This window comes from Narcine bancroftii, chromosome 8, assembly GCF_036971445.1.
Source record: "Narcine bancroftii isolate sNarBan1 chromosome 8, sNarBan1.hap1, whole genome shotgun sequence".
In the NCBI taxonomy this organism is placed as follows: domain Eukaryota; kingdom Metazoa; phylum Chordata; class Chondrichthyes; order Torpediniformes; family Narcinidae; genus Narcine; species Narcine bancroftii.
In genome coordinates, this window is record NC_091476.1 from 75661313 (window position 1) to 75730734 (window position 69422).

Sequence of the window (69422 nt, forward strand, 5' to 3'; positions counted from 1 at the left end):
TCCCTATACTATTATGAGTCGGATTCCCCCAGACCATGAGTGGTTTAGTGTTATCGACTTGAAGGATGCCTTCTGGATGTGTCCATTAGAAGAGGAAAGTAGAGATATGTTCGCGTTTGAATGGGAAAATCCATGGACAGGTAGACGGAGACAGCTTCGGTGGACTGTATTGCCCCAAGGGTTCACTGAATCTCCGAACCTGTTTGGACAAATGCTAGAACAAATCCTGGCGGACTATCCACAATCTGATGATTCCCAACTAATGCAGTATGTGGACGATTTACTATTATCAGGACCCAAGGAACAAGAAATGAGGGGAGATACAATTAGACTCTTGAATTATCTGGGGAAAAAGGGTCTACGGGTGCCCAGGAACAAGTTACAGTTCGTTGAGAGAACTGTGGTATATCTGGGACACCAGATAAGTAAAGGACAGAAACGGATTACCCCTGAATGGATTGCGGGAATCACTAGAATGCCGTTACCCCGTAATAAGAAGGAAATAAGACAATTCCTGGGACTCTTAGGTTACTGTAGGTTATGGATAGAGGACTACTCAGCGTTGGTGAAGTTTATGTATGAAAAGCTGACAAATGAAAATGAATATCATTGAAATGGACCCAGGAGGAGAAGGGATGGTTTGAGGACTTGAAGCATCGCCTGACACGAGCCCCGGTACTCACTCTGCCCTCTTTAAAACAGCCCTTCCAGCTATTTGTCACTCATAACCAAGGAACAGCTGTGGGAGTTTTAACACAGGAAAAAGGCGGTCAGCGACACCCAGTGGCTTTCCTTTCCAAAATGATGGACCCAGTGTCTCGCGGATGGCCGACGTGTATCCAGGGAGTAGCGGCTGCTGCTCTGTTGGTAGAGGAAGCACGTAAACTTACTTTTGGAGGAAAGATGACTGTGTACACCTCCCATTCTGTGAGTGTTTTATTAACACAAACTGCCCATCGATGGCTGACTGATTCTCGCATATTAAAGTATGAAACCATTTTAATGGTCGGAGAAGATCTACAGTTTGCAAAGATTAATAGCTGCAACCCAGCTCAGTTTTTATACGGCAGTGAAACAGAGAGAGAGGTGGAGCACGACTGTGTCGAGTTGACGGATCTTCAGACCAAGACCCGAGAAGACCTTTGCGATACTCCTCTGGGAGAAGGATATGAATTCTACATTGACGGCTCCGCCAGATGTGTTGATGGAATGAGAAGAAGTGGGTATGCTATAATAGAAGGAAATACTTGGAAAGTAGTAGAATCCACGAGACTACCCGGAAGCTGGTCAGCACAGTCCTGTGAACTATATGCCTTGCAGAGAGCCCTCAGAATACTGGCAGAGAAAACTGGAACGATTTACACTGATTCCAAATACGCATACGGGGTAGTGCATACCTTTGGTAAGATCTGGAAGGAGCATGGTCTAATTACATCAAGAGGAAAGGAATTGGCACACGAACAGATGATTACTCTGACTTTAGAAGCCTTGACATTACCCCAGGAAATAGCAGTGGTCTACATACCAGGCCATCAGAGGGGAGATACCCCGACAGCAATTGGAAACAGACTGGCTGATGAAGAAGCCAAAAGGGCAGCCATGCAACAAGAAGTCCGTTTGCTGACCTTAATCCCAATAAGACAAGGCATAAAGAAGGCTCCCATTTTCACTGCTAAGGAAGAAAAGGACATGGCTCAGCTGGGCGCAAGCCAGCTGCCTGATGGAACATGGAAGACACCAGATGGAAGAATGGTTCTAAATAAAGAAATAACTCGCAATATTTTAAAACACCTGCATCATCAGAGCCACTGGGGCACCCAAGCCTTATGTGACACAGTGCTTCGAGAATATGTGTGTAAGGGAATCTACACCTTGGCCCAACAGGAGGTGCAGAATTGTCACCTATGCACAAAAATTAATAAGAAGGTAATGAGGACAGGGACCATGGGAGGTCAACCATTAGCCATACGCCCTTTTCAAAGTATCCAGATCGACTTCACAGAGTTACCTCAAGTCCAAAGATGGAAGTATCTGTTGGTGGTAATAGATCACTTTACCCGATGGGTGGAAGCCTTCCCAACAGTAAATGCTACAGCCTCTACAGTAGCTCGCCTCCTCCTAGAGCAGATAATCCCCAGATATGGTATAATGGATTCTATAGACTCAGACAGGGGTCCACATTTTTGTTCAAAAATCCAGCAATTGATTTGTAATGCATTACAGGTCTCTTGGAAATTGCATACCCCTTGGCATCCACAAAGCTCAGGGAGGGTTGAACGTATGAATGGAACCCTAAAAATGCAATTGACAAAATTAATGGTGGAAACTAAAATGCCTTGGATAAAATGTCTGCCCCTGGCTTTATTGAGAATTCGTACTGCCCCACGAAAAGATGTAGGGTTGTCCCCTTATGAAATGATGTTTGGGCTTCCCTTCTGGAGTACAGTTGAGGGGTGTCCCACCTTGGGGGAAGGGGATATATTTGTTAGGAACTATTTACAGGCACTGTCACGCTCTCTTACAGATTTACGAAAGAGAGGACTATTGGCACAAACACCGCCTCTAGACTTTTCTTTACACAAAGTGGAACCAGGAGACTGGATTCTCATCAAGACCTGGAAAACTGAAAAACTCCAGCCCCAGTGGGAAGGTCCATACCAAGTTCTCTTAACTACAGAGGCTGCAGCACGAACAAGAGAGAAGGGGTGGACACACGCATCCAGATTTAAGGGACCTGTAGAGGCGCCTCAGGACCCTGATACTAACTCAGATTGGACTTGTGTTCCTGGAGAAAAACCTCTTACCTTGCAATTTCACAGAAAGACTTGATTCACAATGTTATTGTTATGTTCTTTGATTTTTCTTAGTTTGCCTATGTCTTTATCAGGTGTGAAATGTAAGAAATGCAGAGACACAGTGGTTGGGGAAGAAAGGAGGGTAATTTGGGGAAGAAAGGAGGGTAATTTTATTCCTCCTACTTGTTTTGCCCTGTATTATTCCCTGTCTACGCAGCCTGGTGATTTCCATGGTCCAACAGACTATGCAACCAGGGGAACTGGGAGACCCCATTAGAATTTTACTTCAGCACGAAATTAATTTATCATGAGACGTTTCTCTTCCCCTAGTTAAAATCCCCATTCATATATATATAATACACACATTTTAAAGAGAGAAAGGGGTGGATTGTTATATATAGAGAATTTAGGTTAAAATGGCTTAAGTTAAAATGTGATGATTAATCATAAAAAGGGAAGCCAGAACGGACAGGGAGCTTACTAGCAGCCAAGGACAAAAAGTTCAGCTGGATATGTTTTTTTAAACATATCTTTTCATGGTCATAGTGAGAGACATGCAGGAGACAAAAGATTGATAAGAAGGGTGAGAAACAGAATTTAGTGTATGTAGAGTTCGCAGCGTACGTAACGAATGTGATAATTAAAAATGCAGTTGTACTTAGAATGCTTTTGAAATACTAACCAATTAAAACAGTATTAATAAGAAGGGGAAGGGCAAACAATAAGGGTATAAAAATCAATGCACTGTATGTATCGGGGCTTAACTGGTGAGAAGCCAGTTGAGTCCAACTCTGCAGACTTGTAAATAAAGCTTGTCGTGTCATCAGTTTTAAAGAGACTCATTTGTGAGAAGTTTTATTTCTGACAGTAGTGCAAAATAAAACTGTACACAGTGTACACATGTAAACAGATAAAGAAATAGGAACAAACTGTGCAAAACAGAGAGGAAAAACATCAATGAGTCCTTAAATGAATCCCCAATCGAGTTTTTCGTTGAGAAGTCTGATGGCGGAGGTGTAGCAGCTTTTCCTGAACCTGGTAGTGTGAGTCTTGTGGCCCTTAGACTTCATTCCTGACAGCAGCAGCGAGAACAGAGCGGGTGCTGGGTGGGGTGGGTCCTTGATGATCGCTGCTGCTCTCCGACAGCAGCGTTTCCCCATCGATGTTCTCAACGGTGGGGGAGGGTTTTGCCTAGGATGCCCTGGGCTGTGTCCCTCTAATTTTTAGCAGTCAGTGTGTGCAAAAATACTACATTGTGCAAATCTTTTTCCAGTGACGAAAGTCTGTGCGCACTTGAGCGCTTGTGCAAATGCAAACAGGGAATTGTTTCAATGTTGGCCCAGCTGGTCTCTCATGGCTAATCAAACTGTATTGGCATGTTTTAATATAATACAAGTATGATTGCATTCTGTGAAGTTATGTATTTAGTTAAGATTTTATTGTATAGGTGACTAATTTCTTGTGCGCACATTAATTCTCTTGGTGTGCTGGTTGCAAAAGGTGCATGCAGCCGAGCGGGACAAATGCCTTCATTCACACCCTTTTACAGGGCTCTACACTCGGCGGGGGGAGGGGTGGGGAGAAATGTCCCCGTACCAGATCGTGATGCAGCCGGTCAGCGCACTTTCCACCGTACCTCTGTAGAAAATCGCCAGGGTTTCTGGTGTCATCCCAGACCTGCAAAAATAATTCCTTTATTTATTTTAATGTAATTTATGGTAAAATTTTCAACTGCAATGCTGCCGCAAAACAACGAATTTTTCATGATGCGGAATCCAAACTGATGCCGAGCAGCGTCTGTGCAGAAGCTGCCCCTCCCCAAGATTTCACTCGTCATTTGCAGTATCTGCGGCGTTTTGCTTCTTCTCACCGTAATGTCCAGAGGGCAGGTTACCGTAATACCTCAACGGAGCAGGCACGGTGCGGCTGATGCGCAGGCGCACAGCGGTCGGGGCCGGGATGAGCAGCCGCGGCCTAGCGACGTCCGTCGGCGCTTTGCTGGCGGTGGGCGCCGGCTGGGTGAGCTGGCTGATGGTGGGCCCGAGCGAGCGGCGGACAGTCGACCTCTCCAAGGTGGGGGCGGCGGGCGGGGAGAGGGAAGGGGAGAGGTAGAGGGAGGGCGTGGTGAGCCTCCCAACACCTCTCCCTATGCAAACCTCCATCCGTCCCAGCACCTCCCACCAGTACAAACCCCCACCCGTCCCAGCAGCCCCTCCCACCAGAACAAACCCCCACCCGTCCCAGCAGCCCCTCCCAATGCAAACCCCCTCCCGTCCCAGTACCTCCCCCAATGCAAATCCCCACCCGTCCCAGCACCTCCCCAAATGCAAACCCCCACCAGTACAAACCCCCACCCGTCCCAGCTGCCCCTCCCAATGCAAACCCCCACCCGTCCCAGCACATCCTACCAATGCAAACCCCCTCCAGTCCCAACACCCCCAATGCAAATCCCCACACGTCCCAGCACTTCTCACCAATGCAAACCCCCACCCGTCCCAGCACCTCCCACCAATATAAACCCCAACCTGTCCCAGTACCCCCTCCCAATGCAAACCCCTTCCCGTCCCAGCCCCCCAATGCAAATCTCCTCCCGTCCCAGCACCCCCAATGCAAACCCCCACTTGACCCAGCACCTCCCACCAATGCAAACCCCCTCCCATCCCAGCTCCCCCAATGCAGACCCCCACCCATTCCTGCCCCCAGTACAAATCCCCAACCCTTCCCAACACCCCCAATGTAAATCCCCACCCGTCCCAACACCCACCCCAGTGGAAACAGATCATAAGAAATAGATGCAGGAGTCAACCATCCAGCCCGTTGAGCCTGCTCCACCAGTCAATGAGATCATGGCTGATCTGATGAGAGGTACATCTCCACCGACCTGCTTTTCCCCATACCCCTTAATTCCCCGACGATATAAAAATCTCTCCAATCTTAAATCTATTTACTGAGGTCGCTTCCACTGCTTCAATGGGCAGCGAATTCCACAGATTCTCCACCCTTTGGTAAAAGCAGTTCCTCCTCATCTCCGTCCTAAATCTCCCCTGTATCTTGAGGCTATGTCCCCTTGTTCTGGTCTCCCTCACCCATGGGAACAACTTACCGACCTCTATCTTATCTCTGCCTTTCATCATTTTATATGTTTCTATAAGATCCCGTATCATTCTTCTAAATTCCAGCGAGTACAGTCCCAGACACCTCAATCTCTCCTCATAAATAGGCCAACCCCCTCATCTCTGAAGCCAGTCCATCCTTCCTCGAGTAAGGAGACCAGATCTGCAGGCAGTTCTCCAGATGCGGCCTCACCAGGACCTTGTCCAGTGGCAGCAGAACCTCCCTGCTCCTAAATTCCATCCCTCTGACAATGAAGTGGCCTTCAGATGGTTCCATCTGACTTCTCGATAACCTGCTGCACGCGCAAACTAACCTTTTGCGATTCATGCAGAAGCCCTCCCAAGTCCTGAACAGCTGCATGCTGCAATCACTTGTCGTTTAAACAAACTCACCCCAAGACACCATAATGGGGAAAAGTGAAGAATGGGCAGGGGTCAGGATTAAATTTTAAATTTAGATGTACAGCACGATAACAAGCCCTGTCTGCCCATGAGCCTGTGCCGCCCATTAATTGACCTACAACCACCAGTACGTTTCACTCAGTGAGTGGAAATCGGAGCACCCGGAGGAAACCCATGCAAACTCCTTACAGACAGCGCCCCAGTCCCGATCGTTGGCGCTGTTACCAGCATTTTGCTAACCATGCTGCCTATTGCGTGTCCCATTCTCTTACTGACATGTCTGTCCATGGGGTCTCAGGCACCATCAGCCTGAGACCACCCTCAAATTGGAGGAACACGTTTGGGGCGACATGGTCGGATTGCAAATCTAATTCTAACCCAGCCCCCCTGTTGCCTTCCCCCCTCCAGCACTTGCCTGAATCGAACACAGCTCAGTGGGAAGAGAGGAGGCGGCAAAATGCTCTGGTGATGGAGGCCATCAAGAGGGCGGCGGAGAGCAACAAGAACGTGGCTTCGCAAAAGGACTGGAATCAGGGTTCCCAGTCAGATCACTGACCTGGCTGTGGAAGGAATAAGGAGGAGTTGAGACTGGCCCGGAAAGGACTTGATCTGCATTACAGCCAGATCCTCCTAGACCCCAATTACTCCTCTGCTAGACTGTAAATATCGAACCTCTCACCGGGTATCCAATTAAATTGGTTAAAACAGACATGCTGGAGAGCAGCTAGGTTAGCAAAGTGGTCAGCGCCAGCAACCGGGGATCAAATCCCGCACTGTCTGCAAGGAGTTTGGACATTCTCCACGTGGGTTTTCACCGGGGCAGGGAAGGGCTCCGGTTTCCTCCCACTGTTCAAAACGTACCGGGGCTGTTGGTCAATTGGGTGTAAATTGGTCGTCATGAACTTGTGGGCTGAAAGGGCCCGTTACAGTATGTCTAAATTTAAATAAACATTAAGAAAATTTTAAATGAACTCAGCTGGCCTTGCAACTTCCACAGGCATTTCAGGCCTGAGCCGAAAAGAAGGATTGACGGGGATTGAAACATTTGGACAAAGTCAATGTAGAAAGGTTGTTCCCCACGGTGGGAAAGTCTGGGACAAGAGGACACAACTTTCAGGATTGAAGGGCGCCCGCTCAGAACAGAGATGCGGAGAGATTTCTTCAGCCAGAGGGTGGTGAATCTGTGGAATTTGTTGCCATGTGTGTTTGTGGAGGCTGGGTCATTGGGTGTATTTAAGGCAGAGATCGATAGGTTGTTGATTATGCAGGGAATCAAAGGTTATGGGGAGAAGGCCGGGCAGTGGATCAGAGTAGAGAAATGGATCACCTCATGATTAAATTGTGGGGCAGACTCGATGGGCTGAATGGCCTACAGTATAATGTTTAGTTTTGAGGACCAATTTTTCAGGTCAAATTTTAGGGGTATTGACTTTTACCCGGGTACTACTTTTGACCGCGTTAGGTTCCTGGGTTGTTCAAGGTGTCTGGGGCTTGGATGGCCAGAACTGGGTGGAGAGTCTATGTTCAGGGGGACGGGAGTTTGGATGGGTGAGTGGCCAGGAGCTCAGATGGGAGGGTAGTTGGGGTGTCGGCAGCTTGGACGGGAGGGCAGGTTGGGGAAAAAAATACGGGCTTTAACTTTTATGGGACAGAGGGAAAATACGCTATTTTGGGCCAGGAATGCGGGTGGGTTCAACTTGTACGTAAGATCGACTATTACACAGGTATTCTCGCTCCTTTGTCTTAATTGTTGAACTCCTCCCTCTTCCCATGGCCCCTTCCCCACTCATGTCACAATGGGGCAATGAGGCGTCACTGGGCAACTGACGAGGCTTCCAGAACCATTTGGTGGCAGTGGAGGAGATGGAGATGCTTCCTTGCTCGGGGCTGGGATCTGTGCCCAGACCATGATGGCAGTGGAGGATGCCAGTTGGACTCAGGACTCTCTGAAACCCCATCCCCACGGTAAGGAGCACCCAGGACCATCTGGCCACTCCGTCCCCATGACCACTCACCAGTTTCAGAAGGAGACCAGGACACATCATCAAATGGGGGAACTGATTCTGCTGTCGAACTCTGAAACACACCACATCACAGCCTGGTCTTGCTGTTCAATATCATGACATTCATTCTGGCCTCACCCTTCTCTGCCAGTTGACCAGAAGGGGAAGTGGTTTAGGACGGAGATGAGGGGGAACTGCTTTTCCCGGGGGGGGGGGCGAATCTGTGAAATTCGCTGCCCATTGAAGCAGTGGGGGCAACCTCAGTAAATATATTTCAGACAAGGTGGGGTAGATTTTTACATCGTGGGGGAATCAAGGGTTGTGGGGAAAAGGCAGGTCAGTGGAGATGAGCCCATCATCAGATCAGCCATGATCTCATTGTAGGTGGAACAGGCTCGATGGGCCGAATGCCCGATTCCTGTTCCTGTTTTTTACGTTCTCTGGACTTTTCCCATGCTAAGCTTTGGGGATCAAACTTGAGTTAAGGTTCTACGTGACCTTACCAATACCCTGACTCCCATAGTGGTATCAAATGGATTTTACTCTGAGTTATATTCTCATCACCTACAGAACAGAAGAGATAGGAGGAGTTGGCCATCCGGCCCATCGCCCCACGACCGCCAATCGTCCCACGACCGCCCACCACCTCAACCCATGTAGAGCCAGTTTTGCCAGGCCCAAGGAGATTCTCCAAATGCCTTCCCTCCTTGCTGCCCCTCCCTCCTCAATGCCCCTCCCTCCTCACCGCCCCTCCCTCCTTACCACCTCACTCCACCAACCCTCCTCACCACCCCTTTAATTGTATTTTTTTGCGTTTTTAGCAATAAATCAACACTGCCCCTTTATTATTGTTAATCCAGTTACACGTTCCGCATCACGCTCCGTGTTCCTGCACAATTCGGGCTCTTCACATGCAACACACGTTCCAAACTGAGAGCAGGGTGCATCGCTTCCCACCATCGCATATGTGCATTCTCCAACCGTGATCGTTGGGGACAAGTTTTGTGACTGGATTCTCCTCTTCCAGTGATTTTTGGAAGACAGGCCTGACATATTTATGAGAAATGAATAGACTGTATAAACAATCATCCACAGCAGGCGAGTGCAGACTCATGTTGATTGAAGTCACGCTGACTCAGTCCCTCCCGTATTCCCCACGTCAAAGTTGAGTCCGAGCTGGGATCCCTTTACCCGATAGCAGTGCGATGGACAGAATTCTCTGGATGCTTCGCGAACTGGCTCCCTGGTAATTCCCCAAATCTTCCTGAACGCTTTGAGGGTGAGGCCAAGGCTCCCAGGCCTGCAAGATGTCCCCCAAAAGTCATCGACTACCCACCGCCGAGTTTATCAGCAATGAACAAGTGGTGGGGTCACCAACGCTAAACCTTTAATGAACAAATTAGGTGAAAGTGTGGGGGAGTAAATCCATCCTGGCAAACTGCCAGCTGATTTCTGGAGCTGTAGTTGGAGAGAGCAGAGCTTCACTTGCACGCAATATATTCCCTCCTCACCATCCCCCCTCCTCAACCCCCTCTCCCCACTGGCTCTGTGAGATACAGCAACATCCCCTGCCCCCCATCGTTCCAAATCAGCCACTGCTGGCGGAGAACCTGTAGCCCTGCCCCCCCCCCCCCCCAAGGCCCCTGAGTATGGTCCTGAGGTTAATGGGAGTGGGTGAGGCCCCAGGGCATCTGGTCAGGGATGGTAGGTAATTCCTTACTCAAATGGTTCTCCTTCCCCTCTCCCCCTCCCCATTTCCCCCTCCTTCCTTCCTTGTTTGCATTTTACTCTCCTTTTCTCCTTCCCCTCCCTTTCTCACCCCCTTACCTATCCTCACCCCTTTCCTCTCCTCCTCTTCACCCCCCACCTCTCCCCTCTCCTTTCCCCCTCCCCCTCCCCTTTCCCCTCACCCCCTTTCCTCCCTCTCCCTCCTCTCCATTCGCCCTCCCCTTCCCTCCCCTCTCCCCTTTCCTCCCCTCCCCTCTCTCATTCCCTGTACCCCACCTTCTTCCCCCCCCCTGCCCCCAGATCTGGTGCTGGTGGTCCTCGCAATGCTGAGCTTGCTGCCAGCCGTGAAGGCCCTCCTATGCGTCACCGCCAAGTGGAGGCAAGCAATGGAGCACCTGGGCCAGCGAGGGATGAAGTGCCTGGGCTGGTGGGGGACAGGCCAGCAAGGACTCGGCTTCGCACCGCACCTCTGCCCGTGTTCGCCGCCCTTTGCCAGGTGCCCACTGCTGCCCTCCACCACCCCATGCTCAGGAGATGAAGGCACAGCAAGGTCCCCGGACAGGTCAGCGACCCTCTCGGTCTCCCCACTCACTGTGGAGGAGGTGGCAGACAAGCAGCTGTGCGCCCTGAAGCCACCAGCCCTCTTCTCCGCCTTCAGACCCCCTTCTGCAAGCGTCTTGTTTCCCTTGGCTTCTCCGGACCCCCTAACCGTGTCTCCAGGTCCTGGCTACCTTGGTGCCTTGCTGCAGCCAGCCGTCCATCTGGGAGAACCGGGCACGAAGCCTGGAAGAAGATGGTGGAAGCTCTGGAGGAAATCGGATTCCCATCTTGATGCCCCTGACCCGCCTGGTTCCTCAGCCAGTCTTGCAGGAGGGCCCGCTGCCTCCGTGGCACCTTGCCCCACGTGCCCATGGACTAGATATGCACCAGGAATCCCCCAGCAGATGCTGCCCTTCCCCGAGCGCCTTCCCTGTCCACGGCCAGAAGGCTGTGCCCTGGGGAAGGTCGCCTCGCCTCTACCTGGTGCTGCCAATGCTCTTGGCTCGGCCTATTGGTTGAATTGGTCCACTCTAAAGTCCAGACCGAGCCCAGGAATCAGCGAACGGGACAAGCAACGTCTTCCAGCAGCAAGAGGTTCCCACTTTCCCACCTCCCCATATCTGCTCTGCATGGATCCTTCCATGGGGAACATCCAGAGCCCCCAACCACCCCCCACCACTGCATCGAACCTGCCTCTCCCTGGGGTCAGTCAGGAGCCACCCTCCCCTCTCCAAAACTGGGAAACGCCCTCGACCTGTGATGAATTCGTTGAGATCGCTCTCGACGAGTCACTCCCCGCTGCACTTTCTGAGACCAGGGCGTGCTCGGCAATCTTGGAGCCCCTGATGGGATTCTGGACCAGGTTCCTCCCGTCTTTCAGTCTCAACTGCTTGGGGAAGAGGCAACAGGACCCTGATCCCAGAGAGAAGAATGGGGATGAAACCCTCAGCATCGCCCCGAAGGTTGGGGTGAAGCTGGAGGCACCGGGGACAGATGTGTGGGGCAAGATTCTGACTCTGTCTTGCACCAGGCACAGCCCGCTAATCTGGGGCAAAGCCTTCATGGACCTCTTGTTCCACGAGTTGTTTGACCCCACCACCATGGCTGTCCCGAGGGTCCCGACTACCCAGTCCCAGGCAGATCCACCCAGCGAGGCTGCCCTTGGCCTATGGAATGAGACACAAGACCCCTTCTAACCCTCCGTCCAGAGCCACTGGGAGGATGAATGTTTGCGCCAGGCGAGTCAGGAAGGGGGGGGGGTGACCCCGCAAAGAGGATTTCCCCAAGCCCACTATGTAACGGGGGTATTCTACCCCTATTCCCCCACAATTCTGTTCCCCAAACCCGCCTGATTCACTGGGGAGAATAAAGAGCTCCTGTTGGCGTTGCTATGAGTGAGCGGATCTGGGGGTGGGTGCTGCAAGGGCAGGGGAGGGTGGGAGGGGTTGATAATTATGGATGGGCTAACTGGGTGTTGAGGAGAGAGGGAGTGGTTGGGAGGGGGAGGAAGGGAGGGAGGGTTTGGTGGGGGGTGGGTTGGGAGGGGAGGGGGAAGGACAGAGGGAGGGGGTGGGTGGGTTTGAAAGGGAGAGGGACGGAGAGGGGGCGGAGGGGGGAGTGAGTGCTGAATGTTGGTGATGGGGTGAGTGGGGGAGTGGGGAGGAAGCATGGGGAGAGGGAGTGGAGGGGGAGGGGTGATGGGCTGGGAGAGTGGGGTGGTGGAGAGATGTCAGGGAGGGGGGAGAAGGGTGGAGGGAGAGGGGAGGTGGGAAGGGGGTGGTGGGGAGAGGGGTGAACAGGAGTAGAGAAGGGGGAGGTGGGGAGAGGGGTGAATAGGAGTGGAGAAGGGGGATGGTGGGGAGGGGTTGTGGGGTTTGGGGGAGCACGCTGGTGAGGCCAGTATTAACTACCCCTGAGCGACATAAGGGACCCATCATCCATGAACCGGTGCAGTCTGAATGGGGATCATCAGCCTTCTCCCCCCTCAGCCCCCCCAGGACCCCCTCTCAGCTTCCCCTCTTCCTGGGACCCCTGCTCAACCCCTCCACGACCCCCTCAGCCCCCTTGGAACCTTATCAGCCCCCCAGGACCCTCTCATCCCTCCTCAAGAACCACTCTCAACTTCTCCAGGACCCCCTCTCAGCCCCCTCGAGATCTCCTTTCAGCCCCCGGGGCAGGACCACTGGAGGGACCCCCCCTCCTTTGCAACAGGTACAGGGAGGCATATCACAATGTGAACCCATTGGCGAGCGCGTAAAGTCGTTAACACGCATGCCCCAGTTTTCTGACCACGCGGCAGATATTTCTGCACCTTCAGAAACCAAACTCTCTAAAGGAATATTAATGTCATGGCCACTCGTCCCGTCTAGGTCAGCCTGGAACCTTCCTGCCCTCCAGCCAACTGCGGCTCCCAAGGTGTGCACTAGGACCCAGCGGACTCAGCACCCTGTGTCTGGGGACGCTCCACGTGCCTGGACACTGTCCTGGGTCATTGTGAACACCTAGGGTCACTCTCCCTCCACTCCTGGTCTCCGCACTCCCTCCACTCTCTGGGCCGCTCCCAGAGTTCATTGTCCAAGGCCTTCCCCTGGTGGCTGGTACCACTGTGCCTCTGGGGTCCTACCCAGAGCTGGCACTCACTACCTGTCAGCGGCCGCTCAGCCCCTCACTCCAGGATCACCGAGTCAAGTGCTCCCAGCAGCTCGCTTCCAGAGAGCAGCCCGGCACCATGGACAGGGGCGTTGATCTCACAGTCATTGGAGCTCAGCACTGGCAGGATACAATAGATGCTGCTAGCGTCCAGGAGGCAACCTGGCAACTCTGTTGGGGCAAATGTAGAGGGGATATTTGATGGATTTTTATTTATACAAATTTGGAGAATTGTATGCAGTTTTGGTCACCGAATTATGAGGCGGACAGACAGAGTAAATGTAGGTCAGCTTTTTTTATAGAACCACAGAAGATGACAGCACGAAACAGGCCCTTCGACCCTTCTAGTCTGTCTATTCTGCCTTGTCCCACCGACCTGCAACCAAATTCGTCAGTGTTAAAATTGAGCCCAGATCCACCACTTCAGCTCATTCCACACCCCCACTGTTCTCTGTGTGAAGAAGTTCCCCCTAAACTTTTCCCCTTTCACCCTTAATCCTTGTCCTCTGGTTTGTATCTCACCCACCCTCAGTGGGAAAAGCTGACCTACATTTACTCTGTCTGTCCCCCTCATAATTTTAAAAACCTCCATCAAATCTCCCCTCATTCTTCTGCACTCCAGGGAATAAAGTCTGTACCTGTTTAGCCTTTCCCTGTAACTCAGTCCCTGAAGTCCGGGCAACATCCTAGTAAATCTTCTCTGCCCTCTTTCTATCTTACTGAGATCTTTCCTGTAGTTCGGTGACCAAAATTGCACACAATTCTCCAAATTTGGCTTCACCAATATCTTGTACAACTTTACCACAACATCCCAGCTCCTGTACTCAATACTTTGATTTATGAAGGCCAAGATGCTAAAAGCTCTCTCTACAACCCTGTCCACCTGTGACACCACTTTCAGGGAATTATGTATCTGTGTTTCCAAATCCCTCTGTTCTACCACACTCCTCAGTGCCTGACTGTTCACCGTGTACGTCCTTTCTTGGTTTATCCTTCCAAAATGCAGCACCTCACACTTGTTTGCATTAAATTCCATCGGCCATTTTGCAGCCTCTTTTTCCAGCTGGTCCAGATCCCTCTGCAAACTTTGAAAACCTTCCTCTCTGTCCACAACGCCTCCAATCTGCAAACTTGCTGATCCAATTTACCACTAAGGGTGGGTGAGATACAAACCAGAGGCCATGGGTTAAGGGTGAAAGGGAAAAGGTTTAGGGGGAACTTCTTCACATAGAGAGCGGTGGGGGTGTGGAACAATCTGAAAGGATAAATGTGGGCGCAGTTTTGACATTTAAGAAGAATTTGGACAGGTCCATAGATGGGAGGGGTATGGACTGGGTGCAGGTTAGTGGGATGAGACAGAAAAATGGTTTGACCCAAACTAGAAGGACTGAAGGGCCTGTTTCTGTGCTGTACTTTTCTATTGGTGGAGGAGCAGAATGTCTGGTAGGTCAGGGGTGGGGTTCTCACCTCTCCATGAATCCCACGGGCTCCATCTGCAGTGGGAGGATCTCACGGCTCCCAGTTCACCCAACACCTTCAGTCTCTTCTGATGATGGAAACCCTGGCAATGGTCATACTGGCACTGAAAAGCAGACACAGAGTGAAGTTCCCTCCGCACTGTCCCATCACACACTCCCAGGGCCAGGCACAGAGTGAAGTTCCCTCTGCACCGTCCCATCACACACTCCCAGGGCCAGGCACAGAGTGAAGTTCCCTCCGCACCATCCCATCACACACTCCCAGGGCCAGATACAGAGTGAAGTTCCCTCCGCACCGTCCCATCACACACTCCCAGGGCCAGACACAGAGTGAAGTTCCCTCCGCACCGTTCCATCACACACTCCCAGGGCCAGACACAGAGTGAAGTTCCCTCCGCACCGTCCCATCACAAACTCCCAGGGCCAGACACAGAGCGAAGTTCCCTCCGCACCATCCCATCACACACTCCCAGGGCCAGACACAGAGTGAAGTTCCCTCCGCACCATCCCATCACACACTCCCAGGGCCAGACACAGAGTGAAGTTCCCTCTGCACCATCCCATCACACAATCCCAGGGTCAGACACAGAGTGAAGTTCCCTCTACACCGTCCCATCACACACTCCCAGGGCCAGACACAGAGTGAAGTTCCCTCTGCACCGTCCCGTCACACTCTCCCAGGGACAGAGACAGAGTGAAGCTCCTTCCGCACCATACCATCACACATTCCCGGGGTCAGACACAGAGTGAAGCTCCCTCTGCACCGTCCCGTCACACAATCCCAGGGTCAGACACAGAGTGAAGCTCCCTCTGCACCGTCCCGTCACACAATCCCAGGGTCAGACACAGAGTGAAGCTCCCGCTGCACCATCCCGTCACATACTCCCGGGGTCAGACCAATGCCACCCCTTCTTCCCCTCCCCACCATGACTCACCGAAGCCCAATCGTAATTGCCCCTAGTCCTGTGCTTCCTCTTCAATCCCGGTTGGGTGCTGCTTTCCCACGTCCTGCCCAGTGGGTGCCTGAAGGGAGAAACCAAACCAGTAGCTGCTGCTCCTGTGCCTTTGGGCGGGAGAGCAGGGGGTTGGTGTAGCTGTGGGGCAGGGAGGGAGGGGTCTGAGATACCTGCTGGTCCTCTGGGAGAGCGTCTGGCCCCCGGGGGCCTGCAGCAACTGTGGATTGGCAACAGGATGCGGCTGGAAATCCTGGTCCTCCATTGGGATAAACGGGGCCAGCGTATCGAGGTCCTGGACAGTGAACACAGCCTGCACAGAGAAGGAATCTGGTGAGCCAACCCATCTCTGTGGGCTGAATGGTGCAATAGGGTAGAAGGGCTGAATGGCCTCATGGCCTGCACTAGCAGCTGCACCCTTTGCTGCTTACCTGCTGCCATCCAGCCAGTCCTACGGTCCTAGTCAACTGTACTCAGGTCTGTTCCCAGACCCTGTCCTTGAACAGCTGATCCCCATGTTCTCCCCTCTTCCAATGCCAGACCCATCCGACCAAACCCTAAATCGTGGCTGAACATGCAGGCAGGATATATTTAAACATCCAGCACAGTAACAGGCCCTTCCGGCCCATGAGCCCATGTTGCCCAAGGAAACTTACAACCCCTGAGGGGGTGGTGGGGGGGGTGGGGGAAAGGAATACTTTTGAGAATGGATGGGGAAGGCAGTTACTGGTGTTGGGATGTTTTTTTTTAAAAATTTTTTATTTTTCACACCATAAACCACGTTAACCATGATACATACTTTTTCCTTTTCAAATATATACAGTGCCATTTTCTCCTCCCCCCACCCTCCTCCCATCCCACCCTCCCTACCTCCCCACCCCCCACACCCCCCCCCCCCCCGTCCATTTAAAGTACAAAATTTAGGATACATTAAACCAGTCAAACAATGTTGTCATTCATTAAAAATAAACAAGAAATTCCACTGAGTCAATTGTTTTCATTTCCTTCTCCTTTCGTTAATTTAAGTAGTGAATGTCCCCGGTAGGTTTTCTCTATTGTGTTTCAAGTAAGGCTCCCATATTTGTTCAAATATTTCAATATTATTTCTTAAACTATTTGTTATTTTTTCTAATGGAATACATTTATTGTTGTATTTTCAAATTATCTTCCAATTTCCAGGTTGACATAATACATTTTTTTGCTACGGCTAGAGCTATCTTAACAAATCTTTTTTGTGCACCATCCAAATCAATTCCAAATTCTTTGTTTTTTATGTTACTTAGGAGGAAGATCTCTGGATTCTTTGGTATATTATTTTCTGTAATTTTATTTAATATTTGGTTTAGATCTTCCCAAAATTTTTCTACTTTCTCACATGTCCAGATTGCATGAATTGTTGTTCCCATTTCTTTTTTACATTGAAAACATCTATCAGATATTGTTGGGTCCCATTTATTTAACTTTTGAGGTGTAATGTATAGCCTGTGTATCCAGTTATATTGTATCATACGTAACCTCGTATTTATTGTATTTCTCATCGTTCCAGAAAATAACTTCTCCCATGTTTCCTTTTTTATCTTTATATTTAAATCTTGTTCCCATTTTTGTTTAGTTTTACCATTTGTTTCCTCATTCTCCTTTTCTTGCAGTTTAATATACATATTTGTTATAAATCTTTTGATTATCATTGTATCTGTAATCACATATTCAAAGTTACTTCCCTCTGCTAAACTCAGACTGCTTCCTAATTTGTCCTTCAAGTAGGATCTCAATTGGTAATATGCCAACACTGTATCTTGAGTTATATTGTATTTATCTTTCATTTGTTCAAAGGATAAAAATCTATTTCCTGAAAAACAATTTTCTATTCTTTTGATCCCTTTTTTCTCCCATTCTCTAAAGGAAAGGTTATCTATTGTAAAAGGGAGTAACTTATTTTGCGTCAATATTAGTTTTGGTAATTGATAATTTGTTTTATTTCTTTCTACATGAATCTTCTTCCAAATATTGAGTAGATGATGTAATACTGGAGAACTTCTATGTTGTACCAATTTTTCATCCCATTTATATAATATGTGTTCAGGTATCTTTTCCCCTATTTTATCTAATTCTAATCTAGTCCAATCTGGCTTTTCCCTTGTTTGATAAAAATCTGATAGGTATCTTAATTGTGCGGCTCTATAATAATTTTTAAAGATTGGCAGTTGTAAGCCTCCTTGTTTATACCATTCTGTTAATTTATCTAGTGCTATCCTTGGTTTCCCCCCTTTCCATAAAAATTTCCTTATTATTTTCTTTAACTCCTTGAAGAATTTCTCTGTCAAGTGTATTGGCAATGCCTGAAATAGGTATAATATTCCTGGAAAATGTTCATTTTAATACAGTTTATCCTTCCTATTAGTGTTAGTGGTAAATCTTTCCAATGCTCTAAATCGTCCTGTAAATTTTTCATTAGTGGATAATAATTGAGTTTATATAGTTGGCCGAGATTTTTATTTATTTGTATACCTAGGTATCTTATTGCTTGCATTTGCCATCTGAATGGTGATTCGTTCTTAAATTTTGAGAAATCCGCATTATTCATTGGCATTGCTTCACTTTTATTTACGTTAATCTTGTAACCCGACACTTCTCCATATTTCTTCAATTTCTTATATAATTCTTTTATTGATAGTTCTGGTTCTGTTAAGTATACTATAACATCATCCACAAATAAACGGATTTTATATTCCTTGTCTTTTATTTTTATCCCTTTTATTTTATTTTCTGTTCTTATCAATTCTGCTAGTGGTTCTATAGCTAATGCGAACAATAAGGGTGATAGTGGGCATCCCTGCTGTGTTGACCTGCTTAAGTTAAATTGCTTTGATATATATCCATTTACTGTCACTTTCGCCAATGGCCCCTTATATAATGCTTTAATCCAATTAATATACTTCTCTGGTAAACTGAATTTTTGCAATACTTTGAATAAATAATTCCATTCTACTCTGTCAAAGGCCTTCTCTGTGTCTAAAGCAACTGCTACTGTTGGCGCTTTACTCCCTTCTACTGCATGAATTAAGTTAATAAATTTACAAATATTGTCTGTTGTGCGTCTTTTTTTAATAAATCCAGTTTGGTCTAGATTTACCATTTTCGGTACATACTCTGCTAATCTGTTTGCTAATAGTTTAGCTATTATCTTATAATCTGTGTTAAGTAATGATATTGGTCTATATGACGCTGGTGCGAGTGGATCTTTCCCTTGCTTTAGTATTACTGTAATTATTGCTGTTTTACATGAATCTGGTAAGCTTTGTGTTTTATCAATCTGGTTGATTACTTCCAGGAGGGGAGGAATTAATAAATCTTTAAATGTTTTATAGAATTCTATTGGGAATCCATCCTCTCCTGGTGTTTTATTATTTGGTAATTTTTTATTTACTCTTGTATTTCTACTAGTTCAAATGGTTCTGTTAATTAATTTTGTTCCTCTATTTGTAATTTTGGTAGTTCAATTTTAGTTAGAAATTCATCTATTTTCCCTTCTTTCCCTTCGTTTTCAGTTTGGTATAATTGTTCATAGAATTCTCTAAAGTTTTCCTTGATCTCCTTTGGATTATATGTGATTTGTTTGTCTTTTTTCCTTGATGCCAATACCATTTTCTTAGCTTGTTCTGTCTTAAGCTGCCATGCTAGAATTTTGTGCATTTTTTCCCCTAGTTCATAATATTTCTGTTTTGTCTTCATTATATTCTTCTCCACCTTATATGTTTGTAGTGTTTCATATTTTATTTTTTTATCTTCCAATTCTCTTCTTTTAGTTGTATCTTCCTTCATTGCTAATTCTTTTTCTATATTTACTATTTCCCTTTCCAACTGCTCTGATTCCTGATTATAGTCCTTCTTCATCTTGGTTACATAACTTATTATTTGCCCTCTAATGAACGCTTTCATTGCATCCCATAGTATAAACTTATCTTTCACTGATTCCGTATTTATTTCAAAATACATTTTAATTTGTCTTTCAATGAATTCTCTAAAATCCTGCCTTTTGAGTAACATGGAGTTTAATCTCCATCTATACATTCTTGGAGGGATGTCCTCTAACTTTATTGTCAATATTAAGGGTGAGTGGTCCGATAATATTCTAGCTTTATATCCTGTTTTTCTTACTCTATCTTGCATACGAGCTGATAACAAAAATAGGTCTATTCTTGAGTATGTTTTATGTCTAGCCGAGTAATATGAATATTCCTTTTCATTTGGGTGTTGTTTCCTCCATATATCCAAAAGTTGCATTTCTTCCATCGATTTAATTATAAATTTGGTTACTTTGTTCTTTCTGTTAATTTTTTTCCCAGTTTTGTCCATATTTGAATCCAAATTCAGGTTGAAATCCCCTCCTATTAATATGTTCCCTTGCATATCTGCTATCTTCAAAAAAATATCTTGCATAAACTTTTGATCTTCTTCGTTAGGTGAATATACATTGAGTAGATTCCAAAACTCCGAATATCCCTGCTGGATCTATTATTTCCTCTTCTATTTTAATTGGCACATTTTTACTAATTAATATAGCTACTCCTCTTGCTTTTGAATTATACGACGCTGCTGTTACGTGTCCTACCCAATCTTACCCAATCTCTCTTTAATTTCTTGTGCTCCAATTCAGTTAAATGTGTTTCTTGCACAAATGCTATATCAATTTTTTCTTTTTTCAGTAAATTTAGCAGTTTCTTCCTTTTAATTTGGTTATGTATTCCATTAATATTTAAAGTCATATAGTTCAGCGTAGCCATTTTATACTTTGTTTATCTTCCCTTTCCGTTTCTCCATCATCACCTTTCCTTCTTATCCATTTCTGCTTTCTTGTTTTGAACACTTTATAAGACAACATTTCTAAAACATCAAACATTTTCCTTATTCTCCTATTTAAAACTTCTTTAACCCCATTCTCCCCTCCCCCTCCTGAAATGTCCTTTATCCCTTGTCGGACAACCACATCTCCCCTCTCCAATTGGAGATTTGCTGATTTTGCAGTGACTGTAACTCCTCCCTACCCAGCCCCCCCCAGAAAAGATTTCAATTTTCATATGTAACAAAGATCACTCTTTTAATTCCCTCCTTATTCCCTCTATTCCATTTCCCTCCCTTATTAATTCTTGTCTATACTCTATATATTTTCGTCTAAATACGGATACATTCATGAATGCACACTATATATATATACACACAAATACCCCTTTACACACATACATATAGATCGTGGTCATTTTTACTCTTATTACATGTCTTCATCTCTCTGCTTGTTTTGTAGTTGTTCTGCAAATTTCCTTGCTTCCTCTGAATCCGAGAATAGTCTGTTTTGTTGCCCTGGAATAACTATTTTAAGTACCGCTGGGTACCTTAACATAAACTTATATCCTTTTTTCCATAAGATCGTTTTTGCTGTATTGAACTCCTTCCTCTTCTTCAGGAGTTCAAAACTTATGTCTGGATAGAAAATTTTTTTTTGACATTTATATTCCAGTGGCTTTTTGTCCTCTCTTACTTTCTTCATTGCTTTCTCCAATATATTTTCTCTTGTTGTGTATCTTAAGAATTTTACTAAAATGGATCTTGGTTTTTGCTGCGGTTGTGGTTTCGGGGCTAAAGTTCTATGTGCCCTCTCTATTTCCATTTCTTCCTGTAATTCTGGTCTTCCCAAGACCCTGGGGATCCAATCTTTTATAAATTCTCTCATATTCTTGCCTTCTTCATCTTTTTTAAGGCCCACTATCTTTATATTATTTCTTCTATTATAGTTTTATATTATATCTATCTTCTGAGCTAACAGCTCCTGTGTCTCTTTAACTTTTTTATTAGATTCTTCTAATTTCTCTTTTAAGTCTTCTACTTCCATATCTACAAATGTTTCTCATTTTTCCATATTTTCCACTCTTTTTCCTAACTCTGATATGGCCATTTCCATTTTATTCATTTTTTCTTCTGCATTCTTAATTCTTCTTTTTATCTCATTAAACTCTTGTAATTGCCATTCTTTCACTGATTCCATATATTCTTTAAAAAAAGATACATCCATTGTCTTGCGTTTCTCTTCTTCTTCCATTTCTTTCTGTTCTTCTTCTTCTTCTTCCTCTGGGTTGACCATCTGTTGTTTCCTTGTTTTCTTTTTACCCTCTTCTTTCTTGTTGTCGTTATTGTCTGTGTTCTGCACCTGCTGCTGTGCTGCAGGTGTCTCTCTCAGCTGTGGAGATCGACTCCTCAGCTGTTCCCCCCTCCCGTCAGTGTGGTTTTTTTCATGGCATCGCGCATGCGCGAGGAGTCACGCATGCGCGGTTGCGCACTTTTACTCGGCTCTGCGAGCCATTTTTGTAGTCCCAATCCCGGGACTTCCACTGACCTGCGGGAGCGGGCTTCTCTCTCCGCGGCGGGCCTCTTCGTACAGGTAAGGCCTTCACCTTCTTCTTCCGACGTCTTTCCTTCTTCTTTTCTTCCCGTTGTTTTTGGTTTTTCTTTCTTCGCTGCCATTTTCTCCACACTTTTACTTTCACTTTGTTTTGGTTTTTAAGTTTGTGCCTTTGCTTTTTCTCTATCTTTTTTTAACTTTTCTGGAGAGGGCTGGAGTTCCCCTACTGGCCACTACTCCATCACGTGACTCCCCCCTGGTGTTGGGATGTTATGGTAAAGTTGTATAAGACATTGGTGAGGCCAAATTTGAAGAATTGTGTGCAGCTTTGGTCACTGAACTACAGGAAAGATAATAAGATAGAAAGAGGGCAGGGAAGATTTACTAGGATGTTGCCCAGACTTCAGGAACTAAGTTACAGGTACGAATTCTATTCTCTGGAGTGTAGAGGAATGAGGGGAGATTTGATGGAAGTATTTAAAATTATGAGGGGGACAGACAGCGGAAATGGAGGTCGGCTTTTCCCACTGAGGGTGGGTGAGATACAAACCGGAGGTCATGGGTAAAAGTTTCAGGGGAACCTTTTCACTCAGAGAGTGTGGAACGAGCTGAAGTGAATTCGGGCTCAATTTTAACATTGAAGAAGAATTTGGAGGAGTCACGTGATGGAGTAGTGGCTGGTCAGGGAACTCCAGCCCTCTCCGGAAAAGTTTTTAAAAAATACACAAAACACAAAGGTACAAGAATAAAAATTAAAACAAAGTAAAAGTAAAGGTGGGAAGAAAATGGCAGCGAAGAGAGAAAAGTCGAAAGCAACGGGAAGAAGAGAAGAAGAAAGAACATCGGAAGAAGAAGGTGAAGGCCTTACCTGTCCAAGGAGGCCCGCCGCGGAGAGAGAAGCCCGCTCCCTCAGGTCAGTGGAAGTCCCAAGCTCGGGACTACAAAAATGGCGAGGAGTCGTGCATGCGCGATGCGCATGAAAAAAAACACACTGACGGGAGGGGGGAACAGCTGAGGAGTTGATCTCCACAGCTGAGGATGACAGCTGCAACACAGCAACAGGAAGAGAACACAGAAAACAATGAGAACAAGAAAGAAGAGAGTAAAAAGAAAACAAGGAAACAACAGATGACCAACCCAGAGGAAGAAGAAGAAGAAGAAGAACATAGAGAAATGGAAGAAGAAGGGAAAGGCAAGACAATGGATATATTTTTTTTTAAAAGAGTATATGGAATCAGTAAAAGAATGGCAATTACAAGAATTTAATGAAATAAGAAGAATTAAAAGTGCAGAAGAAAAAATGAATAGAATAGAGATGGTCATGTCAGATATAGGAAAAAGAGTGGATAATGTGGAAGAACGAGAAACAATCGTAGAAATGGAAGTAGAGGACTTAAAAGAGAAATTAGAAGAATCTAATAAAAAAGTTAAAGAGGCACAAGAGCTGTTAGCTCAGAAGATAGATATAATGGAAAACTATAATAGAAGAAATAATATAAAGATAGTGGGCCTTAATGAAGATGAAGAAGGCAAGAATCTGAGAGAATTTATAAAAGATTAGATCCCCAGGGTCCTAGGAAGACCAGAATTACAGGAAGAAATGGAAATAGAAAGGGCACATAGAACATTAGCCCCGAAACCACAGCCACAGCAAAAACCAAGATCCATTTTAGTAAAATTCTTAAGATATACAACAAGAGAAAATATATTGGAGAAAGCAATGAAGAAAATAAAAGAAGACAAAAAGCCACTGGAATACAAAGGTCAAGAGAAGAGAAAGGAGTTTAATACAGCAAAAACGATCCTATGGAAAAAAGGATATAAATTTATGTTAAAGTACCCAGCGGTACTTAAAATAGTTATTCCAGGGCAGCAAAACAGACTATTCTTGGATCCGGAGGAAGCACAAAAATTTGCAGAACAAGGGAACAGAGGAAGTAAGGAGGGAATTAAAAGAGTGACCTTTGTTATATATGAAAATTGAAATCTTTTCTGGGGGGGCTGGGTGAGGAGGAGTTACGGTCACTGCAAAATCAGTTGACGCTTGCGAGTGAATTCGCAAATCCAAATGGAGAGGGGAGATATGGTTGCCCGACAAGGGATAAAGGGCAACTCAGGAGGGGGAAGGGGAGAATGGGGTTAAAGAAATTTTAGATAGGAGAATAAGGGAAATGTTTGATGTTTTAGAAATGTTGTCTTATAAATTGTTCAAAACAAGAAAGCAGAAATGGATGAGAAGGAAAGGTGATGATGAGGAAACGGAAAGGGAAGATAAACAAAGTATGAAATGGCTACGTTGAACTATATGACTTTAAATATTAATGGAATACATAACCAAATCAAAAGGAAGAAACTGCTAAATTTACTGAAAAAAGAAAAAAATTGATATAGCATTCGTGCAAGAAACACATTTAACTTAAATGGAGCACAAGAAATTAAAGAGAGATTGGGTAGGACATGTAACAGCAGCGTCATATAATTCAAAAGCTAGAGGAATAGCTATATTAATCAGTAAAAATGTACCAATTAAAATAGAAGAGGAAATAATAGATCCAGCAGGGAGATATGTAATGATAAAATGTCAGATATATTCGGAGTTTTGGAATTTACTCAATGTATATTCACCTAATGAAGAAGATCAAAAATTTATGCAAGATATTTTTTTGAAGATAGCAGACATGCAAGTGAACATACTAATAGGAGGGGATTTCAACCTTAATTTGGATTCAAACATGGATAAAACGGGGAAAAAAATTAATAGAAAGAACAAAGTAACCAAATTTATCACTAAATCGATGCAAGAAATGCAACTTTTGGATATATGGAGGAAACAACACCCAAAGGAAAAGGAATATTCATATTATTCGGATAGACATAAAACATACTCAAGAATAGACCTTTTCTTGTTATCAGCTCGTATGCAAGACAGAGTAAGAAAAACAGAATATAAAGCTAGAATATTATCGGACCATTCACCCTTGATATTGACAATAGAGTTAGAGGACATCCCTCCAAGAATGTATAGATGGAGATTAAACTCCATGCTACTTAAAAGGCAGGATTTTAGAGAATTAATTGAAAGACAAATTAAAATGTACTTTGAAATAAATACGGAATCAGTGAAAGATAAGTTTATACTATGGGACGCAATGAAAGCGTTCATCAGAGGGCAAATAATAAGTTATGTAACCAAGATGAAGAAGGACTATAATCAGGAAACAGAGCAGTTGGAAAGGGAAATAGTAAATATAGAAAAAGAATTAGCAATGAAGGAAGACACAACTAAAAGAAGAGAATTGGCAGATAAAAAAATAAAATATGAAACACTACAAACATATAAGTTGGAGAAGAATGTAATGAAGACAAAACAGAAATATTATGAACTAGGAGAAAAAATGCACAAAATTCTAGCATGGCAGCTGAAGACAGAACAAACTAAGAGAATGGTATTGGCATCAAGGAAAAAAGACAAACAAATCACATATAATCCAATGGAGATTAATGAAAACTTCAGAGAATTCTACGAACAATTATACCAAACTGAAAACGAAAGGAAAGAAGACAAAATAGATGAATTTTTAACTAAAATTAAACTACCAAAATTACAAATAGAGGAACAAAATAAATTGACAGAACCATTTGAAATAGTAGAAATACAAGAGATAATAAAAAATCTACCAAATAATAAAACACCAGGAGAGGATGGATTCCCAATAGAATTCTATAAAACATTTAAAGATTTATTAATTCCTCCCCTCCTGGAAGTAATCAACCAGATTGAAAAAACACAAAGCTTACCAGATTCATGCAAAACAGCAATAATTACAGTAATACCAAAGACAGGGAAAGATCCACTCGCACCAGCGTCATATAGACCAATATCTTTACTTAACACAGATTATAAGATAATAGCTAAACTATTAGCAAACAGATTAGCTGACTATGTACCAAAAATAGTAAATCTAGACCAAACTGGATTTATTAAAAAAAGACGAACAACACAATATCTGTAAATTTATTAACTTAATTCATGCAGTAGAAGGGAATTAAGCTCCAACAGTAGCAGTTGCTTTAGACGCAGAGAAGGCCTTTGACAGAGTAGAATATAATTATTTATTCAAAGTATTACAAAAATTCAGTTTACCAGAGAAGTATAATAATTGGATTAAAGCATTATATAAGGGGCCATTGGCAAAAGTGACAGTAAATGGATATATATCAAAGCAATTTAACTTAAGCAGATCAACAAGGCAGGGAAGCTCACTATCACCCTTATTGTTCGCGTTAGCTATAGAACCTCTAGCAGAATTGATAAGAATAGAAAATAAAATAAAAGGGATAAAAATAAAAGACAAGGAATATAAAATCCGTTTATTTGCAGATGACGTTATAGTATACTTAACAGAACAAGAATTATCAATAAAATAATTACATAAGAAATTGAAGGAATATGGAGATGTGTCGGGTTACAAGATTAACGCAAATAAAAGTGAAGTAATGCCAATGAATAATACGGATTTCTCAAAATTTAAGAAAGAATCACCATTTAGATGGCAAACACAAGCAATGTGATACCTAGGTATACAACTAAATAAAAACCTTGGCCATCTATATAAACTCAATTACCATCCATTAATGAAAAAAATTACAAGAAGACTTAGAGCATTGGAAAGACTTACCACTAACACTGATAGGAAGGATAAAATGTATTAAAATGAATATTTTCCCAAGGATATAATACCTATTTCAGTCATTACCAATACACCTAACAGAGAAATTATTCAAGGAGTTAAAGAAAATAATAAGGAAATTCTTATGGAAAGGGGGGAAACCGAGGATAGCACTAGATAAATTAACAGAATGGTATAAACAAGGAGGCTTACAACTGCCAATCTTTAAAAATTATTATAGAGCCGCACAATTAAGATACCTATCAGATTTTTATCAAACAAGGGAAAAACCAGATTGGACCAGATTAGAACTAGATAAAATAGGGGAGAAGATATCTGAACATATATTATATAAATGGGATGAAAAATTGGTACAACGTAGGAATTCTCCAGTATTACATCATCTGCTCAATATTTGGAAGAAGATTCATGTAGAAAGGAATAAAACAAATTACCAATTACCAAAACTATTACTGACACAAAATCAGTTAATCCCTTTTACAATAGATAACCTTTCCTTTAGAGAATGGGAGAAAAAAGGGATCAAAAGAATAGAAAATTGTTTTTCAGGAAATAAATTACTATCCTTTGAACAAATGAAGAATAAATATAATACAACTCAAGATACAGTGTTGGCATACTGCCAACTGAAATCCTACTTGAAGGGCAAATTGGGAAGCAGTCTGAGGTTACCAGAGGGAAGTAATTTTGAATATGTGATTACAGACACAATGATAATCAAAAAATTTATAACAAATATGTATATTAAACTGCAAGAAAAGGAGAATGAGGAAACAAATGGTAAAACTAAACAAAAATGGGAACAAGATTTAAACATAAAGATAAAGAAGGAAACATGGGAGAAGTTATGCTCTGGAATTATGAGAAATACAATAAACATGAGGTTACGTATGATACAATATAACTGGATACACCTCAAAAGTTAAATAAATGGGACCGAACAGTATCTGACAGATGTTTTCGTTGTAAAAAAGAAATGGGAACAACAATTCATGCAATCTGGACATGTGAGAAAGTGAAAAAATTTTGGGAAGATCTAAACCAGATATTAAATAAAATTACAGAAAGCAATATACCAAAAAACCCAGAGATCTTCCTCCTAAGTAACATAAAAAACAAAGAATTTGGACTTGATTTGGATGGTGCACAAAAAAGATTTGTTCGGATACCCCTAGCCGTAGCAAAAAAATGTATTATGTCAGCCTGGAAATTAGAAGATAACTTGAGAATACAACAATGGTATATAGAAATGAATAAATGTATTCCATTAGAAAAAAATAACATATAATTTAAGAAATAATATTGCAATATTTGAACAAATATGGGAGCCATACATGAAACACAATAGAGAAAACCTACCGGGGTCATCTGCCACCTAAAATGACAGAAGGAGAAGGAAATGAAAAGAATTGACTCAGTGGAACTTTTTGTTTATTTTTATTGAGTGACAACATTGTTTGACTGGTTTAATGTATCTTAGATTCTGTATTTTAAATGAATGGAAGGGGAGGTAGGGAGGGTGGGATGGGAAGAGGGAGGGGGGGAGAAAACGACACTGTATATATTTGAAAAGGAAAATGTATGTATCTTGATCAACGTGGTTTATGGTGTGAAAAATAAAAAATTTAAAAAAAAAGAAGAATTTGGATAGGTCCATGGATGGGAGGGGTACGGACTGGGTGCTGGTCAGTGGGACTGGGCAGAATTGCAACAGACTTGAAGGGCCAGTTTTCTGTGCTATAATGTCCTATGGTTCTAAGATCAGGGAGGATTGCTTTTGAATGCTCACGGGGTTGGGGATCCGGGGGGAACTGCCATACTCCCAGCGAACCCACGCTCAAACCACGCGTGTCAGCCTGGCACCTACCTCAGGCCGGAGGGCTCTGCTGGCAGGTGAGGGGATGGTCTCCAGCCCTCGGCCAACCCCGAGGACTGTGGCTGGGTGCTTCTGGGTCCAGGGCCCATTTACCGGTCCCTCAGGGAGATAAGGGTGTGGCTCAGGGCAACTCATCCCTGGGAAACAAAAGGGGAATCAGGGACAGGTGGTCTCTGGTCCCCAACCACCAAGTCTCCCTCCTCACCCACCCCCCAGTACCCCTCTTCCCCAACTCTCCCTCCTCACACCCCCCCTTCCCAGGACCTTCGCTCCCGATTGCCCTCCTCACCCACTCCCTCCCCAGGCCCCTCACTCCGCGTCTCCCTCCTCACCCACCTCCCCAGTACCACTCTCCCCACCAACACTCCCACCTCACCCACCCTCCCTCTGCAGTACCCTCTCCCTCCTCACCCACCCCCTCCCCAGGACCCTCACTCCCTGTATCCCTCCTCATCCACCCCAGTACCCCTCTCCCATCCAATACTCCCTCCTCACCCACCCCCCTCTACATTACCCTCTCCCTCCTCACCCCCTCCCCAGGACCTTCTCCCTAACTCTCTCTCCTCACCCACCCCCTTCCCCAATACCAACTCTTCCCAGTAGCCCCTACCCAAACTCCCCTTCCACCTCTGTACATTCTCCCCCTCAGTACTGATCTCCCCAACCCTCCCCTGTACCCTCTCCAGTTCTCCCCCTCGTACCCTCCACCTCAATCCACAGTACCCCCTCCCTCCAATTTTCCCCTGACCCCTCCTCCCCCATGCTCACCTCCAGCATCCCACTGCCCCCATGAATCCCTGCCTCCTGAAGGTGAGCCATTTCACCTTCAGCCCCCCCCCCCAATCCAGTCAGCCATTCCCACTGAACTATAGAACCATACAACACTACAGCACTGAAACAGGCCCCTTCGGCCCTTCTAGTCTGTGCTGAACCATTTTTACCTAGTCCCTCTGACCTGCACCCAATTCGTACTCCTCCCATCCATGGACCTGTCCAAATTCTTCTTCAATGTTAAAATTGAGCCCACATTCACCACCTCAGCTTGTTCCACACTCCCACCGCTCTTTGTATGAAGAAGTTCCCCCAAAACTTTTCCCCTTTCACCCTTAACCCATGTCCTCTGGTTTGTATCTCACCCACCCTCAGTGGGAAAAGCCGACCTTCATTTACTCTGTCTCTCCCCCTCATAATTTTAAATACCTCGATCAAACCTCCCCTCCTTCTTCTACACTCTTGTAACTCAGTCCCTGAATCCTTGTACCTTTCCCAGCCTCTCCCTTCCCTCCGCATCCCACTCCCCCCCCAAACCTCTTCCCTCCTCCAATGACCTCTCCCCCTACCCTGCCCTGCACACCCTGACCCTGGTGCGTGAGCAGCCAAGGTGGGCCATCGAAGCCTCCTCACCTGAGAGTTCCCTGGTCTGGGCGGGCCATAGCCACTCCTGCCAGACCCCCGCTGCCTGCCTAAGGTCCTGGGGAGGCCCGGTAAGGAAAGACCCATTGGGAATCGTGGTCTCCGCGGTCCAGACTACGGACGGGTGATGCGGCTGCAGTTGTTCCAGAGAAAAGACCACCCCCTGTTGCTGGGGTCCGCTGGTGGGAAAAGAGATCCAGATCTGGGCCAGTCTGATCCACCTGCAGACACTTACACTCCCAGTAACCAGCATCAACCACCTCTTCATTAACCAGCCATCCCTTACAATACTGCCTAATTACAACCAATTGACCTACACCCCCACCACTACGTTTCGAACAGTGGGAGGGAACCAAAGCCCTCGGGGGAAACCCATGCAGACAAGGGGAGAACGTGCCAACTCCTTATAGACAGCGTGGGACGGGGCAAGAAAAAAGCCAGTGAGGCTGTGTCTGAGGTTCATCAATCCAGTGGCAGAGGGGAAGAAGCTCTCCTTGTGCCGCTGGATGCTCATCTTTGGGTTCCTGGATCTCCTTCCTGATGGTAGCAGAGTGAAGAGGGCAGGGCCTGGGTGGTGGGAGGTCCTTGAGGCTGTTTTTTTTCTAAGAAACCACCTCATGTCAATGTCCTCGATGGAGTGAAGTCTGGTGCTCGTGATGTTGCAGGCTGAATTCACAACCCTCTGGAGTTTATTCTTGTCCTGAGAATTGGTGCCTCCGTACCAGACAGTGATGCAACTGGCCAGAATGCTCTCCACGGTACCACCTGTAGACGTTTTTGAGAATCTTTGGTGATGTACCGAATATCTTCAAACTCCTCACATAGTCTAGCCGCTGGCAAGCCTTCTTCACGATGGCATCAACATGGAGGCCCCTGGACAGAACCTCGGAGATGTTGACACCCAGGAATGTGAAGTTCTTGACCCTCTTCACTGTAGCCCCCTCGATGAGGACTGAGTCGTGTTCCCCCAACTCCCTTCTAAAGTCCACAATCAGTTTCTCAAGTTTTGCTGATGTTAAGTGTAAGGCTGTTAATTGTGACACCACCCGACGAGCTGATCCATCTCCCTCCCGAACGCTTCCTTGTCACTGTCTTTGATGCTGCCGATGACCATGATGTCATCAGCAAATTTGTAGATGGAATTGGGTTTGTGTCTGGTCGCACAGTCGTGGGTGTGGAGTGAGTAGAGCAGTGGGCTAAGTACATATCTTTGGGGTGCGCCTGTGTTGATGATAAGTGAGGGGGAGACATTGTTTCTGATCCATACTGACTGTGGTCTTTGATGAGGAAGTCAAGGATCCCGTTGAAGAGGGGGGTACAGAGGCCCAGGGTTTGGAGCTTGTTGACCAGCATTGAGAGGATAATGGTGTTGAAGGCTGAGTTGTAGTTAATGAAGAGTTGCCGTATATACAAGTTGCTGTTGTCTATGTGATCCAGTGCTGAGTTGAGAGCCAGTAATACTGCATCTGCCTCCAGTAACCCTTGGTAAACCGGTAAACACACTGGAATCAACAATGCAACTCGTAATAGTCCTCATCGAGGGGTCAGCAGTCAAGAACTTCGGGTTCCTCCGCCAAGGATCTGTCCTGATTGCATCACTGCCTGGTACGGAGGCGCCAACTCTCAGGACCAGAAAAAACTCCAGAGGGTTGTTAATTCGGCTTGCGACATCACGGGCACCAGACTCCACGCCGTTGAGGACATCTACATGAGGTGGCATGTTAAGAAAGCAGCATCTGTCCTCAAGGACTCCCACCACCCAGGCTGTGCCCTCTTCACCCTGCTTCTATCGGGGAAAAGGTCCAGGAGCCTGAAGACGAGCTCCCAGTGGCACAGGACAGCTTCTTCCCCTCCGCCAACAGATTCCTGAACAGGCAACGACCCCCCAGATATGGCCTCACTTTCTCCAATTTTCTTCCATTATTTATTTATTTGGAAATGTAATTTATAGAAATGATGTACTGTGATGCTCTGCAAAATTCTGTGACATGTTCATGACAATAAATTCTGATTGAGGTTCAGTAATTCTCTAATTAACTAACGAGAAACTCCCTCTTTATTAAACAACATTCAATAACCAGCTTTCATTAACTTCAATTAACCAGTTTACATCCTTTAATATTTCCCATGGTGGGAGAGTCCAAGACAAGAGGGCACAACTTCAGGAATGAAGGGCATCCACTCAGAACAGAGACGCGGAGGGATTTCTTCAGCCAGATGGTGGAATTTGTGGCCACAGGCATTCATGGAGGCCGGGTCATTGGGTGTATTTAAGGCAGAGATTGATAGGTTCTTGATTAGCCAGGGCATCAAAGGTTATGGTGAGAAGGCCGGGCGGGGTGAGGGGTGGGGGGGGGTGAATGGGAGGAAGCATCAGGTAAATCTCTGCACCTTCTCCACAGCTTCCACATCCTTCCTGTAATGAGATGACCAGAACTGATGTGACCGGGTTGTCCTGTTTGTGTGTGAGTGAACACAGTTACTGGTATTGGACGTGTTGACTGATTATACTGTGCTGTGTAATTGAGTTGCGATCCCCTTCGTGTGTTTTAATAAGGATCCTTCCTGTGTCCAGACTTGTTTCCTCTTTGAACCCCACTGAACTTTTCCCTTCCCACACATTGACACATTAGGAGTGGGCCAGAAGAGGGGGGTGGGGGGGGCAGTAATCGGGGAAGAGAGATGGTGGGGGGGAGGGGAGTCAGAGACAGAGAAGGGGTAGAGAAAGGAGAGGGTTGGAATGGGGAGGGGAGTTGGGAAAAGTTCCAGTTACCTCAGGATGTGGTTGGCGCAGACAATGTGCGGGGTGTGAGCGTTAACGACTGCTGCCTCTGTCTGGACCCAAACATATCCCCCGGTGTGCAGGAGCATTCTATATAAGCCACTGGACACCCGTCCCATCTTCAACACTGCAGAGGCATGAATGGCAGCTGTCCTCAGCTCGGAAAATACTCCCTAAACCCCTCCCCCCCCACACCAGCCCACCACTCCCCTCAGCAGTTCCCTTGAAGCTCCCCCCCCAGGTTTAGAGGCTAATCATGCTCACTTGAAGAAGACCCAGAGGCAGCAATACTTCGTGAGGAGATTTGCTACGTCACCAAAGCCCTTGCAGGTGGACCATGGAGAGCATTCTGGCCGGTGGCATCACTGCCTGGTATGGGAGGTGTCAACTCTCAGGACCAGAATAAACTCCAGACGGTTGTGAACTCGGGATGAGAGGCACAGCTCCCTCCTAGCTCTCTCCCTCCCACTGTCCCAGCCCCTCTCCCCACCTTGTTCAGCCCCTCCAGATGGGCCCCATTCTCTCCCCCCCATCCACCCCCTCCAGATGTGACCAGCCCCTCTCCCAGCCCTGTCCATCCCTTTCAGATGTGCCCAGTCCCATCCACCCCTTTTAGATGTGCCCAGCCCCAAACACCCCTTCCAGATGTGCCCAGCCCCTCTCCCTACCTACCCCTCCAGATGTGACCAGCCCCTCTCCATGCCTTGTTCACGCCTTCAAATGTGAACAGCCCCTCTCCTAGCCCTGACACTTTCAGATGTACCCAGTCCCATCCAAACCTTCCAGATGTGCCCAGCCCCATCCATCCCTTCAAGATGTGCCAGCAGATGTGCCAAACCCCTCTCCCAGCCCCATCCACCTCTTCCAGGTGTGCCCAGCCCCATCCCCTCTCCAGATGTGCCTAGCCCCTCCCCACTCCCTCCTGATGTGCCGAGCCCCTCTCCCCACCCCGCCCTCTCCTGATGTGCCCAGCCCCTCTCCCCACCCCGCCTCCCTCCAGATGTGCCCACTGCTGCCCGCAGCATTTCCCCTGGGTTACTTACAGCTATGGTGCTGTTTCCAGATGTGCTTCAGGTCGAGGGCATGAAGCAAGTGATAGGTCGATCGCCCAATCAGCTGGCCAGCCTCCCAGCCAATCAGATGCTTGACACTGAGGGAAGTCATAAATGTGAGATCAACAAAGCAATCACCTCATCCACCCCCAGTGGCTCTCTGGCACCTGGGTGGGGGTTCTCGGGTGGTGGGAAGGGATGATGTCCATGAGGTCGAGGGGTGGGACAGGATGTCTTCAGGTAGCCTCGGAGGGTGGGTTTTGAGTTGGTCTCAAGGGTGGGACACAGAGGTTGGGGTCAGGAGGATGGGACAGGGGTCTCAGAGAGTTTTTGGGGATGGAACATGGGGGTGGGATGGGGGTTGGGGACATGGGGATTTGGATGGGGGGGAGGTTCTCCAAGGATCTTGGGTATGGAATGGGGGTGTGTGTTCTTCCGGGGTCTCGAGGGATGGGACGTGGGGGTTGGGATGGGATAAATCTTGGGGGTGGGACAGGGTCTCCGGTGAGTGGGATGAGGAGGGTTCTTGGTAGTGGGGGTTGTGGGGAATGGGTTGGAGGAATCTTGGGGTGGGAGAGGGTGGGACGAGACAGGGTGGATCTCAGGGTGGGGCAGGGTCTCCGGTGAGTGGGATGAGGAGGGTTCTTGGGGGTGGGGCTTGTGGGGAATGGGTTGGAGGGATCTTGGGGTGGGACAGGGTGGATCTTGGGGTGGGACAGGGTGGGATGGGGGATCTCGGTGGCAGGGACAGGGAGTTCTCCAGGGGGCTGGTGGGACCCTCACTGACCTCCTGCTACAGTGGATGATGGTCAGGTCCAGGCTGTGCATAGACAGGAAGCTGTTTGTCTGGGGTGGACCTGCCAGGCCTAGCGGCAAGGCCACGTCCTCACACAGTAGCAGGAGGCATCTGGTCCCTGTGGTGGTCCGCATCTGGCCCTGGCATCGTACCACCTGGGCAAGGAGACCTGGCAGGGGTTACCCTCCTGACACCCCTGTCCCACCCTCATCCCATCCTCCTGCTATTGCCCCTCGCTCAGCCCTCGTCCCACCCTCCTGCTACTGCCCATCACTCAGCCCTCATCCCACCCCACCCTCCCCCTGCTACTGCCCCCCACTCACCCCCTGTCCCATCTTCTCCCCACCTTCCTGCTACTGCCCATCACTCAGCCCTCATCCCACCCTCTCCCCACCCCACTCTCCCCCTGCTACTGCCCCCACTCACCCCCTCTTCCACCATCCTGTTACTGCCTATCACAGCCCTCATCCCACCCTCTCCCCACCCCACTCTCCCCCTGCTACTGCCCCCACTCACCCCCTCTTCCACCCCCCTGCTACTGCCTATCACAGCCCTCATCCCACCCTCTCCCCACCCCACTCTCCCCTGCTACTGCCCCCACTCACCCCCTGTCCCATCTTCTCCCCACCCTCCTGCTACTGCCCATCACTCAGCCCTCATCCCACCCTCTCCCCACCCCTCTCTCCCCCTGCTACTGCCCCACTCACCCCCTGTCCCACCCTCTTGCTACTGCCTATCACTCAGCCCTCATCCCACCCTCCCCCTGCTACTGCCCCCATTCACCCCCTGTCCCATCCTCCTGCTACCACCCATCACTCAGCTCACACACACGTACGTACGCATATAGGTACATGCATATTCATGCACAAGTACAAACACAAACACACGTACACACAAACAGGCACATGTATGTACGTGTATATACAGGTAGATGGACATGTACACACATCAGAAACTTCCATGATTTGGTAACACAGACACACACATTTACACACACACATTTACACATAGACACATTTACACATACATGTTTACATCTATACACACTGAAACACTCTGAAAGCCAAACACTCGACACACTGGTACACTTGCACTCTCACTTGCTGCCTTGAGGTGTGAGTCAGTGGGGGGTCCGCAGCTCGGGTCTGGGACATGTCCCACTACCTCGTTGGCAATTCCCACCTTCCACCACGCGGACTTGAGGTTCACTACCCTGCCCTGGTCAGTCACTGTGCACTTGAGGCGGATCAAGAAGTCTCGTTTTCTGCCGCGATCATCCCCATCTGAAGCACAACAACAACACACTCGGTGACTCCAAGAGACACTCGCATCTCTTCCTCTTGTATTGAACGGGCGCTGGCCGGCACTAACGGTGACTCTTCCTCCTTACTCCAGGCTCAAGGCAACCATTTAATATTACATTTCCCTCACCCCCTCCCTCCTCACCTCCCCTCCCTCCTCAGCTCCCCTCCTTCCTCACCTCCCCTCCCTCCTTCCTCATCACCCCTCCTATTCCCCTCCCTCCTCATCGCTCCTCCTCCTCACCCCCTCTCCTCATCGCCCCTCCCATTCCCCTCCCTCATCACCACCCCTCCCTCCTCATCATCCCTCCCTTCTCACTGTCCCTTCCCCCTCACTGCACCCCCTCCTCATTGCCCCCTCCCTCTTCACTGCCCTCCCACACCCTTCCCTCCCAACCCCTTCCCTCCCCTCCCACCTCATCCCCTCACTCCTCACCACCCTCCCACGCCCCTCCCTCCTCCCCCTCTCCCTCCTCCCCCTCCTCTCTGCCTCTCCCTGCTTACCCCTTCCCTCCTCATTGCTCCTCCCTCCTCACTGCCCCTCCCATTCCCCTCCCTCCTCACTGGCCCTCCCATTCTCCTCCCTCCTCACTGTCCTCCCATTCTCCTCCCTCCTCACCGCCCCTCCCATTCCCCTCCCTCCTCACCATCCCTCCATTCCCCTCCCTCCTCACCGCCCCTCCCATTCCTCTCCCTCCTCTCTGCCCCATTCTCCTCCCTCCTCAATGCCCCTCTCATTCTCCTTCTTCCTCACCACCCCCCCATCATCTCCCCCCCCCCCCCAGGTCCCAGTTTCAAGCCAGCGCCCACTGGGATGAGCTGCCCGACCTGTCTCCGTCTCCAGCGCTTCCTGAAGTTCCTGGTGGTCACAGGGATGAACGAAGTCGAGAGCGTTTTGTCCCATCAGTTCCCACTGCAGGAGGGAGAGCGAGAGGTCGGTTCTCGTCCTTCCTGCGACCTCTGAGCGTTCACAGTAAAACACAGAGTTTGTGGAGCTGGGAAAATCTGACAGTAAATCTGAAACAGACCGAGATGCTGGAGGGTCCCGGCCGGCTTCGGAGCCTCAGTGGGAGGGAAAGATCCAAAATCGACATTTCGGGCCCGAGCCTTTCCACTAGGCGAGAGTAAAATGCCATCAGGTTGGTGAGAAGGGAAGAACGGGGGGTGGGGGTACAGACCAACAGATTGAGACCACCCGCAAATTGGAGAGGTCCCTCGTGTTCAGTCTGGGTGCTATCTGATGGGGACTGGGTGAGTGTGAGTGAACACAGTTACCCAGTCCCCACCAGATGGCATTAACATCAAATTCCCTGGTTTCCGGGAATTCCCCAATCTTTCTCCCAGTCTCCTTCCACCCCCCCCTCTCTCTCTCTCCCTTCTCTCTCTTCCCCTCTCACCTCTTTCCCCTTCCCTCTCCCTCTATCTCTCTTTCCCTCTCACTCTCTCTCTCTTTCCCCCACCCTCTCTCCCCCTCCCCTCCCACTTCTCTCTCTCCCTCCCCTCCCACTCTCTCTCCCCCTCCCTCCCACTCTCTCCCTCCCCTCCTCTCTCCCTCCCTCCCCTTCCACCCTCTCTCTCTCTCCCTCCCCTCCCACCCTCTCTCTCTCCCTCCCCTCCCACCCTCTCTCTCCCCTCCCCTCCCACCCTCTCTCTCCCCCTCCCCTCCCACCCCCTCTCTCCCCCTCCCCTCCCACCCTCTCTCTCCACCTCCCCTCCCACCCTCTCTCTCTCCCTCCCCTCCCACCCTCTCTCTCCCCCTCCCCTCCCACCCTCTCTCTCCCCCTCCCCTCCCACCCTCTCTCTCCCCCTCCCCTCCCACCCTCTCTCTCCCCCTCCCCTCCCACCCTCTCTCTCTCCCTCCCCTCCCACCCTCTCTCTCTCCCTCCCCTCCCATCCTCTCTCTCTCCCTCCCCTCCCACCCTCTCTCTCTCCCCCTCCCCTCCCACCCTCTCTCTCTCCCCCTCCCCTCCCACCCTCTCTCTCTCTCCCTCCCCTCCCACCCTCTCTCTCCCCCTCCCCTCCCACCCTCTCTCTCTCCCCCTCCCCTCCCACCCTCTCTCTCTCTCCCCCTCCCCTCCCACCCTCTCTCTCTCCCCCTCCCCTCCCACCCTCTCTCTCTCCCCCTCCCCTCCCACCCTCTCTCTCCCCCTCCCGTCCCACCCTCTCTCTCTCCCCCTCCCCTCCCACCCTCTCTCTCCCCCTCCCCTCCCACCCTCTCTCTCTCCCCCTCCCCTCCCACCCTCTCTCTCTCCCCCTCCCCTCCCACCCTCTCTCTCTCCCCCTCCCCTCCCACCCTCTCTCTCCCTCCCTTCCCACCCTCTCTCTCTCTCTCCCCCTCTCCTCCCACCCTCTCTCTCTCCCCTCTCTCATTCACCTCTCTCACCCCCTCTTTCTCTCTCACTCCTTTCCCCTCTCCCCCCCCTCTCCCACTTTCTCCCCTTTTCCCTTTGTCTCCTTTCCCAGAGCCAAATCAGTTCTCACTTCTCCTCTTATCTAATTAACACCTTTTGTTGGTTTGGACCCCTCCCGCCCCACCCCAAACCAGTCTTTCCCCTTCCTCTGCCCAGCCTTTTGATTCCGACACCTGCCTGCTTTTCACTCCCACTTTGAGGAAGGGCTCAGGCCAGAAATGCTGGTGATGTACTTTACCCCCTCTGGATGCTACGGGACTGGCTGGGCTCCTCCAGCAAAGCTCCACACAATGTGCATACCCTGGCAGGGGAGATCTCTGATCTGGGCTGAACCCGGCTTGCAAGAGGGGATGGGGTGGGTTGAGGAGGTTACAGAGACAGGGAGGGGTATAGGAGATGGGAGGGGTTTATAGAGACAGGGAGGGGTGTAGGGGACCGGAAGGGGTTACAGAGACAGGGAGGGGTGTAGAGGACCAGAGGGGGGGGGGGGGGTTACAGAGACAGGGAGGGGTATAGGGGACCGGAGTTGGGTGTAGGGGACCAGAGGGGGTTACAGAGATGGGGAGGGGTATAGGGGACCGGAGGGGGTTACAGAGACAGGGAGGAGTGTAGGAGACTGGAAGGGTTTACAGAGACAGGGAGGGGTGTAGAGACCAGAGGGGGCTACAGAGACGGGGAGGGGTGTAGGGGACCGGAGTTGGGTGTAGGGGACCAGAGGGGGTTACAGAGATGGGGAGGGGTATAGGGGACCGGAGGGGGTTACAGAGACAGGGAGGAGTGTAGGAGACTGGAAGGGTTTACAGAGACAGGGAGGGGTGTAGAGACCAGAGGGGGTTACAGAGACGGGGAGGGGTGTAGGGGACCGGAGGGGGGGTTACAGAGACAGGGAGGGGTGCAGGGACCGGAGGGGTTTACAGAAACAGGGAGGGGTGCAGGGGACTGGAGGGGTTTACAGAGATAGGGAGGGGTGCGGGGACCGGAGGGTGGTTACAGAGACGGAGGGGTGTCGGGGACCGGACGGGGTTACAGAGACAGGGAGGGGTGTCAGTCACTGATACATTTATATGGGGCTTTAAAAAGTTGAGCTGCTTTTGTCGGCAGGAACACAAATCCATCTTGTAACACCATCCGATACATCACACTCTCCCTCATCCTCTCCCTCACCCTCTCCCTCATCCCCCAATCCCTCTCCCTTGCCCCATTTCCCCTCGCCCTCTCCCTCACATCCTGCCCCCCCCCCCCCCCCCCGCTGCTCACCTGGGTCAGGCCGGTATGAGTCTGCACGTTCTCGGATGTGAAGACCACCATCCCGTTTGGAGCCAGCAGCAAGAAGAAGCCCCCGAGGGTCGGCATCAGATGAGAGACCAGCTCAGGGAGCTGGACCACCTCAGGGGCCCCATCCTCTGCAACAGAAAGACCCTGTCAGCTTCGAGGCCCAAGGGGAGTCCCCACCAAACCCTCAGGCGTCCGCAGAGACTGGGCAGGGGGATGGGATTCTCTGCACAGCTTGACCATTTCCCCCAGAGTTTGGTGTTGAGGGAGTCTGCGGATGTGAGGTTCAACTGACAGTCAACACAGGAGCCTCTCATGGACTCGGCCTTAGGCCACAGTTCTACGCACCACGACTGTGTGGCCAGACACAACCCGAACGCCGTCCCTCATCAGCAGAATCACAGACGGCAATGAGGAGGCATTCAGGAGGGACAGAGCTTGTCTGTCGAAAGCAGAGAGTAGTAGTAGGTGGGAAAGATTCTGCCTGGAAGTCAGGGACCAGTGGAGGGCCTGCAGGGATCTGTCCTGGGACCCCCACCCTGCTCTTCGTGATTTTCCTCATCCCCTCCCCTCTCTGCCTTCCACAGGGAGACTGCTCCCTCTTGACTCCCTCGCCCACTCTTCCCTCCCCACCAATCACTCCCCCCTCCCCCCAAAATGCCCCACTCGCCACCGTTCGGGGGCCCCAGACAGTCCGTCCTAAGTGAAGCCACACCCCACCTGTGCATCCACGGGGGTGGTGGTGATGGGGGGGTGTTGTCGACTGCATCCGGTGCTCTCACTGTGACCTTCCCTACATCGGGGCACAGACTGGGAGATCGCTGAGCGCCTTCGCTCTGTCCTGCATCAGTGGTCAATCCCGTGCCCCACTCCTGCACCGACCTCAGTCCATGGCCTTGTGCACCATCAAACCCAGACCATCCGTAAATCAGAGGAGCATCACCTGATATTCTGCCAGCCTGCTACTCCTTCCCTATCCCTGTCTTCCTTCCCCTTCCCTGTCTCCCTTTCCCATCCCTGTCTCCCTTCCCCATCCCTGTCTCCCTTTCCCATCCCTGTCTCCCTTCCCTCCAGCTCTCCACCCCCTTCCCTGTTCGCAGAGCCGTCCCCTTCTCCTTGTTTGCTGTTCTGCCCTCCCTCCCTCATCCTCCTGCCTGTAGGACCGTGCTCTTCCTCCTCTCCCTCTCCCCCGCCATTTTGTCCAGGCACTTGCCGACATTTTGCTCACCCCCTAGTTGAAGGGCTCAGGGTCTGAACCGCTGGTGATGCATTTTTTTTTCCTCTACAGAGGACTCTGTTTGACCCGCTGAGTTTCTCCAGCGTCATGTTTTTAATGACCTCAGCCCCTCACCTGTTGCCAGGACCCTCCTCAAGTGGAGGAAACTGAGGGTCAGCCTCAGGACGGAGGCCTTGTCCAGGTACGCGGACACTGTGCGAGGCAGTGGCAGCTCTTGGGCCAGCAGGTCAAACATCGCGCTCTCCATGTCCCTTCGGCACCTCGCAGCCTCTCGGGATTTCTCTCTCCGCGTCTCTGAGGTGTCCCTGCAGTGAGCCAGCACATGAACACAGAGGAGATTGATGAGGGTGGGCACGGTGGGGGGGAGGGGGTGATAGATGTGGTGTAAATGCATTTTAGTGAAGCAGTTGACACGGTCCCCCCTGGGAGACTCATCCAGAACGTTTTGAGGCGTGGGATCTTTGCCATGTCTGTTCAGAATTGTCTTGTCCGTGGACAGGAAGGATCCTGCCTGGAGGTCGGGGACCGGTGGAGGGGTCGCAGGGATCTGTTCTGGGATCTTCCCCCCCCCCCCCCCCCGGCTCTTTGTAATTTTTGGATGAAGAGGTGGAAGGATGGTGCAGGGAATCTGCGGATGACACGAAGGTTGGAGGGGTTGTGGATGCAGCTGAAGGTTGTCGAAGGTTACAATGGGACGCAGAGTTGGGCGGAAAAGTGGCAGCTGGAGTTTAATCCGGATCTGTGTGTGTAGTGAACCGGGATTCACTGGAAGTGCCCTGTAATAACCCTGGATTCCTGTCTAAACCCTGAACCCCTCTGAAGCCTGTTCATGAACCCTACGTGTGTTGTAAGCTAATAAATGCATTAGTTATCTATGCTACAGTGTGAGGTGACGCATCTTGGAAGGACAAACCAGGAGGTTGGGTACAGGGTTAATGGTCAGTTACTTAAGAGTGTTGGGGAACAGAGGGACCTTGGGGTCCAAATCCATACATCTCTCAAGGTCACCGCACAGGTTGATAGGATAGTAAAGAAGGTTTATGGGACGCTGGACTTCATTAGTCAGGGTATTGAGTTCAAGAGTTGTGAGATCATGTTGCAACTCTCTAAGTCTCTGGTGAGACCCCACTTGGAGTATTGTGTTTAGTTCTGGTCACCTCATTACAGGACAGATGTGGAAGCTGTGGAGAGGGGGCAGATTTACAAGAATGTGGCCTGGATTGGAAAACATGAAAGAATATGATGAAATAAAAATCTATGGTTACGAAGTAGGGAGTGTTTCGTATTTTGTTAGGTATATATGGGTCAGGACAATGTTGTGGGCTGAAGGGCTGTGATAGTACAGATCTATCACCATTGTATATAGTGTATATAGTTACAGTATCTAGACTGTGCTTACAGCGATTGGCTGAGAGCTAAGCCACGTCTACTGTCTGGGCCTTAAAGGGTTGTGTCCTTAGCCAGGTCGGATCATTCCGGACTGGTCGGCCACCTGTAAAGAGCTCCTGTCTTTTGCTAATAAAAGCCTTGGTTTGGATCAACAAGTCTTTGATTCTTTCGACGAGCTCTACAAGGGCCTGTATATACTGTGACGTTCGATGTTCAGCTTGGTCTCCATCAGGATCATGCCATCACTGCTGGTCAACGAACTCCAAACTCCAAACCCTGGGCCTTGTCACCCCCCTCTGCAACTGGATCCTTGATTCCTCATCGGAGACCACAGTTAGTACGGATCGGAAACAACGTCTCCTCCTCATGGGTGCACCCCAAGGATATGTGCCTAGCCCACTGCTCTACTCACTCCACACCCACGACTGTGCATCTGGGCACAATCCTAACGCCATCTACAAGTTTGTCGATGACACCACGGTCGTCAACAGAATCACAGATGGCGATGAGAAAGTGTTCAGGAGGGAAATAGATCAACTCGTCGGGTGGTGTCACAACCTTGCGCTGAACATCAGCAAAAACAAGGAGTTGATTGTGGACTTCAGGAGGAAGTCGGGGATCATGACCCAGTCCTCATCGAGGGCTCAGCAGTGGAGAGGGCCAAGAACTTCAAACTCCTGGGCGTCAACATCTCTGAGGATCTCTCCTGGACCTTCTGTGTTGATTTAATCATGAAGAAGGCTCACCAGCGGCTAGACCAGGGGTGTCAAACTCAAATTCACGGAGGGCCAAAATTAAAAACTTGGACTAAGTCGAGGGCCGAACTAAATATTTATTGAAAATTTTCAACAACATCTGCATGTTTTCTCTTCTTTCAACATATGTAATGTTAAACTTTTTCTTATTAAAATAAATGTTTAATAATAGTTTTGGATAAACTCTTTCCAGAAGCATTAACAAATGAGAAATAAAATATTCAATAAATAATGTTTCTCTATAGAGGATTTGTCAAATGTTGCTAGTGTGCTGTCGAATAGTAAAATCTGAGGGCTATTGAGAATATGGGAGAATAACATGATTCCTGAAACAATCAAATGGGTGACTGATTGTGGGCATGAACTCTAGCAGGGTTATTTGCCATGCCCTTTTTCCATTGGTACAGATATCCTTTGATTTACACACTTTTCAAGTTTTATTCCTAATGAGCTTGTATCCAGGTGCAGGACCATTTTTAACCAGGAATATATTTATCACTGTGACATGAAACTATTGGAAGATCGTTTTATCCTGAGATTAAAGTTCATAATACTTGCTCAGGCCTGTGTGCGGGAGGGCGGGGTTTGCGGGCGATCGGGTTGGACAACGACAGTGCGGGGGCATCGGCTCTCGCTGCAGGGCAGCATCTCGGCGGATCAGCGGCCCCGTCACCGTGAGTCGCGGATCCGCCTGCAGCAGGGAGGGGGAGTGGGCAACGGTCCTGGCGAGGTCAGGCCCGAGGCCTCCGGTTCCGGGCGCTGGGAAGCGGCCTTGGCTTCCCCTGACACCGGCCAGGCCCAAAACCAGAGTCCACGGTGAGATCCTGCAACGTAAACAGAGGAGGTGGGGGTGATTAGTGGGCTGACGCCAATGCATTCTGGGATTTGTTGTATTACTGTGAATGCGCTATACTGGCGCGGCGGCCAGCGTGCCACCTCTAATACATTTTTTGAAATGATCTTGCGGGCCAAATATAATTATATCTGGCCCGCGGGCCAGAGTTTGACATGTGTGCCCTATGCCATCGGAACTCTGTAATTAGTAAGGGATTGCTTAAGGTGGGATGTGAGTGGGAAGGAAAGGGTGAGAATCACTGCTCTAGACCCAATTGTTACTGAAATATTTTGCTTGAGAAAAATTGTCATTGGCCCATTTCCTTCAGATTTCTGAAACCGTGCACATGACGAGTCAATGAGGGATGATTAAAGCAGTGGTCTTCAAACTTTTTCTTTCCACCCACAAACCACCTTAAGCAATCCCTTACTAATCACAGAGCACCAATGGCACAGGGACGCGAGTGGAAAGAAAAAGGTTGAGAACTGTTGTATTGTGGTAACTCCACATCTGATTAGGTTAATTGTTAGGCAAGTGGTCAGAGAAGGACCCCCCCCCCCACCCCAAGAAAGGCTTAAATCACAGGAACAAAATAAGCTTCCGTCTCACTGCTCCCAATCTTACACACAGTCCTGATGTGGAATGTGGGGTTGCAGCTCCACGTTCACCCGCGTTCAGGTGCTATCTGTGTGGAGTTTGTATGCTCTCCCCTTGTCTTGGACCAACAGGTCGGTTGCCTGACGAAGGCACCCGAACCCCCCGTTGAAACGCCGGCGTCCGGGGCGGTGGAGGAATTGGCTGAGAAGAGCGCGTTGCTCCCACCCCCCTCCCATGGTTGGAGAGGGATTAAACTGCGATCTCACGGCGCCGGGCTCGTCTCCAACAAAAGGAGCAGGAGGCAGGGTCCGCTGTGCACGGAGTGAGGAGGAAGGCATCGCCAACGAGACGTTTGGTTCGGTGTCGCCGCTGAAGTGCAGACCCAGCGAGGATGGTCCCCAACTCCAGCCGTGTCTGTGTGTCTGGGAGCCGGGCGGGCTGAGTGCGGTGCTCCGATCCCCGGGATTCGGGACCCTGAGATCCCTCCACACCTCCGGCGTCTTCATTTTCACCTTCAGTGTGCATGCGCTATACTGGCACGGCGGCCAGCGGGCCAACTCTAATATATATTTAATATGATCTTGCGGGCAAAATATAATTATATTTGGCCCGCGGGCCAGAGTTTGACATGTGTGGGCTAGACTTTGTGAGGTGTCTGAGGAGATTCGGTACGAGACCAAAGATTCACGAAAACATCTACAGGTGGTACTGTGGAGAGCATTCTGGCTAGTGGCATCACTGCCTGGTACGGAGGCACCAACTCTCAGGACCAGAATAAACTCCAGAAGGTTGTTAACTCGGCCTGGGACATCACGGGCCCCAGACTTCACTCCATCAAGGACATCGACATGAGGCAGGGTCTTAGAAAAAAAGCAGCTTTTATTCACAAGGACCCCCCACCACCCAGGCCATTCCCCCTTCACTCTGCTACCATCGGGAAGGAGGTCCAGGAGCCTGAAGACGAGCACCCAGTGGCACAAGGTCGGCTTCTTCCCCTCCACCATCAGATTCCTGAACGGGCAACGACCCCCAGACACGGCCTCACATTAATTTTTTCTTGCATTATTTTTCAAGTCCAGTTTATTGTCATCCGATTGTACATTCCTATGAAACAGCATTCTCCAGTCCTCGGTGCAAAACCCGCAGACACACACCCAGATGTAACACATATACCGACACACAATACACACGCAGGACAAGTATTCACCTACGCAAATAAATATTGTTTCGTGAATATGAGGGTCTCGGAGGGTGAGTGTGAGCAGTTCCTTTGGTTGTTCAATGTTCTCACTGACCGTGGGAAGAAACTGTTACTCAGCCTGTTGGTGCTGGCTCTGATCCTCCTGGATCTCTTCCCCGACGGGAGCAGCTGAAAGATGCCATGTGTGGTGGGGAAGGGGCCCTCAGTGATTCTGCACGCTCTCTTCAGACAATGATCACAGCCGATCATGTCGAGAGGGGATGGGGAGGGGGGAGATGATTGTTTTATTTATTTTGTAAGGTGACTTATAGAAATGTTTGCCCCGTGAAGCTGCAGCAAAATGATGAATTTCATGACAATAAATTCTGATTGCTTGTAAATACGTCCATCACCCTGAGCTGACCCTCAGCTGGATAGGGAGGGAATGTCCCTGGATTGAGGATGGACCCCACACTTGCCATTCAGCCCCACCCTGGAGTTCAGAAACCGGACACTCCATCTTCTTTTCTCCTCTCCCTCTGGCCGACCAGGAGGAACGAACCCCAGCCATTTTCCTGCCCCCCCCCACCCCCCCGGCAGTGTTGGGGTCATGGGAAAACTCAGCCCCGTGCCTCGGCCCTCCTGTTGCTCAGGGACCACGGTCTAAATTGCCGGTGGGTGTGAGGGGGCTGCCCCGCTGTCATTGTGACCCACTGGAGTTCGAGCAGGAGCACTGGTCCCCCCAGTGCAGGGTGGCCATTCGGCCCAGTGGATCCATTTTGGGGGCCCTGGCTGGGATCGAAAGCGAAGGAAGAGGCTCCACTTACCCGGTCCCTGCCCCTCCAGCCATCTGCTCACCCCCTTCCTTTCGACCAGCGGGAGGCCACGAGGGGAAGTCCTGCTGTCCCATTTGCCCCCGCTAGCCTGGCTCTTCTGGGTGGCCTGTCCCTTTAACTGAGCGATAGGCCTGCTTGTGTGGTCCAGTCTCCACAACCTCCGCCTGCCGCCTAATCAATTCTGAGGTTTGGCGTCTTCATAAGAGGCTGTTTTGAGGAGTTATATTTCTGATACATAAATCATTTTGAGTGACAGGGGTTTGACAGGAGCTCCGCCCCCTTCAGAGAGCCAGGCCATCTCCACAGGGTCCCTGTGCTCACCTCAATATGCCATTGACCTGGTTCTTTGGGGTCCTGCTGCCTACACTTCCACCTCTTGACACTGTCAAAGGGTCAAGTCACGTTCTAGTTCAAGGCAAGTTTATCGTCATCCAACTGTACAATTACAACCTGACGAAATAGTGTTCTCCAGTCCTCGGTGCAAAACACTCAGACACACACCCAGACATAACACACGTATAAACACAATATACAACAGGACAAGTCTTCATCTATACAAATAAATGTTGATTCATGAATATGAGGGTCTCGGAGGGTGAGTGTGAGCAGTTCCTTTGGTCGTCAGCATTCTCCCTTCCCGTGGGAAGAAGCTGATCCTCAGCCCAGTGGTGCTGGCTCTGATCTCTTCCCAGATGGGAGCAGCTGAAAGATGGCATGTGCAGGGGGGAAGGGGTCCTCGATGATTTTGCGCGCTTTGTTCAGACAACAATCCCGGGAGATTACATCGATGGGGGTGGGGGAGGGAGACCTTAGTGATCCTGTCTGCCGCTCTTCTGGTCCTGTGGATCGCCCTCTGATACATTTCTCTGCAGCAACCGTCCCCACACTGTGATGCAGCCGGCCAGGACGCTCTCGATAGAGCTCCTGTAGAAGGTTGACGTGATGGCGGCCGGTAGCCTTGCCCGACTCAGTCTTCTCAGGTAGTGCAGTCGCTGTTGCACCTTCCTGACCAGTGAGGAGATGTTGAGTGTCCACGATCGGTCACCAGTGAGGTGAACTCTGAGGAATTTGGTGCTCTCCATAGAGATCCTGTAGAAGGTTGACATGTTGGTGTTCTTGACAACAACTCCCTGGGTCCTAGCGCCCTCCCATTGATCTCCAAGGACCAGCATAGGGAAGGATCGTCTGTTGACCTGCCAGCTTGGCTCTGTTCCCGAGTCCCAATACCCACCTGGTTATCAAGATTCATGGACAAGATTTGATTCCTTTAAAGCAGGTGTAATATTACAGTTACGTAAGGCAGACAAAGCAACCAGCAGAAATTCCCCTAACAGTGAGAGAGAAGCTAAAGAGAGTCGTCTCCCCACCCCCCCAACCCCCCAGAGTCACTGAATGTCCGTGGATTCGCCTCCCGCAGCTGCAGAGACTCCTATTCGATCCATTGACGACCCGATGTCCAGTTCCAAACTTCTGACACGGTCGGGAAGCCCCTGATGCCCTCTCACGTCCCGGTTCCCACACCAGGTTCCCCTTCAGCCAGTCCCGCTGCCTGCGTGTTCTTCAGTATCAGAGCCCCCACCTCCACTGGTCTCGCTGTCATGGGTCCCTGTCCCGTGGGGGTCATCTCCCTTGCTTCTCCTTCTCAGACAGGGGATGGTCTCATCATTACAGATTTCCCTGCACCTTCCCTGGGGTCAGCAACCCCTCACAGGTGCCAACATCTTGGGCCCAGACCCCCTCCCCATGATCGCAGAATTTTAAAATGAAATCACCGTCAGCTCCTTTAACGGGCTGTTTAAATCCTGTACTGAGCTGCCTGCATGAGGACCAGGTGGATGGACCCCGTGGAGGAGCTCAGTGTCTCCGCTCCCCACAACTAGACATAACACACACACACGGACACACAATCCACTCGCAGGGCAAGTATCCGTGAATACAAATTGAGAGTTGTTGACCAGATGGCCTGGCGCAGCTCCCTTGGGTCCTAATGCCTGCCAATTTGTTCAATAAGGAGAAAGTAGACCATGAGACACAGTAGCAGAAATAGGCCATTCAGCCCATCGAGTCTTACCCACCATTCGATCGTGAGCTGATCCATTGTCCCCACTGCCCAGCCTTCTCCCCATAACCTTTAATGCCCTGGGTAATCCTGTTGATCTCTGACTTCAATGACCTGGCCTCCACAACCGCCCGTGGCAACAAATTCCACAGGTTCACTGCCCTCTGGCTGAAGAAATTCTTCCATGTCTCTGTTCTGAGTGGACGCCCTTCAATCCTGAGATTGGTCCCTCTTGTCCTGGACTCTCCCACTGTGGGGAACAACCTTTCTACATCAACTCTGTTCACGCCTTTCAACATTCAAAGTGTTTCAATGAGGATCCCCCCCTCCCCCCCGCTACCATTCCACTAAATCCCAACGAGTCCAGGCCAAGAGCTGTCAAACACTCTTTGTGTGATAGCCCTTTCATTCCTGGAATTGTCCTTGAGAACCTCTGAACCCTTTCCAACATCAGCCCATCCTTTCTCAAACGAGGAGCCCAAAACTGCTCACAATTCTCCACGTGAGGTCCATCCAGGGCCGGATAAAGCCCCAACATCCCATGATGAGCTGACCCATTTTCCCCACTGCCTGTCCTTCTTCCCAATTTGATACCTGGGTATGGCCTGTGGGACTTCTGCCCATTGCTCTCATCCAGCCACGATCCGCTCAGCCTTCCTGCAGTGTGGTATTGAAGGTGGCCAGGCCATGGGAAGGGGTTGGATGACTGCCAACACTGAGCCCCCTCTCCCCAACAGGCAAGGTCATGTGGGCACTGGAGGTGATTCCAGCAAGGGTCAGGGAGTCCTCTGCACTGCCCAGCCAATCTGTGCCCACTGATGTCCAGCATCTCCTCCCACCCCCGCAGTCTCCTGCGGCTGGGACACTGCCAGGGCTGACCCAGAGGGTAGGGTAGTGACAGTGATTAATGTCTGTGGAGCCCCTCCCTGAGGCCTGGGCTCCGAGCCAAGTTCAGGGAAGTGTCTGCTTCACTTCAGCATCCAGCTGTGGTTTGGCAGCTCAGCATCCTGGCTCTGATTACTCAGCAAGTGTGTAAATGTTACACACTCACACACACACACAGACACACACACATTCACACAGACACACACTCAGCAACAATGATGAGTCGCGCGACAGAGACGAGGTGGAAAATCTCGTGAGATGGTGTGAGAGGAACAACCTGAGACCCAATGTGGACAAGATGAAGGAGATGATCGGGGACTTCAGGAGGAACAGGGACGACCACCCTCCACTACACATCAACAACTTTGGTGGTGAGAATGGAGACACCGAGTTCTTCGGAGTTCACTTCATTAGTGACCGATCATGGACCCTCAACATCTCCTCACTTGTCAGGAAGGCGCAACAGCGACTGCACTTCCTGAGAAGACTGTGTCGGGTGAGGCTACTGGCCACCATCACATCAATCTTCTACAGGAGCTCTCTCCAGAGTATCCTGTCCGGCTGCATCACGGTGTGGGGATGGTTGCTGCGGAGAAATGGATCGGAAATCAATCCACAGAGGGGCAGAGAGGGTCACTGGGGTCTCTCTCCTCCCCATCAAAGTGATCTACAAGGATCATTGTCTCAAGAAGGCACGTAAAATCATTGAAGACCCCTTCTCCCCCGCACACAGCATCTTCCAGCTGCTCCTGTCGGGGAAGAGATCCAGGAGGATCAGAGCCAGCACCACCAGGCTGAGGAACAGCTTCTTCCCACGGGCAGGGAGAATGTTGAACAACCAAAGGAACTGCTCACGCTGACCCTCCGAGACTCTCATATTCACGAAACTATTTATTTGTATTGATGAAGACTTGTCCTGCGTGTGTATTGTGTGTTATTTCTGAGTGAGTGTCTGCGTGTTTTACACCAAGGACTGGAGAACGCGGTTTCGTCGGGTTGTACTTGTACAATCAGATGGCGATAAACTGGACCTGATTTACTCGAATGCCCTTTGCCTGGAGTGAGTGGAACCATTTCAAGAAGCCAATATCTCTGCTGCTGGGATCAAGAAGTGGGACTGGAAGGGTCCACCCACTTGGCTGAGCACGTGGGCTTGTCCTCCCACAACCTCAAGCAACCCGGAACATTTCCTCCCAGAATTATTGTTTGTCTGGTGACCGTGTTCAAAGCTTTTTGCGAGTTAACTGCTTTCTCACACTATCTCCCCATCAGCGGACTTGTGCAACGTAAACAGCTGGTCTAAAATAATCTCCCCCAGCTCCGATAACCATCTCCGCAGAGTGGACCAAGCAGTTGGGGATGGAATCTTGACTCCCCCCCCACCCCCCACCCAATCCTCAGATCCCGTACTCAGCCAGTATTCCCTATGGATTGGGGGGGAGGTTGTGGAGGGGGGCATCACGAGACGATGATGGGGGCAAGGAGGTGAGGTGAGTCGCTTGTGAGTGGAGAGGTGGGTGGTGGTCTCAACTAGGGTCATCTGCCCCCTGCCACTCAACCTTGGCTGCATCCTAGCACAAAGTGCACCCAAGGTCAAGACCATGATACATAGGAACAGAAATAGGCCATTCAGCCCATCCAGTCTTCCCTGGCATTTCAATTGTGAGCTGATCCATTTCCCCACTCAACCCCACTGCCCGGCCTTCTCCCCCTAACCTTTGAAGCCCTGGCTCTTCAAGAACCTGTTGATCTCTGTCTTAAATGACCCGGCCTCCACACCCACCCACGGCCAGAAATTCCACACATTCACCACCCTCCGACTGAAGAAATTCCTCAGCGTCTCTGCCCGATCGGACGCCCTTCAATCCTGAAGTTGTGCCCTCTTGTCCTGAACTCCCCCGCCCATGGGGAAACCATCTTCATCTGAGGTCAAGATATTATCAGGCCCTGGTGGGGCCTCACGTGGAGAATCAGGAGCAGTTTTGGGTTCCTCGTTTGAGAAAGGATGGACTGACATTGGAGAAGGTTCAGAAACGGTTCACAAGGATGATTCAGGAATGAAAAGGTTAATGTACGAGGAGCGTTTGACAGGTCTTGGCCTGGACTCGCTGGGATGTATGTGTGAGTGAATGTGAATATGTGTGAGAGTGTGTGTGTGAGAGTGTGTGTGAGAGTGTGTGTGAGAGTGTGTGTGAGAGTGTATGTGAGTGAGTGTGAGTGAGAGTGTGAGTGCGGTGAGCTGCTGGTGCCTGCGGTCAAGGCAAGTGCACCAGGCGTGCGGGGCTGCTGCGGACTGGCTGAAGGGGCCCCAGGATGTGAGTGGGTGCTGGAGGCTTCCTGATCGTGTCAGAGGCCTGGACACTGAACTCAGGCAACGGATGGTTCGGACTGGACCCGGCAGGAGGTGAATCCATGTGGAAGGGGGAGTGAGAGAGAGGGAATGGGAGAGGGGGAGTGGGAGAGAGAAAGAATGGCAGAAAGGGAATGGAAGAGAGGGAAAGGGAGAGGGGGAATGGGAGAGGGAGTGGGAGAGAGGGAGTGGGAGAGGGGGAATGGAAGAGGGAATGGGTGAGGGGGGAGTGGGGGGGGGAAGTGTGACAGTGGCACACAGGGGAAGTTCGGTTCATGGTGGGATGGACCCCCACCACCACGATTATCCTAATGGCCCCTCTCCCCCATTAGCCTTGTTCTGACGCTGACTCTGGGAGAGACAGAGCTGGGGGAAAGGAGGTGGGGGCGAGCAGAGCCTGAGAAATTGATGTTAATGTCATCGGGTTGGAGGGTGCCCAGATGGAACGTGTTCCTCCAGGCAGGGTGGGAGATGTTCAGTCTGCTGATGCTGTGGTTGTGGTAAACACAGCCCACCAGCAGGCACGATCCTCTGGTGGGCCAGGAATGCCTGCAGCTTTTCTGGGAGCATTGCTCTGAGAATAAACCTGTGCCTGTTTATAGCTCCCCTCTCCCATCCTGTTTGTTCCCTGTGGCTGGAATAATTGCCCTGATTCCACTGCTGATAGTGGCCACCTACAGCACACTGCTGGCAGCAGGACACTGCTGCTTTCCCTTCCACCCTCCTCTCCTCTCTCCCCACCACTTCACTGCTTCCCTTCCTTTTCCTCTCCACCTCTTCCTTCCCTCCCCCTCCTCTCCTCTCCCCATCTCTCTCTCCATCCCCTCCCCTCCACCCTCCTCTCCTCATCCTTCTCACCCCTCCCACTCCCCTCCCTCCTCTCCCATCCACCCTCTTCTCCCCTCCCACTCCTCTCTTTCTCCCTCTTCTCACACCCTCCCCTCATCTCTTCATCCACTCCCTCCCCTTCCCTCCCAGTTCCCTCCCCCTCCCTTTCACCCTCCCATCCCACTCTCCTTCCTCGTGCCCCTCACATCATTCCTCTTTCTCTCTCCATCCCCTCTCCCACTTTCTTCCCCCCCCACCCCTCTCTCCTTTCCCAACCCTCCCCTCTGACTCCCCTCCCACTCCCACACAGAAAGACAGAGAGAAAAACAGAGGGGGGGGGGGTGGGGGGGAGAGAGAGGGGGAGGAGGCAGTGCTGGGGAAGCTGCAGTGGGGCCAGCTCACCACATGGTGGCAGCCCCGAGTCCTGTCTGCCGCTGGTTCCAGGATCAGCCCAACTCACTGCTCCCTCTCCCTCCCTCTCATTCCTCCTCACCCTCTCTCCCCCGCTCCCTCCCTCCCTTTTCCTCCATTCCCTTCTGCCTGCCCCCCCCCCCCCCCAATCGCCTCCCTCCCTCCTGCCCCCATCCCACCCTCCCCAGGTGTTGCTCCTCCACTTGACAGGGTGCCCTTGTTTTGACAGGGCATGAGGCCGTGGACGGATAGGTCAGGGTGCAAGTGGGGGGGCGGAATCGAAGGAGATCCCCCATCACAAGCCCCTTTTCCCTGTCCCAGGAATGGGTCCAGTGTTGGAATCTAGGGGTTAAAACATTATGAAAGAAATGATTAATTAATAATTTTATATTTACTGCATGCATGGTTCAGGGGAAAAGAGGAATGTGATTAAGTGGCAATCACAGCATGGAGCAAAGTTGGCTGAGCAAAATTGTCTACTCCCAAAATACAGGGACAGGAAATGCATAAAACGAGTTAGGAGGAATGCTCAAACTGAAGGAGGTGGTGAGTAGCACAGGAGACACAGGCCAGACCAGATCAAAGAATGGCCTGCAAGAAATAAAGGGAATGGAAAACCAGTCTTGGAGGAAGATTAAAGCATGAGGAGGTGTTTAAGAGAACAGCAGAAATTGGCCAGACAGGAACAGAATGGTGATTAGAAATATCTGGGGATGAATTAATTTCTGATCAAAACAACAGGATAGTCTGGACTGGAGGATTAAGATGGGAGTGCTACACCCCAGATATCTGCAAAACAGGAGATGACTTGTGATAACCCTTATGCAAAAAGATCTAGCAAAGGAAGACAACTTTTGTTCTGTATGATAATGAAATCTAGCAAAGGAAGCCAATTTTTGTTCTGTATGATCTCTTTGGCTTGGCTTCGCGGACGAAGATTTATGGAGGGGGTAAAAAGTCCACGTCAGCTGCAGACTCGTTTGTGGCTGACAAGTCCGATGCGGGACAGGCAGACACGATTGCAGCGGTTGCAGGGGAAAATTGGTTGGTTGGGGATGGGTGTTGGGTTTTTCCTCCTTTGCCTTTTGTCAGTGAGGTAGGCTCTGCCGTCTTCTTCAAAGGAGGTTGCTGCCCGCCAAACTGTGAGGCGCCAAGATGCACGGTTTGAGGCGATATCAGCCCACTGGCGGTGGTCAATGTGGCAGGCACCAAGAGATTTCTTTAGGCAGTCCTTGTACCTTTTCTTTGGTGCACCTCTGTCACGGTTGCCAGTGGAGAGCTCGCCATATAACACGATCTTGGGAAGGCGATGGTCCTCCATTCTGGAGACGTGACCCATCCAGCGCAGCTGGATCTTCAGCAGCGTGGACTCGATGCTGTCGACCTCTGCCATCTCGAGTACTTCGACGTTAGGGATGTAAGCGCTCCAATGGATGTTGAGGATGGAGCGGAGACAACGCTGGTGGAAGCGTTCTAGGAGCCTTAGGTGGTGCCGGTAGAGGACCCATGATTCGGAGCCGAACAGGAGTGTGGGTATGACAACGGCTCTGTATACGCTTATCTTTGTGAGGTTTTTCAGTTGGTTGTTTTTCCAGACTCTTTTGTGTAGTCTTCCAAAGGCGCTATTTGCCTTGGCGAGTCTGTTGTCTATCTCATTGTCGATCCTTGCATCTGATGAAATGGTGCAGCCGAGATAGGTAAACTGGTTGACCGTTTTGAGTTTTGTGTGCCCGATGGAGATGTGGGGGGGCTGGTAATCATGGTGGGGAGCTGGCTGATTGAGGACCTCAGTTTTCTTCAGGCTGACTTCCAGGCCAAACCAAAAAAAAAAAAAAAAAATGTTCTGTATGATAAGGTTGATCTATATAAACTGAGCCAACTGGACAATAGGGGTCAGTCTTGGGGAATAGCTCACTGTGCAGGTGACCTATGAACTAACGACTGACCCAGAGCTCTGTTAAGTTTTATTCTTGTGCTGTGTAATAAATTGACTGTTGAACCGAATACCTTCTCCTATCACTTCATTCAAAGAACATGCTGGACTCAGACCACACATAGACTAAATTAAGAGTAAGGTAAAGCCAGAGTCCTACACCAGTGGAAAAGGGACGCTGGCATCAAATGACATCATTTCACGCCGGGGATTGACCGCCTCCACCCCTACTCCTATCCCCGGTGTTTGCAGACGCCGGTGTACTGATAAAACCCCCGGGGACGAGTTGTGTTCGATGGAAATGCTATTAGTGTCCCAGTAAAGGGTGGCCCCAGTGGAAAGGGCTTCCTATCCTGGGACACTGCCCGGACCATTAACTGGGATCCCAGTGGAGAAGGGGCGAGCGACGTGGACGGAGCGAAGGGGCCCAACGAAGCAATCTCCCAGTCTGTGGCCCCATCTCTCTGTTCCAGAGACGGCCACACCTCATATTTCCCCCGGGCGGCATTGACACCGACGTCTCCGGTCTCTGCTGGCCCACCCCCCCCCGTTTCCCCTCCCTCTCCCGTTCCTCCATCCCCTTCCCTCCAGCTCTCCACCCCCTTGCCCCTCCAGGCGCAGAGCCGTCCCCCCTTCCCCCACTTGCTGGTGAGCTCTCCCTCCCTGATCCACCTCCTGCCTGTGGGTCCGTGCTCCTCCCCCGCCCCTTCCTCCCACCCTTTTGTTCGGGCACCTGCCTACATCTTGCTCGCACTGTGACGAAGGGCTCAAGCCCAAAACATCGTTCCAGTATCTTTACCTCTGGTGTATAACGTACGCTGTGTGACCTGCTGAGTTTCTCCAGCGTCTTGCTTTTTCATGTGCAGTCCAGTAAGCACAGCGTGGGGTGGGGGAAGGGTTATCTGGACACTCGAGTAATGCGTGGTCTCCAAATGCACGGCGGTGTCCCACACATCACCACCGCAGGGACAGGGGCTTCACCTTTCACTGGGGTGTGTTTCTTTAGGGATTCGCCCAGGCTTTGGGAATCCCTCTCTCATCTTCCACCAGGGGAGTCTTTCTGAAGGGCCTACAGAGTACGGGTTAGGATTTCTACCTCAGTACTGTCCCAGAAGGTGTGTGGTGGGCGGAGAGATAGAAGGGGAGAGGGACAGAAGGATATGGGAGAGGCAGAAAGGGGGAGGTAAGGAAAGAGGGGAATGTGGACTGAAAACGTGGGAAATGGGAGGAAGCCAGAAGGGGTTGAGGGAGGAGAGAGGGAGAAAATATGGGGAAGAGGGAGAGAGAGAGAGAGGGGGAAAGAGAGGGAGAGGGGGAGAGAGAGGAGAAAAGGGGGAGAGAGAAAGGAGAGAGGGGGGAGAGGAGAGGGGAAGAGAGAGGCGAGAGGGGGAGAGAGAGAGGGAGGGGGGAGAGGGGAGAGAGAGGAGGAGAGATCCGGCCAATGTAGAATCTGGAACCCCATTGCCCGTGTACTGCCGGAAGTGCAGGTCCCAGTGAACTGGACCAGGCTGCCGTTGGCTCTGACTGCATGGGGCTGAAACTAAGGGAATTGGTGTGGGTACGATCTGCCAGGCCCAGGGGCCTCGCTCCCCCTGTCGGAGACCAGATAAGGCAGTGTCCGGCCCGCAACCTATTTGCAGTGCTGGGTATTTTTATCCCCTCACCGCTGTGCAAGGGGCTGTCAGAGGGTGGGATCTTGCCTGCGGACTGGCTCTCCCTCAGCCCTGCGTGGCAGTCTGGATCCCACCCTCCCAACATTAACCCTTGGCATTCCAATCACCCAGATGCTGCTCCCTTGTCCCAACCCTTGAGGTCAAAGACCATGTCAGCAACATTCCCAGAAACGGGGAGTTCGGTTCTAACCAAACCCCCACAGACGTGAGTCAGCGAAGGAAAGTCCTCTTCCCAACCCGATCTGGATCTGTATGTGACTCCAGTCCGCCACATCCTGGTCCGGGTCAGTATGTGACTCCAGTCTGTCCCACCCCGGTCCGAGTCTGTATGTGACTTCAGTCTGCCCCATCCTGGTCTGGGTCAGTATGTGACTCCACCCTGGTTTCCAAGACTTTGCAAAATTCCCTCTCGCAGAAGACATTGGACTGTGTCTGGGCACATTGGACTGTGTCTGGGCACACTGCGTCTGGGCACATTGGACTGTGTCTGGGTGCATTGGACTGTGTTGAGGCACACTGGACTGTGTCTGGGCACTCTGCCAGCATTGAGAAGGCCCAGGAGACCAGGTGGATCATCTGCTCCACTTCACTGACATCTGGAAACATGTTGGTTTGAGGCTGTGGCCCACAGATGGTACAGGTGTAGCAACACAGTGTTCCCGTCACCACAACCCAGGGCATCGCCTTACCCTGCTCTGTTGGAGGGACCTTGTGTTACCCAGAGGTAGCGGTTCTGGATCAGGGAATGGTCAGGTTTATTGACATCTGATTGTACAAGTACAACCCGATGAAGCAGTGTTCTCTGGTCCTCAGTTCACAGACACACACCCAGACGTCACACACAATAGACACGCAGGACAAGTATTTATCGATACAAATAAATAAATATTGATTTGTGAATATGAAGGTCTTGGAGGGTGAGTGTGAGCAGTTCCTTGGGTTGTTCAGTGTTCTCACTGCCCGTGGGAAGAAGCTGTTCCTCAGCCTGGTGGTGCTGGCTCTGATCCTCCTGGATCTCTTCCCCGACAGGAGCAGCTGAAAGATGCTGTGTGCGGTGGGGGAAAGGGGTCCTCAATGATTTTGCCCACTCTCTTCAGTCAACAATCCTGGTCGATCACATCGATGGGGAGGAGGGAGACTCCAGTGATTCTCTCTGCCGCTCTTGTGGTCCTGTGGATTGAACTCCAATCTATTTCTCTGTAGCCACCATCCCCACACCATGATGCAGCCAGCCAGGACACTCTCAATAGAGCCCCTGTAGAAGGTTGACGTGATGGTGGCCGGTAGCCTCGCCCAACTCAGTCTTCTCAGGAAGTGCAGTCCCTGTTGCGCTTTCCTGACAAGTGAGGGTCCACGATAGGTCAGTAGTGAAGTGAACTCTGAGGAACTTGGTGTCTCCACTCTCTCCATCACAGAGTTGTTGATGTGTAGTGGAGGGTGGTCATCCCTGATCTTCCTGACGTCCACGATCATCTTGTCCACATTGAGGCTCAGGATTGTTATTCTTGCACCATTTCACGAGGTGTGGTTGTGGGGGGTGGGGTGGGTAGGTACCGGGGATCCCTATAAAGAATGTGAGGTGACATCCTGGTGGTTTCAGTAGGGAACAGAGGTTGGAGGCCAGAAGACTGCGGTCGTCCCATAAGGCCATGCATGGTGGTTGGGTGGTGAATCACAGCAGGTGGAGTGACGTGTCCACAGTCAGAAGCTATGTTGAGAGACCGGCTGTGGTACCCAAGACCGGCTGTGGTACCGGAGACCGGCTGTGGTACCAGAGACTGGCTGTGGGACCGGAGACTGTCTGTGGTACCGGAGACTGACTGTGGTACTGAAGACTAGCTGTGGAACCAGAGACTGACTGTGGTACTGTAGACCAGCTGTGGTACCAGAGACTGGCTGTGGTACCGGAGACTGTCTGTGGTACCGGAGACTGACTGTGCTACTGAAGACCGGCTGTGGTACCAGAGACTGACTGTGGTACTGTAGACCAGCTGTGGTACCACAGACCAGCTTTGTTACCGGAGACCGGATGTGGTACCAGAGACCGGCTGTGGTACCGGAGACCAGCTGTGATACTGGAGATTGGCTGTGGAACCAGAAACTGGCTGTGGTACCGGAGACTGGATGTGGTATCGGAGACCGGCTGTGGCACCAGAGACCAGCTGTGGTAGTGGAGACTGGCTGTGATATGGCACGGTTAGAGTGACACTGTTACAGCGCCAGGGACCGGGCTCGTGGGTCGGAAGGGCTTGTTACCGTGCTTAACTGAATTTAAATATCTCCCTCACTCTCCATCTCTCCTCGCTGCTTATCTCACCTCCCCACCTGTCTCTCCTGTTTGCTCTCTCCTTCCCTCTCTCCCCTCAATCCTCTTCCCCCTCCCCTTTCTCTTTCTCCCCTCCCCCTTATCATCGCTCACCCCCCTCTCATTTCCCCTATCTCTCTCCTCTCTCTCAGCCACTCTCCCTACTTCCACCCCCCCGCCGATATTTGGCCCTCCTTCAGCCCCCGCTCTCCGCCAAGGCAGTGGGAGGTTGTCGCCGGTTATTTGACTGCAGAGGAATGGTAATGAAAGTCCCTCCCTCCCTCTCTCCCTCACTGATTCCTCCACTCATTCTCTTCTGGGCCCCCTCTCTCACAGTGGGCTCTGCAGTGGATCAATTTCTCCATTTGGCCACCTTTCCTCCCCTCCCCCTCCCCCCCCCTCCCCCACTCCCCTCACTCTCTCCCCCTTCCCCCACCTCAAACATCCTCCCCAACCCCTCCCCATTCTTTTCCCCACCCCTCACCACCTCAGCCTTTGACTCCTGTGCCCCTTCTCTGCCCAACCCCTGACCTCCCACCTCTGCCTTCTTTGCTCCCCCTGACTGCCCGCCCCCCTCCCACCCCCCCACCACCTCTGCCCCCAGATCCTGCCGCCAGTCACCTCCCTGGATCTTCAGGCTCCCAGACTGAGCAGAGGCTGCAGGGACGGGGGAAAAGGGGGATTATTTTAGCCTTTGGCTGCCGGCAGCGAGGGAGTCAGGTTACTCTGTAATTATAGCCCAGGCCAGGGAAATGCCGCTTGGCTTTCCCAGAATGCCAGCCCTATAAGGAGATGAATTCCCATGGCAAACCTCTCTACGATTGGTGGCTTCTTTCCCTAACATGGCTGTGTGTGTCCGTGTGTGTGTGCCCCTTGCCTGCGGCTACACCTCATTGGTCCACGACCTGCAACTCCTCACCTTGAATGGGTTGACGGGGTCCAGAGGCAGCCCATCTCCAAATAAGGAACTTGAGTGCACTGGCATTCCTCGTGGAGTTCAGGAGTGAGTTCGACAGCACCCGGCCGGTATATAAAGAGAGCGAGCAACCGGGTATCCTTACCTCTAACCCACCCAGACCTCTCGCTCTCTCTCTCTCTCTCTCTCTCCTAGGAGCAGGTAAGAGTTGGATCCCAGAACTTCCTGACTGGGGTGGGGGTGTGTCGAATCGAAACTGGGATTCGAGTCAAGATCGGGCAGGTTGGCAAGGGGCAGGGGATTTCAGCCAAGGAGCAGGGAAGCAGTCCTGATGGACTCAACGGCCTCATCCTGCTCTGTCTGATGGTCTTCCTGCAATCAAGGGTTCAAGCCTGAAACGTTGGTGGTGTATCTTTACCTCTGCTCTGTAAAGGGCGCTGTTTGACCTGCTGAGTTTCTCCAGCATCATGTTTTTACATCAGCCACAGGGTCCGCAGACTGGCAATTGATCTCAGTCCTTCTCCATTTCCACTCACCTGCCATCGTCAGTGACCCCTTACGAACCACAGAGCATCAATGCCACAGGAAGGGATCATTGAAGATGGTGGGTCAGTTGTCGAAAGAACGGTTGAAAGCCACTGTCTGATGGTGTGGATGTAAAAGAAGGGTGAGAAGAGGGGAGGTGGAGTCCACAGCTCCAGAGCGGGGGGTGGGGGAGAGATCTTGAGGATAGGGCTGAAGGAGTAGGGCAGGGAGAGTCGGGTAGGGGGATTCACACTCTGCTCTGGACCAGGGTGTCTCCCTGGCTTCAACCTGCTTCCCCCTCTCCTCTCCTCTCTTGATGTCCCAGCACTCCCCCCCTTTATCTCCCTCCACTCCCCTCCCACCTTTCTCTCCCACTCTCTCCCTCCCCATCTACCTCCCTCCTTATCCCTGGCACCTCCCTCCCCACTGCCTCCTCGCTATCTCCCCTCCCCTCCTCCCCATCTTCCCTCTCCTCCCACTCCCTCTCCATTCCTTCCTCCCTCCTCTCTCTCCCACCTCCCTCTCCCTCCCCATCTCACTCCCCTCCTCCCTCCACCCTCTCCCCCACCCCCAAGTCCCTACCTCCCGCCTCCCTCTCCCACCCCTCTCCTCCCACCCCCCATGTCTCTACCTCCTGCCTCCCTCTCCCACCCCAGCCTCTGTCCCCTACCCCCCTGTTCCTAACCCGCACCACTTGCTCTCCCCAACCCCAGTCCCTACCCCAAACCCTCTCTTCCCCCACACCCTGTCCCTACCCCATCCCTCTCTTTCCCCACCTCCTGTTCCTACCCCCCCACCCTTCTCTCCCCCCCCTTCCATAACCATATAACCATATAACCATTTACGGAGCGGAAACTGGCCATGTTGGCCTTTCGAGTCCGCATCGGTTCACTGATTTTGTGCGCCCTCTTCAGGCATTGGTCCCGGTAGATCTTCATTCAATAACGATGGACAAATTCAATACAGGTGGAATCAGATAATAGCAAAACTATGAGCAAACAGATTGGGTGTCTGTGTACCAAAAATAGTAAAACTTGACGAAACTGGATTTATTAAGAAAAGACAAACAATGGACAATATCTCTAAGTTCATTAACTTAATCCATGCAGTACAAGGAAAGAAGACTCCAACACCCTCCAGCTGTTGGCTGGACTCTGCTGAACAATAACTATTAGCGATGGGTGGGTTGAGGTCTGGGAGGGGCAGGGGTGGGACCATGATGAGTGGGACATTGGACAGATCCTGAGCCGCAGGTTTTAGTGTGGGAGGGGACGTTTGTGTGAGGTTTGGAGCTAATGTCTCCCCCCCGCCCATCCTCCCCGAGCAGAAAACCAACAAGATGTGCGATGATGAGGAAACCACCGCACTGGTGTGTGACAACGGCTCGGGCCTGGTGAAGGCTGGATTCGCCGGTGATGACGCTCCTAGGGCTGTCTTCCCCTCCATCGTGGGGCGCCCCAGACATCAGGTAAACCCTGCTGCTCCACTCACACCCACGGACCACCTCCCAGTGCACGCCCGGCCCTTCCCTGCCATCCGTGTTCCTTCCCCATCACCCCCGTTCGTTCTCCGTCTCCCCGACCGTTCCCCGTCTCCCTGTTCATTCCCCATCTCCCGACCCTTCCCCGTCTCCCTGTTCATTCCCTATCTCCCCGACCTTTCCCTGTCTCCCTGTTCATTCATTGTCTTCACTATCCCTTCCCTTCTCCCCGACCCTCTGCACCCCCGTCCACAATCCTCTGAACCCCTCTCCCTGACCCTCTGAACCCCTTGCCATATCCCTGGGCCCTGAGGTGACCCAGACAGCCCTGAGCCATGGAGGGGTGAGTTGAGGTCTGGTCATTCTGCTTCCTAACCCACTGCTGTGTCTTGCTCCAGGGTGTCATGGTGGGCATGGGTCAGAAAGATGCCTACGTCGGAGATGAGGCCCAGAGCAAGAGGGGCATCCTGACCCTGAAATACCCCATTGAGCACGGCATCATCACCAACTGGGATGACATGGAGAAGATCTGGCACCACACCTTCTATAATGAGCTGCGTGTTGCCCCAGAGGAACACCCCACCCTGCTCACTGAAGCCCCCCTCAACCCCAAGGCCAACAGAGAGAAGATGACGCAGATCATGTTTGAGACCTTCAACGTCCCTGCCATGTATGTGGCCATCCAGGCTGTCCTGTCCCTCTACGCCTCTGGCCGTACTACCGGTACAGTCACTCCTTTCTTCTCTTGTGGGGGGAGGGGTTGGTTTGAGGACAGGGGAGGGGTTGTAGGGACTCATCAAGGAATGTGGAGGGCATTTGGCCCATTGACTCTGGACTAGCTCAATGTGACCATAAGACATAGGAGCTGAAATAGGTCATTCAGCCCATCGAGGCTGCCCCGCCATTTCAATCGCCCCATGGCCCAGCCTTCTCCCTGTAACCTTTAATGACCTGTCGATCTCTGCCTTAAATACACCCAATGACTCGGCCTCCACAACCGCCCGTGGCCACAAATTCCACAGATTCACCGCCCTCTGGCTGAAAAATCCCTCCACGTCTCCGCCCGATTGGACGTCCTTCAATCCTGAGGTGGTGCCCTCTTGTGCTGGACTCTCCCGCCATGGGGAGCATCTACTCTGCCCGCACCTTTCAACATGTGAAGTGTTTCAATGAGATCCTAAATTCCAACGAGTCCAGGCCAAGAGCCATCAAACGTTCCTCATACGATAACCCTTTCATTCCTGGAATTGTCCTTGAGAACCTCTGAACCTTTTCCAACGTCAGCCCATCCTTTCTCAAATGAAGAGCCCAGAACTGCTCACAATTCTCCACATGAGGTCCCACCAGGGCCTGATAAAGCCTCGGCATCCCATCCCTGCTCTTAGATTCTATTCCTCTTGTAACGAACGGCAACACTGTATTTGCCTTCTTCACCCCCGACTCGACCTGCAATTTCCTTTCAGCCTGTCCTGGACGAGGTCTCCCAGCTCCCCATTTAAAAAATAGTCTGCCTGGTTATTATTTTGTCCTCACTTTCTAACAACTAATGTTGGAGAGGAGCTTCCCAGGAAACCGTGGGTCCACTGGACAGGTTGGCACGGATGGGATGAGTGTCCTGCGCCTCGTCCCCTACACCAGGCAAAGAGCCCCCCGTCCAAGAGACTAAAGTCTGCACTGGAACCCCAGCCCTAACCCCCACCTCTGTCCGAAGCCAACACCTGGAATGGGGGGTGGGGGGAAGCTGGGAGACAATTGGTTAAAATTTTTAAAATTTAATTGCTTTTAAAATTTAATTTAATTAAAAAAATTAATATTTTAAGAAGTGTAAATTAAAAAAAATTGAAATGTAAATGCACAGGCACTTCTGGCCCTTCTGGCCCATGAGCCCGGGCTGCCCAACCCCCGGTACGTTTCGAACAGTGGGAGGAATCCAGAGCTCCCTCTGGGGAAACCCACGCAGACACGGGGAGAACATGCAAACTCATCGTAGACAGCACTGGATTTGAACCCGGTCCCGATCACTGGTGCCATAGCACTGTTCCAAAAATAAACTTTATTCATGACAAATTATTTCCAAAAAGAAAAGCTTTCAAAGTGTCTTTACCCCCCCTTCATGTGATATCCGTACACTCCCATCACTGTACGTTGGACCGAATTGGAATCCGATCAGCAGGCTTCAGGCGCACGGACAAGGGGCGCCTTTTGGCGAGTTCAGCAGTTCTCCTGTGTGCACCCCTCCTGTCCATCCCTAATGGGCCTTGATAGGGTGCCTGAAGTGGAGGTCCTAGAACCTGAGCAAGGTTCTAGAACCAGGGTTAAGTCTAAGGCGGAGCTGAGGTAGAACATTGTAGAACCAGGCTCTTCGGCCCTTCTAGTCTGTGCTACCTAGTCCCACTGATCTGCACCTGGCCAATCGCCCTCCCCACCCCTGTACTTGTCCAAATTCTTCTTAAATGTTAAAACTGAGCCCACATTCACCACCTCAACTCATTCCACCACTCTCTATATGAAGACGTTCCCCCAAACTTTTCCCCTTTCACCCTTAACCCACAACCTCTGGTTTGTATCTCACCCACCCTCAGTGGGAAAAGCCGACCTACATTTACTCTGTCTGTCCCCCTCATAATTTTAAATACCTCGATCAAATCTCCCCTCATTCTTCTACGCTCCAGGGAATAAAGTTTAACCTTAACCTTTCCCTGTAACTCAGTTCCTGAAGTCCGGGCAACATCCTAGTAAATCTTCTCTGCCCTCTTTCAATCTTATTGAGATCTTTCCTGTAGTTCGGTGACCAAAACTGCACACAATTCTCCAAATTTGGCCTCACCAATGTCGTGTACAACTTGACCACAACATCCCAGCTCCTGGACTCAATACTTTGATTTATGAAGGCCAATGTGCCAAAAGCTCTCTCTACAACCCTGTCCACCTGTGATGCCACTTTCAGGGAATGATGTATCTGTATCCCCAGCTCCCTCTGTTCTACCGCACTCAGTGCCCGACTGTCCAACGTGTATGTCCTTTCTGTATCAGGTTCCATAGTCTCTGGAAACCTTTCCCTGAGGGGTAGTGGAAACATTGGGTGGACGAGGTTTGACCATGTGCTGCTCCTGTAGGCATCGTGCTGGACTCTGGCGATGGTGTGACCCACAACGTCCCCATTTATGAAGGCTATGCTCTGCCCCATGCCATCATGCGCCTGGATCTGGCCGGTCGCGATCTGACAGACTACCTGATGAAGATCCTGACTGAACGTGGCTACTCCTTCGTCACCACCGGTGAGTGAGATGCCCGGATCGCGACGGACACTCGGCCACCATGCCCAGCCGCCCTGACTCATGCCCAGCCTTCTCTTCCCCCTCCTCCCTGCAGCCGAACGTGAGATCGTCCGTGACATCAAGGAGAAACTGTGCTACGTGGCCCTGGACTTTGAGAACGAGATGGCGACTGCCGCCTCCTCGTCCTCTCTGGAGAAGAGCTACGAGCTCCCCGACGGACAGGTCATCACCATTGGCAATGAGAGGTTCCGGTGTCCCGAGACCCTCTTCCAACCCTCCTTCATTGGTGAGTTCACCTCCTACTGCCTCTAAAGGCCGGACCCAACACCTCTGGCTGCCCTCTGAGCTCACTCTGACAACCTGTCCCGTCCGTGCCCCTCACATCTCCTTCTGCCGGGAGAAACCCACCCAGACTTTTCTCTGCTATAAGCGTCTCTTACAGTCAGAGAAAGAGAACCCCCCCCTCCTTCCAGAGTCTGTGAATTCAACCCCCATTGCAGCCCAAACCGTAGGTAACCCCGCACTCCAGATCCGAACCTCCGACATGGTCAGAAACCCTCCTCGCGTCCCGGTCCCCATGCCTGGACCTTTTCCGTGCCCCTTCTCCGTCGGAGCGCGGTCCCACGGGCGGGGGTGGGCTGGTGGGAGGTGGATCAGGGAGGGAGGGCACAATAGCAAACGGAGGTGGATTGACAGGGAAGGGGGGTTGGAGAACTGGAGGGGAGGAGATGGAGGGGAGAACGGGAAGTGAGCTAGCAGAAACCGATCTTCCAGCTGCTCCCGTTGGGGAAGAGATCCAGGATCAGAGCCAGCACCACCAGGCTGAGGATCAGCTTTTTCCCATGGACAGCGAGAACGCTGGACGACCCAAGGACCTGCTCAGACTCATCCTCCGAGACCCTCATATTCACAGCACGATATTTATGTGTGTAGATGAAAACTTGTCCTGTGTATGTATTGTGTGTTATGTCTGGCTGTGTGTCTGCAGGTTTTGCACCGAGGATCGAAGAATGCTGTTTTGTTGAGTTGGACTTGTACAATCGGATGACGATAACCTGGATTTGTGCCGTCTGGTTGGACAGTGCCATGCTTGGTTCTTGGGGCCCTGACCATCAAACTGCTTCTTCACCAGCCTCCCTGGTTCGGGAAGGGGATGGGGGGCGGAAACGAGAGGTCACTCGGAAGCTGTCCCACACGAGAGTCGTATGCCTCACTCTTTGCCTCCCTCTCTCTGCCCGCCTCAGGTATGGAGTCCGCTGGCATTCATGAAACCACCTACAACAGCATCATGAAGTGCGACATCGACATCCGCAAGGATCTGTACGCCAACAACGTCCTGTCCGGCGGCACCACCATGTACCCTGGTATCGCTGATCGCATGCAAAAGGAAATCACAGCCCTTGCCCCCAGCACCATGAAGATCAAGGTGAGCAGGGAGGGTTCGCCTGGGCATTGACTACCCATCCCCTCAGGGTCTGTTCTTTTACCACAATAGAACAATTTACAGCACAGTACAGGCACTTCAGCCGCCCACAATATGGGGCCTAGCCATGTAAATCCACTCCACAACAATCTAATCCTTCCCTCCCTCACACCCTGTCTAAGAGTCTTGTAAATGCTCCCAATGTTCCAGCCTCCACCACCACCCCCATCAAGGCATTCCAGGCCCCCACAACTCTCTGTGCAAAAAACTTAACCCTGATGTCTCCCCTAAACTTCCCTCCCTTCACTTTGTACAGACATCCTCTGGTGTTTGTCGATCCTACCCTGGGAAACAGGCAATGGCCGTCCACCCTGTCTGTACCTCTCAGAATCTTTGTGACCTCAATCAAGTCTCCTCTCATCCTTCTTCACTCCAGAGAGAAAATCCCCAGCCCTGTTAGCCTTGCCTCATTAGACACAATCTTCAACCCAGGCAACATCCTGGTAAATCTCCTCTTCCCCCTCTGGTGTAGGGATTACCTAAGGTGGCATGTGAGTGGGAAACAACGGTGGACAGCCACTGGCTGAGACAGGCATGTTCAAATTTAGGAGAATGAGGGGGATCTCATTGAAACATTGTAAGGCACGGACATAAAAAGCGGTGGGAGAGTCCAGGACAAGGGGGCACAGCTTTGGGAGTGAAGGGCATCCACTCAGAACAGAGGGGCGGAGGAATTTCTTCAGCCGGAGGGCGGTGAATCTGTGGAATTTGTTGCCGCAGCGGTTGTGGAGGCCAGGTCATTGGGTGCATTTAAGGCAGAGATTGACAGGTTCTGGATCAGCCAGGGCATCAAAGATTATGGGGAGAAGGAGCTGAGTGGGGAAATGGATCAGCTCGTGATTGAATGGTGGGGCAGACTCGATGGGCTGAAGGGCCTTTTTCTGCTCCTATTGTCTTATGGTGACACAAAGCTGGTACAAGGGGCCAGAATCCCTCCACTTATTCCTGATGTGTCCCCACCCCTCTCCTACAACCTTCCCACAAGGTAAGGAGAGAGTGACTGCACCGGGGCCAAGGTTTGACTCACTTTACATAGTCGGGGGGAACCTTCCCGATGGTGGGCTCAAGGAGAGATGGCGTGGACTGGGATGGGATCCTTCGGAGTTTGGCTCATCCCTCTCTTCATTGCCTGGGCATGACAGGCTGCATGTGGATGAGGGGCCCTCAGGGAACGGGACAGTAGGTTGAGCTTGGAGAGCAGGCATGAGATGGAGGGTCTGACAGGCCATCTGACAGGCCACTCTACTGTTCTTGTCCTGACCTTCTCGCTCTCTCTCTCTCTTTCACCCTCCCCTTCCCCTCCCCCTCTCTCTCTCCTCCCTCCCTCTCCCCCACTCTCTCCCTCACCTTTCTTTCCCTCTTCCCCTCCCTCTCCCACACTCTCTCTCCCCTCCCCTCTCCTCCCTCTCCCACACTCTCTCTCCCCTCCCCTCTCCTCATCCTCTCCTCCCTCTCCCACATTCTCTCCCTCCTCACCCCTACACTTTCCTCCCTCTCCCCCACTCTCTCCTCCCTCTCCCACTCTCTCTCTCCCCTTCTCTTTCTCTCCTCCTCTCCCACATTCTTTTCCTCCCCCACTCTCTCCTCCCTCCCTCTCTCTCCTCCCTCTCTGTCACTCTCTCCTCCCTCTCACTCTCTCTCTCCTCCCTCTGACTCTCCTCCCTCTCTCCTCCATCTCCTACTCTCCCCTCTCCCCACTCTCTCTTCCCCCTCTCCCTTCTCCCCATTCTCTCCTCCCTCTCTCTCTCCTGCTGCTCCTGCACTCTCTCCTCCCTCTTCCCCCCTTCTCTCTCCCGCCCCCCCCCCCCCCAACAGATCATCGCCCCTCCTGAGCGTAAATACTCTGTGTGGATCGGAGGCTCCATTCTGGCCTCCCTCTCCACCTTCCAGCAGATGTGGATCAGCAAACAGGAATACGACGAAGCAGGCCCCTCAATTGTCCATAGGAAATGCTTCTAAACGTCGCGGTGCCAGCACGCGCTGCAGGGAGCGAGTTCGCAGACAAAAGCCCAGCCATCGCCCGTCCTCAGAGGTGCTTCCCACTTGAATCGACAGTGCCCATGTTGGGCTGCCATCCCGAGACCCTGGGGCTCGCCTGGAGGGGGGCGGCATGTTCCTCACCCCGACCTCCACGCAGGAACCTGCGTCATTCTGTCGGTTTTACATTTGTTTACGAATCTTCGATCAGAACTAAGCACTGTCCCTCATCTTAACACTCCTGTAAATGTCTGTCCCTTCCCGTGTTTTGTTTTGAGTCCCTGTTTTGTTATTTATGAACATTATCTGTGTTCTCGTCAATAAAAACAATGGAACCCCCTGATGGGTTGGTCAGCGACTCGAGTGGTTATTTCTCCCTCCTCGACTGGCTCCCTCTCGCCAACACCCTGGCCAGGGATGGGTGGGGGGGTGTCAAACTCAGGTAACCTGGCTTCTGTCCACCGTCCCTGCCCCCTGGTGTGGGGCGAAGCTGTGCTGGGAACCTATCTCAGGCTGGGGTCTTCCTCTTCTCAGTTGGACCATCTGGGAAGGGAGGGGGTCAGTGACAAATACACACCTGTCCTGGTCAACGTCCCACGGCTTGGGAACTGTTGCTTCCATTGGGGACTGGAAATGTTGGTTCATCATACACTCACACACACACACGCATTCACACACACGCATTCACACACATGCACAATCCCCAGCCCCAGAACTTGAATTTTCTGCATACTCTTCGCGATCCCTGCTGTTTATTCAGCTCCCTGTCTCTGTAACCACCCTAGTCCCCTCCACCCCTCCATGTCTTTGTCACCCCCCCCCCAATCCCTTCCATCCCTCC

General features: G+C 50.6%; 4 protein-coding genes across 9 annotated transcripts; 3 read left to right on the top strand and 1 right to left on the bottom strand.

The window, feature by feature from the left end:
• Nucleotides 1-4662: 4662 nt before the first annotated feature.
• uqcc3 (ubiquinol-cytochrome c reductase complex assembly factor 3) lies at nt 4663-7281 on the top strand. Of its 2 annotated transcripts, none has more exons than XM_069894245.1 (2): nt 4663-4814; nt 6719-7281. In XM_069894245.1, exons 1-2 carry the CDS (start codon nt 4725-4727, stop codon nt 6863-6865), a joined length of 237 nt encoding a protein of 78 aa, XP_069750346.1. In that variant the 5' UTR covers nt 4663-4724; the 3' UTR covers nt 6866-7281. The 2 variants fall into 2 exon arrangements, with proteins under 2 accessions (XP_069750346.1, XP_069750345.1); XM_069894244.1 differs by having other exon boundaries at nt 4708-4868.
• Nucleotides 7282-8110: 829 nt separating this feature from the next.
• LOC138740917 (uncharacterized) lies at nt 8111-11970 on the top strand. Of its 3 annotated transcripts, none has more exons than XM_069894238.1 (2): nt 8111-8275; nt 10342-11970. In XM_069894238.1, exons 1-2 carry the CDS (start codon nt 8218-8220, stop codon nt 11775-11777), a joined length of 1494 nt encoding a protein of 497 aa, XP_069750339.1. In that variant the 5' UTR covers nt 8111-8217; the 3' UTR covers nt 11778-11970. The 3 variants fall into 3 exon arrangements, 1 of the variants encoding a protein (XP_069750339.1); XR_011343211.1 differs by lacking the exon at nt 10342-11970 and adding an exon at nt 9174-9410 and having other exon boundaries at nt 8186-8275; XR_011343210.1 differs by lacking the exon at nt 10342-11970 and adding an exon at nt 8884-9158 and having other exon boundaries at nt 8186-8275.
• Nucleotides 11971-12668: 698 nt separating this feature from the next.
• On the bottom strand, nt 12669-37291 carry LOC138740918 (hypoxia-inducible factor 1-alpha-like). 3 transcript variants are annotated; one of them, XM_069894240.1, is made up of 11 exons: nt 36795-37288; nt 35848-35948; nt 34657-34820; nt 33861-33967; nt 32809-32944; nt 30027-30214; nt 28614-28759; nt 15835-15974; nt 15644-15731; nt 14698-14812; nt 12671-13401 (listed from the first exon to the last, which is right to left on the bottom strand). In XM_069894240.1, exons 1-11 carry the CDS (start codon nt 36868-36870, stop codon nt 13247-13249), a joined length of 1416 nt encoding a protein of 471 aa, XP_069750341.1. In that variant the 5' UTR covers nt 36871-37288; the 3' UTR covers nt 12671-13246. The 3 variants fall into 3 exon arrangements, with proteins under 3 accessions (XP_069750343.1, XP_069750341.1, XP_069750342.1); XM_069894241.1 differs by lacking the exon at nt 12671-13401 and adding an exon at nt 13500-13606 and having other exon boundaries at nt 36795-37285; XM_069894242.1 differs by lacking the exons at nt 15644-15731; nt 15835-15974 and having other exon boundaries at nt 12669-13401; nt 36795-37291.
• A 22636-nt stretch (nt 37292-59927) lies between these two features.
• LOC138740921 (actin, alpha cardiac muscle 1-like) lies at nt 59928-68924 on the top strand. Its single transcript, XM_069894246.1, has 7 exons — nt 59928-60039; nt 61691-61831; nt 62242-62566; nt 64960-65121; nt 65216-65407; nt 66366-66547; nt 68420-68924. The coding sequence occupies exons 2-7, from the start codon at nt 61703-61705 to the stop codon at nt 68561-68563; spliced, it is 1134 nt and encodes a 377-aa protein (XP_069750347.1). The 5' UTR covers nt 59928-60039; nt 61691-61702; the 3' UTR covers nt 68564-68924.
• Nucleotides 68925-69422: the final 498 nt, after the last annotated feature.

Coding starts and splice junctions, on each gene's coding strand:
- uqcc3 (XM_069894244.1), top strand. CDS start 4,725: ATGCGCAGGCGCACAGCGGTCGGGGCCGGGATGAGCAGCCGCGGCCTA. Junction 4,869..6,718: donor GGACAGTCGACCTCTCCAAG/GTGGGGGCGGCG, acceptor TCCCCCCTCCAG/CACTTGCCTGAATCGAACAC.
- LOC138740917 (XM_069894238.1), top strand. CDS start 8,218: ATGATGGCAGTGGAGGATGCCAGTTGGACTCAGGACTCTCTGAAACCC. Junction 8,276..10,341: donor TCTGAAACCCCATCCCCACG/GTAAGGAGCACC, acceptor CCCTGCCCCCAG/ATCTGGTGCTGGTGGTCCTC.
- LOC138740918 (XM_069894240.1), bottom strand. CDS start 36,870: ATGGGACAAAACGCTCTCGACTTCGTTCATCCCTGTGACCACCAGGAA. Junction 34,821..35,847: donor TCAAGTCCGCGTGGTGGAAG/GTGGGAATTGCC, acceptor CTCCTTGCCCAG/GTGGTACGATGCCAGGGCCA. Junction 30,215..32,808: donor TGCGCCAACCACATCCTGAG/GTAACTGGAACT, acceptor TTTTCCCACCAG/CGGACCCCAGCAACAGGGGG.
- LOC138740921 (XM_069894246.1), top strand. CDS start 61,703: ATGTGCGATGATGAGGAAACCACCGCACTGGTGTGTGACAACGGCTCG. Junction 62,567..64,959: donor CGCCTCTGGCCGTACTACCG/GTACAGTCACTC, acceptor CTGCTCCTGTAG/GCATCGTGCTGGACTCTGGC. Junction 65,122..65,215: donor CTACTCCTTCGTCACCACCG/GTGAGTGAGATG, acceptor TCCTCCCTGCAG/CCGAACGTGAGATCGTCCGT.